Here is a 72,089-nt window from a genome sequence, read left to right on the forward strand (position 1 = left end):
ATGATTGCAGCCAAGAACTTAGCAAGTTCTGAATTCGATTCTCGTTAATGAGAATTTCATACCCTTTTATATAATTTATGAGGTTTGGCATTGGAAAACTGGATTGACAATAGACAAATTTTACTTGTACCTTAAAAATTAATATTTGAACAAGAATTAGTCTTAACTAATAATAGAAAAGAATTTATAGTCTCGTTGAAGAAAACTACAACAATCAATCATCCGAAGAATTTGATGCAAACTTGAGTACTCCTTGGTGTTTGGCAGATACTCAATTTGGAACTAAGTATGCGTTTGTTTCAATTTAAAATTAAGTACTAAAAATTTAAGTATTTAATGGAATAAGTGCTTAATAGAATAAGTCAATCATGTTTGATTATAAAATTGTGAATTGCTTTTAGCATATTTCATTTGTCTGTCATTAATGTCCCAGAACTTTTGCAGTTCAACATTTGACCCCCAAATATATAAATTATAATAAAAAAGAAAAGAAAACATGATAAAAAAAAAAGGAATCGATCGTTTTAGATTGAAGATGGGGAGGGGGGCGGTGGTGGACACCACATTGGTCACCACCTTCACGGGTGACACCGCCGACACCATTAGAGGTCGTCAATGGCGTCGGATGGGCTGCTACGGCCGGCAACAAGCCACCGCTGTCGTGAGAGATCCGAAATAATCTCGGCTGTGATGGCTCATCAGCCGGCCACCATAGTGCCAGATCCCATCGCCCAGAATCATAAGTCACCCTTCCGTTCCCTTTCCCCTCCCTTGTCCCAAAGTCAACTGGACTGATTTGCATACTATGTAAAAGTTGAGGGACACCATTGCAAAAATATTAAAATGGCCCCCAGCTGAGCGTATAAGCAAAAATCTACTAAATGTCTAAGTAACAATCCACCTAGTTGTTGATTAAGTGCTTTTTTTACTGACTGATAAAGTTAAGTCACTTTTTATTTTACATTAGCAAATAAGCTAAATGAAATGAAGTGTTGAATGATTTGTTTCAACACTTAATTAGTATTATCAAACACAATCTAAGTTGAATCTTTACAATGTAGAAAATAGATAAATACTTCTAGCTCGGGACACTAAATAATATCCCGTGGTGAGACACTAATCTCATCCATTAAATATTTCAACGTTTTATCTTGACAATTTATAATTTACATATTTTGCCCCTTATAATATTGTCATTTAAATGTTTATTTTGCAAATTTGGCCTACAATATTATCAAGTCGATTGATTCATCTTATCAGGTGGACCAATCATAATGTGACACGCCATCATCGACTAACCAGTTTAAGAAACCGGTCTATAAATCAAATTAAACTAGTTTATTTTGTGAATTAAAAAAAAAAAGAGAGAGAGAGAGAGAAGGGGTATATACGACAACCACCCCCTTCCCTTCTTCCCTTCTTCCTCGCTAATGTCGGTTTAGTTTTTTTTTTCAATTTTATTTTACTTAATTTAAACTTTACAGTTTTTATACAACAATTATAATTATAGACTAAATATTTATTTTACACAAGAAATATTATCTCACAATATTCCTTTATTTGATTTGTTTTACAGTTACCTAAATTTTTATTTTTACTTTACAAATATAAGATAAGCAACTATATAATTTCATTTTATATTTTATTTTACAAAAAATAATTTTATTTCAGATATCTTTTACTTTATATATTTTTTTTTTACAAAACCAAATTTATATTCAACTTTCTTTTTATTTTATAATTTATAAATTTTTAATTTTTTAATTTTCAACTTTATTAATAATTACTTCATTTTAGATAGTTATTTCTAATTACGGGTTATTTAACAAAAATCAATTACATAAAGAAACAAATGATGTTAATACAATCGTATTAATTTATATAGAATATGTTACTATATATTATTTTTCTAATATGTTCGTTTGAGCAAATAATAGTTTTGGATGTTACCAATTTTAAAGCGTAAAAGTTTATTTGCTAATAATCATAACAATGTGAACTGTAACATCAAATATATGCATAGCCACAGCACATTGATTATTGCTGGTTCTATTTGTATAATTATGACGTGTATGTATCGGCACAATTTTCCAAGAAAATAATATTATCATATCATGTTGCTCGTATAAAAATAAAGTAAAATAATATATAAAATGGGTAGGATTAGTTTCATAAAAAGAAATTGATGTCAACAAATAGTTCAATGCATTATTCAGTAAAAAAAAAAGAAACAAAATAGTTCAATTCATTTCGACCAACTGTTATGGCAAGCGTATTTTGTATTGGCTCTAGATAATCATTTTGCTCTGGTAGATCGGATAAGAAATAATCCAACATTTTCATATATTATGTTAGACCGACATTCCAGAGGATGAAATACCAAATATAAATTGTTCATGCAAAAGTATACAATTATGCAAAATGATTCAGACAATAAATGATGATTTGGCCGTTGTGGATTAGACTGAATATCGGGGGAGCTTGGTAGTTATTATATAACATGAACATTATAAATTAGTATTTAAATAATTATCAATTAGTTGGGGTTGTTCATGTCGTCCATATAGATACATATTCTCCATAAATTAATAAGAACAGGGTTTCTTGTTTGGTGGGGTCCAACAAATAAGTTGGCCCTAGATAATTTTCCTCATAAATTACTTGGTACGACCTCATACTTATTTTGGCCTAGGCGAATTAGCTATGCTGGACATTTTTCCTAATTTAATTGACTTAATTATTTATTTTGCTCCAGTTGATGTGCTTAGAGATATTAATCAGTTATCGAGGATAATCATGTCATTTGATCACGACGACCTAATGAAACCCCAAAGAGACACAATTCTCAACTTCGTGAAACAACGTAACCACTCTTGTATTCCTCTTCTTTTCATGCTTGCCCAAGCCATTCCATGTTTCCCTTGTCCATAAATGACCATGAAAAATGTAGTTATGGGCACACTGAGATATTCCCCCATCTTTCTCCATTCTTATATTAAATTTGCTGCTCGATCCATGTGAGAAAAACAATGAAGTAGGGGATGTTCTACTTTCAAAGTGTTTGCTACTTTCAAACCTTAAACACATCTGAATGGAAATGGTGTCTTCTTGTTTTGTATTCCCTATTGTTCAAGCAGTGAATAAGAACATACAATAAAACTACGATTTTTAAAATTCATCTATTAATAATGAGATATTTTTTTTATACATTAATAAAACTGTTAGTAATGACAGTTTTGATTTATTACAGTGGGAAAAATAAAACTCATGTTAGTCTATTAATTGGTCCCTGTGCTTATAATAATTGGCTCCAGCTTACATGTATATACTGCATGCAACCACAACTATTTAATCCATATTGAACTATTATATTTTTTATGTAGTATAGTTAAACATGTGCATTATTTGATAAAAATTAGGCCAATGTGTGTGTTGTAAAACATTGTGAGTAAGTTAGAGGTGAGCAATGTTTCTCATAAATTATTTACAATAGCGTTGCTGTTTTCCCGGGCCAATAATGGCTTTGGTGCTGGCCAATCAACTTTGCTCATCATTTTCCTCGAGTTCATAAGTCAGTGTTGCAACTGTCCTTGTCAACCCTCACTGGCCGCTCACACTGATTTTGGATAATATGACCTTAATATGTCAATTTAAATTTTGAAAATTATATATTTATAAAATTGAATTATAACAAGTTATCATTTCATAACTACAATAATGGTAACAAGAAAATTAATTGTAACTGTAATTGTAATGTATAAAGTAATTGTAAATAAAATAATTATAGAAATAATAATTGTAAATTTAAAAAGTTAAAATAATTGCAAATTTAAAAAGTTAAAATAATTGCAAATTATAAAATATTTTCAAATAAAATAACTTTATGAATACAGTAAAATAATTTCAAAAATAATTGTAAATACATAATCATGAAAATAAAGTAATAGCAAAACTAGTTAATAATTTATGTAAAATAAATATTATAAAATAATGGTAAGATATTGTAAAAAATATATCTAATAGTAAAATTTTGCTCAAAATTTACAACATAAATATTTTTTAATAGATATTTATTACAAAATAATTATTTTATAAAATAAATGCAAAACATAAAAAAAGAAGGAGAAAACGCAGCAGAACTACTGCGAAGAAGAAGTGGTTTAAGGGGAGGGAGAGGGTGGTGGCTCCCAGCTTGCGGCGGCACCAAAGGCCATTGGCAACCTCGTCTGGGTGGTTGTGGCTGGCAACCGCACTACCACACTTGGATCTCCTCTACTCTCGCTCAAATGGGGGAGATCCGAGTGGTGGTGGCGCAACTGCCGGCCACCAATGCCTAGATGAGGTCGCCAGCGGCTTCTATTGCCTCTGCTGACCTCATCTTAAGGGGTGGTGGTAGGCGTCGGGAGCCATCAGCCCACCACCCCTTCCCCTTATCTTCTTCGTTCCCTTTTTAATCTTTTTTTTTGGGTTTTTTTTAAAATTTGCCAGCCTAGTTCATTATTACACTAGGCCAGCTTTTAGGACACATGACTACTTTTCATGAAGACACGTTGTCAAGTCAAAAAATTTCATGAGTTTTGAATGCGACCCGATTAATTTGTGACATAATTGAAACATTTATAGGTTAAAATGTATTTTTAAAGCTTGAGGGACTTACATGTAATAAAAAATCAGCGTCTCACCATGGGATATTATTTAGTTTCACATTCTAGAAATTTTCAAAATAGATAAAAGAAGAATGAGAAACTGAAAATTCAGCCGCTATAGTAATAAACATTCAAATTATATCTCTATATTATTAATATGAGTTTTTCTATTCTAAGCCCTAAAGGCATAGGATAAGCAATCTCAAATTACCAATTTTAAACTCCAAATCATTGATGCCAAGATTCTAATCGTTTGTTTACAAAAATAAACTTTACTTTACTTAACTCAACTTTTTCCTCAATTCAACAATATAATCATTACTTTTTATATTTTTCTTCAAATTCTCTCTCATATTTTTTCTTATTTATTATTATAATTAATTTTTTAAACTAAATTATCTCAACTATTCAATACTTTTTTCTTCTCAACAACACAATCATTACTTTTTTTTATCTTTTTTTCAAATTCTTTCACATATTTTTTTCAACTACTTTTGTCGTCATTTCCTCAAATAAAATTAAATCAAATTTAACTTCGTTACCAAATGTTATGTTTATATTTTTGTGCCTAAGTTATCCTTATTCTATCTTACCTAATTTCCTTTTATCATATAGTCTCTAGCATTTTTAATAGGATTCAAAACATCCATATATAATTTTTCTATCCATATATTGTTTCGCAAAGAGACCAAATATTTTTTAGGAAATTATAGATGATCATAACATTTCTTTTCCGTTTGATATTTTAGATGCTAGTACATTTAATAATTTTCTTGGTTTATACGTTTTCTATTGTTTGTTCTATTATTTCTTTTTTATGTTGCATATAAATTTATTGCTATTTTTGTTGTTCCTTTTGTTTTTGTTTCACGATTTTTTTCCTGGAAAGTCTTTTTGTGGGGATATTACTAGCTAGATGCAATATTGGAGAAAGTAAAACTCTTTTCTGGGAGAACAATGGGCTAGAATATTTTCGTGAAATTCCGAAAGAAAATTTAGGAGGAAAGAACGCGGATTTGATCTTGTGTGAAGAACAAAAAAATTACGGTAAAACTAGTCATTTGCCAAAGAGATATTCAAGATCTTCCTATTAGTATGCTGGAGATTATATATAGTAAAAAAATATTAGGATTAATTAGGTAAGATAGAATAAGGGTAATTTGGGCATAAAAATAAATAATCTTGGCATTAATGATTTGGAATTTAAAATTGATAGTTTGAGTTTGCTTATCATATTCCGTTAGTGCATAAAAAAAATCCATTATATCTTAAGTCAGATGTAATACTTTTCGTCTTATTTTCACTTTTCGATATTACTTATGATTCATTACTCTTGATTGATTATAACTATTAAATTTTGAACAAAGTAGTAATTCCATACCTATTCATCTACCGAAAAAGAAAACTTCCTACCTATTCACCCCTTTGTCTCTCTTTTCTCTCCATGTATCTTCCATTTCTATAAATTCTCAACCGTCCGTTTCTTCACCTTTGAAAAAAAAAAAAGTCCCCTTCTGATAAAAAAAACAAACGGGCCATTCTTCTTTTTGTACTTTTTGGCCGGTTTTTTTCCTTTCTTCCAATTTCTTAAACTTGAATTATCTTTCTAATACTCTAATAAATTCAAAATTTTAACAAGCAGAAGGTTATGATAATATATCATTAAAATAATTGTATATTTGACGGATGGTATCAAAGGTTTTGTTAAATCGTATCATCAGATCAAAGAAAGGTGTCAAAGATTTTGCTAAATCGAATGTCAATTTTATGTTTATATTATAATTATTTAATATCTTGTGCATAGCGCGGGATGCACCACTAGTATACATGTATGCATACATAAATGCGCCCTTTTTTTGTTACAATTAGTCAGCAGCTAATTAATTATAGAAGGGGGGCCATTATCTTTTTGTTGAGACACAACTTCTTACTTTTGTGCGACACATTTAAGTCATGATCATGAAAAGAAGTTCTATATTATTTTTTCCCTCCTCGATATTATAGCACTTTTTTTTTTGGTTGTCTTTTGGGATATGCAAAACTAATATAGCAATTTGAACAGACATGGGAACCTCATTAAGTCAAAATCCTTAATTAAGGGAGAAATTAACTAATTTGCCTGACGTACGTAACTTAAATATAATAAATGAGCTCCCATTGCCTGAGACAGTCTTGTTCTTCACACATGAGGAAACCTTCGACTAAGAATAGAAACTTTATTAGCCGAAGCTGCGGTAGCTTCTTCTTTTGTCTTAATGCATTATTCGATCTTGTTGCTTAGCAAAAATAAAGGGAAAAAAATAAAACGAAGTTAGATAATGGTTTATGCTAATCGTTCGCCAGATATCAATTACAACTAATTGATTAGCTCCGGCATTATGATTCTTAAATTTGACATGAAGGGCAAATACACATTCGATTCCCAGGATCAACTGGGTGCATGTTAACTCGAGATCACAGTACAATATATGCCTCCTGTACCCTTGTCAAATCAACTTTAAGAGGGCTTATTGAATCAGTGATCGACAATGAGCCTCCCTAATCTTTAGTCAATGCTTAGTGCTTAGCACTGTTATTCCCTATTAATGTGGCGAAATTATCCTTTCCTTTGTTCCCTTTACTTCCGAAAAGAATCATTTATTGACTCAATTTGGTTAAATTATGACCCTTAAAACCTCATTTCATTCCCTGTTCTCTGCTATATGTCGAGAAGAAGACATGGGGAAGAATATCTTATCTTACCTAATAAAGCAAATACTTGACAGTTGTGCTACCTTTTTTCTCTTTTAAACATTCAATTAAATGCTAAGCAGCTGGCCTGGGAGGATTTATCTAGATCCGAAATCTTTTTGATGTGGAGCTCTATATATTCGACTACGTGGAACTTGATTGTTCGTTGCGGAATCGATTTCACACAGATTACGTGTATTTGGCTATAAAAGATTGAATCGCGCCGATCGCATTGGGTCAGGGAACTTATCTCATGTTTTGTGGCAAGCATGAGCCCACATAGCTCCAAGAACTTTAAGTATGTGATTCTTACGCCAAGCATTATTGATTGCCTCCTCGGATTCTTGATGATGCATGATTAATTAGCTTTTTAATTTGGATTATTTTGCTTAATTAAATTAATCAACCATAGATAACATCTATGATTCTTCCTATTTTGACCTAGTCCCAGGAGCCAAATTTTCTACTATTTTATTCTCTAATTATAATAATGTGGTAAAGCGACCCCCTAAACAAGTTTGAAAACGATGCCAAATTGCTTATCATTATCTCAGAGATGGGTTTACGATAACAAACCAACAATCAATAAAGATTTGTGGAACTGCTTGAACCTTTGAATGTTGCATATACCCTTGTTTCAAATGTATATTATTTGAAATATATCTCGTTGATTATTTAACATACATAAATCTTTTACGATAGGCTAATTTAATCATCCATTCAAAAGTATTTTGATTATTTTTACCTACCGAAAAACGAAATCTACCGCAAAAAAAGAAAGTATTTTGACTATTTGTGTTTAGTTTCCAATTTCTCACTAATAAGATTTTTTTTGTCAAACCATGGATCTATGAGCTTTAAAATATCTTAAAAACTTACTAAAACTATAGTCCGATGGTACTCAGATTTATATAAGGAGCTTTAAATTATATAATCGATTCTTGTTGATACATTGCACTAACATCTCTATTTACTTAACTTGTCTTTATATTATTTTTATTTTTATTTTAAAAATAATAATAAGCTCCCACGTGCAATGCTTGTGGATTTATATCAGTAGAGAAAAATATGGCTCGCTATATAGTATTGTAGGATGACCCATCACTCATGTCACAAATTTCATACACACCATTTATGTGACATAATAATTAATATGATAGTCTAAAAATGCCTCACTTTAATGGACCAAAATAAAGTCAAATTTATAAGAGGAATTCTATGCATTAATTATGGTCCTTTGGCTTCATCATCTCTTTCTTTCCTCTAAGATACTTTTGGCTGAATTTCTCCGTTCTTCTAATCACTTTGAAACCCTAAGCGAGCCAAAAGGAGTAAGTTTATCAAAAGTTTATATAGTTGAGGGGAGCTTATACTGTCGAAGAATGTTTTCTAAAGATCAAACACACATTATATTTTTTTAAAACTTCAACAGAAAATGAATACCCCATGTTCTTGTTGTTGCCCCTCTTTTAAGTTCATGACATGACACGAACAGCTCATTCTTCATTACAATGATGAAGTCGATGACGATGTGATTGGCAAAGGACAAGGCACCAATAATAGACATCGAGGTATTTTAACTAGTTGAGGAAACCCAAAAAAAATATTTATTTAATAAATTATGACTTGACAGTATTACATTGGTCGTGTAAGATTTAGCCACGACATCTTGTTAGAAAATCGTCTAATTCACTCACGAGAGAGTTAGATTATTAAGGCAAACTATCTTAAATTACACGGTAACAACCATTTTTGTTCATTTATCGGGTGCATTCAGCTGGCACTAGCTGCTGAACTGCAATTATTTCCATGAAGACTATACAAAATTAAGATAATGACATCTCACAACTTTTGGATGAAAACACGAGATATCCTTAATTTATAATTGGGAAACTAATCCAATTCTTACTAGTGTTAATAGCAAAATATCAATAAAGTTACTTGTATCTAAAATTATAAAATTTGCGAAGTTCATAACTTTTGTTATTGAAGATGAAGCCACGTGAATATGCCCGCAATTGCACGTTGGTTTTCTCTCTGTCTGTTTAATTTTCTTTTTGTCTACCTCAAATATCGTAAAATCACCCTCATTGGATCAGTATATGTTACAAATAACATATAAGAAGTTTGGGTGAAATTTATAATTTTGATCAGTATGTTCAAAATTACTATGGTTCCATTAATGTTCTATTATGGAACACAAGTTTAGGTTTCTATTATAAAATTTACATTATTTGCATATTTTACCATAGTATTTGTAATCATTTCTATTTTCATTTCACAATTTTTGTTTACAATACTATACTACTGTTATCGAATTTTCCCGTCACATGTACTAATCACATTCTTCCACGTTACACATCATCGCCATGTCACCAAACTGGACCATAAAAATTGATTTTTAAAGAAAACCTATCTAATATAAGCTGAACACCTTCGCGACACGTCATCGACATGTAAGCGGGCTTTAATTTATATACACGCCATCAACAAGTAAGGGACTCTCAAATTTTATTGTACTTTATATGTGGCCCGATGAATTTGTGACCCAATTGAAAGATTTATGGGCCAAAAACACTAGCGTTCTACCGTGGAATATAAATTGACATTCCATTGTAGAATTTGCAAATTACTATTATGTATTATTATCTCTCCTTCTTTCTCACCATCATTTTCCCTTTCCAAACTAAAAATCAAAAAACAAAAAAGAATTCGCCCTAATACGATCCTTTTTTTTTTTTCGGTATACACCTTGGCATCCGAAAATCTAATGGACCTCCGACTAATTTAGTCGAACCGTGTCGATCCATTAAGAGGAAAAACTCTCATAGAGTGGATTTTTTCCATTCACAAGACTCAAACATAAGACCTTACTTAAGGAGAACAAATGCCGAACCACTTGAACCAACCCACGTTGGTTAATATGGTCCTTCCTTAACCAATTCTTGTTTTATCAGCTTCAATATTCTTCCAAATTTAGTTTTATTTGATTAATTTCATTTTAAACTGAATGATTTTTTCACGATTTTCTTAAATTTAGTTTGAAAAAGAATATAGCCCTAATCTTTTCTTTGGCCAAGAGGGTCTAATTCGTAAGCAAAATAATATATGTGCACTCCACCGAGAAAAAAAGGTTGGGTAAAATGTACCGACCTCCCTTGAGGTTTTGAGAAATAGTATTCAATCAAATTTGTAGAAAAAATATGCACTTATTTCCATTGACTTATTTGACCATACCATTTTTTTTGGGCGAAAATTCCAATCGGGGCCATAAAATGTTTGTAATGCCTAACTTATTTTTTAAAATATTTTAAATTTGTAAAATAAATAAATAAAAATGACAAGAAAACAATTTGAAAGTTTCGAACAAAGCGAGAAATAAAGAGAGGAAGAGGCGGTGGTAGGCCACTACCAGCACCAACCGCCACCACCTAGGATACATCTTCGTAGGATGCTGGAGATCTCGCCTAGGGTGATAAGTGGCTGGAGGCGGGTCATCAGGGAAGGCAACAACACAATACAAAAATTGTATTTGCAGTTAACAATTTCGCATTTTGAATCTCGTAACATCGTCAAATGGTTATGCGGCGACGATGGCCCATCATTGGTGAACACCGCTCCAAATAACATGATTGGAGGTCTTTCACTTCTTTCTTCAATCAATTTTTTTAATTTTTATTTAAAATTAAATAAATTAATTTAAATATAAGGATAGCTTTATGCGAATTTGGTAGCCTTATTCAGTAAAAAGTAAATATATGATCTTAAGAAGAAAAAAATTCAAAATTTATGGACTTAATTGATATTTTCCTTAAAAAGTGATAGTTTGATCAAAGAGGTCAAATGAGGTTAAATGCATATTTCTTTACAAATAGAGTTGAGTGCTATTTTCTCGAAGCCCGAGAAGGTTAGTGCATTTTATCCAAAAAAGTTATGAGCGTGTTTGGATTCAGAATTAAAGTATTTTTGATTTTGATCGTGGAAAAGGAGAAATGAGATGTGATTATAAATTTGACTTGGGAAACGTGTGTTTTTGTTGTGTAGTGTGTTGAGTTAAAATTAAAGTTAAAATTTTTGACTTGAGAAATGTGTGTTTTTGTTGTGCAGTGTGTTGAGTTAAAGTTAAAGTTAAAGTTAAAATTAAGTGTTTGTGAATTCAAACGGGGCTTATATGTCCAATCAGGAAGCATTATATGTCATTTTATGGTAAAAAAGCCAAGTGACCTTCGTTTATTCACCAAAAGTCACTTCTATGTGAAAGCCGAATGGGGGTTCGGCTTTGAATCTTCAAATATATGACAACTATATATATTGTATATAGATTCAATATATAATTGTTAAAAGAGTAAAACATTCACACAATCTGCACAACAATAGTAGATGACGGGGAAAAGAGGGGTTTGGGATGACAGATTTGCGAATCATAAGATATGGTACGTGTACTTAACAGTTGATGAATCGTCCATTGTTAGGAAACATCCAATCCAATTCAGACTTCACCCAAAAAAAAAAGAAAAAAAGAAAAAAGAGCAGCTGTACATAAAGTGAAATTGAATTGCATAGAATTGAATTGAAAAGAAGAAAAAGCAAGAGGAACCCCCAAACCAAATGTGCCATGAATATAATTCTCTATACATCCCTCACCCAAATTACAAACACAGACACATAGACGCTTGTAAATATATATATATATATATAAATATATTGTATAAGACTACCCGTGACTTCAGTTTATTGATTGGGACTAACTAATCCATCCTAATCGTTGGCTTACCCAGGCCATAGAGTTCGGTACGTGAGTTTCAAATTGTTACAATATTATAAAGAAAATGTGCCATTGGCAACGCAGTTTGCAGTTACACGCATCATGGCATGGTTTATATAGGTGCATATATATATATATATATGTATATTTCATATGGTTGGTGCTGTTGTTGTTGATTTTAATAATTGATGGGCTCCCCCACACACGCTTTAGAGCGCGAGACTCGCGGGCGATTCTCCATCTCTCTCTCTCTCTCTCTCTCTCTCTCTCTCTCTCTATCTCAATTTGTGTGAGTGAAAAGAAGAAGAGATGTGAGAGGTCTGGCCAGCATAGGGCTGGCTGATCAGTATAATGAGTTAAGTTATTAATAGTGACGGGTGGTGGGGATTGAGGGGTGGTTGTCTCAGTCTCACTGATCTCTGCCGGGTCGTGGCAGTGATGAGTGTAGGGTGGGTGGGGGTGATCAGATGGGGGCCGTCGTCGTCCCCCAAAGGTTACATCCTCTCATTCCTCATCAGCCATCCCCCCCCCAGCCCCACCCTTCCCCTCTCTTCTTTGTCTCTCTTGTCCCCCCCCCCCCCCCCCCCCCCCCCCCCCCCCCCCAAAGCTTTGCTACTTTTCCTCACGATACATCACATCGTCATTTCATCACCCACATCACGTACATTTGCAATACAGACAACATATATATGTATATATATACAACTGGAATTGTATTGTATATAATATTTAGGATAAATTGTATTGGTAGTCTAAAATGTTTTACAAATGTTTTATTATGGTTCAAAAAGTTTTTTTCGTTACATGATAGTACAAAATGTTTCAAAATTATTTCATGATGGTACAAACCGTCAATTGGCCCTAACGCCATTAACATTTTATTGATGTGGCGCGTCCTATGTATCACTTTTGTTACGTAGAACCAATCATAGTGCGCCACGTCATTTAAGAGAAAATAAAATTTTAAAAAGTCCAAACAAAATACAAAAAATAATAAAAAATACAAAAAAGAGTAAATTTTTTTAAATAATTTTTTTATTTTTAAAAATAATTTTATAAAAAAATTAAATTTAATATTAAAATTATTTTAAATTTTAAATTTTAATTTTAAATTAAAAGTTTAAAATTATTTTTAAAAGTTTTTAAAATTTAAAATTATTTTGAAAATTATTTTTAGAATTATTTTTAAAAGTTTTAAATTTTTTAAATTTTTAGAATTATTTAAAATTTTTCGACCACTTCAGCAAGGAGGTGACACGTAGTAGCCATGTCAGCATCGGCTTGACGGCGTCAAGCTCGAGTTGACGGTTTGTACCATCATGAAATAACTTTGAAACATTTTGTATCATCATGTAGCGAAAAAAACTTTTTAGACCATAATGAAATATTTGTAAAATATTTTAGACTGCCAGTGCAATTTATCCTAATAGTTAACAGGAAAGTTTCAAGAGATTTAACGGTATCTAAAGCTTCGAATATCTGGCAGTTTAATTACCTGATGCAGTAAGTGTAATATGAAAAGGTTCAGTTCTTTTCATGCGGAATCTAATGAACCCATTGTGATCTTACTTAACTGGCTGCATTATTTACCTTGAATGACAGAGTCTGCATACAATTAAGGGGTCTAGACATCTCCAAATCACTTGAATTTCGACGTCAGAGTGTGTACAGATATCAGACATTCTGTTGGATTTGATATGAATACTTTTGTTTTCGTGAGATTTGTTAGATCTCTTAAGGGCATTGTGACAGGATGATTTAGAAGATAGTGAAGAACCTTCCGAGACTTTCTACTTTTATTTGCTATTTTTGTATCTTCATATGATTATTAAGAAAAGTGGTGCGACAGTTTTTACTATCCCATCTCATCTGGTGAATTTGATAAAACGCCTTATGCTTTCTTATCTCATTTTCTTGGTTGCTTCCGTTCATTGTTTTTCTCTAGGTGTTCTTATCTCATTTGAGAGCCATAAACAATGCTCTCTGTCTAAAGACTTCAGCATTGTCATATAAGTTTGAATTTCATTTGGCATCAAATTTTCACTTTAGTTTTAGAATTCAAATTGGACTCATCTCATGTTAGTTAAGTGAAACTTGCTCAATAGTTAAGTAAATGTGAAAAAAAGATTAAAAAATTTAAATTTACTTGCGGGAGTAATTAAAAAAAAAGAGGGCGCACTCTCCACCAGGCTCCCTAAGTGCTTCGACTTTACTTCTATGTGATAGATAGACAGATAGAGAACGGATAGATATAGGAATGAATGCAGAATTCAAACTCAAGGAAGCGAGATTCTAGAAGTCTTGAATAGTAAGATAATTTTTTTATATAATTAAGGAGGCAGATATAAATTTTTTTTATCAAAATTCGAAAACATATATATAAACTTTCTGAAGACTTGAAAATTTTAGGAAGACGAACTATCACTCCCTCCGGTTTCATCCGTGGGTAGATGTACATTCTCACATATATTGCAGATGCCATAAAAGTAGGAATTAAGTATGAAATATCTATATTTACATGGACATGACGGGTGAGTGGGAGTGCATCCTAGCCACTGGTTATACCGGAAAAGGCACGACAACATTGCATCGCATGATTCTTTACTTTGCAGAGAGGGTTTGTAAATTACATTAAATTAAACAACGTTTGTGTGTGTGTGTGTGTGTGTGTGTGTGAGAGAGAGAGAGTTAGTCAATGCTTTACTGCCATTTACTTCCCTTGGCGTAATTATTAAAATTACAGGCCGGTTGAATATGAATCTCTCTGCGACTGCGAGTGTGCGCAGACACACGTGGTTTTACTGCAACAAGTCATCGCCAACAGTACAATTGGCGTTGGGTCTCAAGGAAAAACAAAAAAAAACGATATCACAGTTCCTCCCCCACCTTCCTTTCTTCACTGTTTACCGTTGAATTTTCGTACTTTATATCGCTGCCCTACGGATCCCATATCTCTCCCCCTCACCATTCCTGAGGTCATATGTTATGTTACTTCTCTAGGGCAGGGTCATCCCACGGTTCCTCCTCGGTTTTTCCCTTTTCGTTTTATTTAAAGAAAAAAGTTTTTTATTAGCAACAGAGGTCTGGAGGTGACCAGCGTAACAATCTCACACGATTTAATCATATGGATCCGAATCCCATCGTGAAATGTTCCATTTGAATCATTATTACATCAGGATCTAAGGGTATGGGCTCATCACTGCGACTTTAATGAAGTTTTAAAGGGACACTACCCATCCGCAAGCATATAATCAATGTATATTGCTGCTTTATTAGTCGTTTTATTCAAAAATTGAGAAAATTAGGTCATATTTAATTTTATAGCTAACTTCACGAAAGACGTTGGCCAAATCATCAATATGATTAAGTCATTACTATTTTCAGAAAGAGTTACCGATGGAATTTCCAACCGAACTCGATCCATCAGAAATTTTCTGTTGATAATCCCGCCCAGATTAGCACACATTTTAAAATGTGATTGGAAAATTCCCCAATTTCTTTTTCGTTTTTAATAAAATTGCACATCCTGGTAAAAGTTGAAATAATGTCATGATAGTAAAGGGCGCTGAAAATGTGTGTGCATATATGCGGATTGGTAATATTAGCCTGAAAAGGCCCCCCCATGACCGCGGAACATAGCTTCATTAGCAAATTACATTATCAATGAACGAAATCGACTCGTGATATAAGATAAAACTTACTAAAAGTATTTTGTGTCAGAAAAGTTGATGCCAAGAAAAATATCGTTAATGCACTCGGGAAAAAATATAAAATAAAGATCCTATGTTTTTTGTTTTATGTTTTGTTTTGTTTTTTTTGTTTTCCCCCACAGAAAAGAGTCCTACATTGTTCAGCCATAAGAGAAAACCTTTCATTGAACATGAATTTCTAATTTATAATTGCTGAAAAGTGAGGTTAGCGCCTATTGGTTTAATTCAATGATTGCTTAACTTGTATAATTGCAAATTTTTAGTCAAATAATTAACTGTGCTTTGAACAACACAATTGGAAAGGAAAAGCAAAAAAGGAAAGGAGAGAAAAGAAAACATCGCACGAATAAAACAAAGGAAAGAGCCACTTCCTGAATTTACAGGACAATGTTGCTTTCGAGGAATCAAATAATTGCCATAATTAATTAAAAATGTTGTCATGTCATTGCCTGATATTGTTATGCAACCATGTAATTAATATAATTGACCAATGATGCTTTGAGTACAGAATTAATACACCTGCGTTTTCCAGGACACGTAATCGGCTCTTACTAGTTCACGGATTAGTATTGAGTGGTCTCAAGATAATAACAGCAACATGGTTGCTTGTTTCATAATACGGAATTGAAAGACAGAGTAGGAATTATGTAGCAAATTGTAGCTTAAGAAGATTCCCGAGTTGTATTAGCTATCTATAATCGGGGAGCACGCATGCCTAATTTAGTTAGTACTTGAATAAGAAAATTCGTTACGCCATATAGCTAGTCTTGATCAGTGAAATACGAAACAATCACATAAAATAATCAATAGCGTGCAAGTCACAAAATAGGTAATCACCTGGTACAGTAGTTCCCTGCATCGTAATAACTCAGAATAAGCTTCGAGGAGATATATGTTCGGTATCATAAATCTTCCAAAGTTACGTGTTGTGGCTCGATTGGTTGTGCAATTCAAGTATATATGATATACTCCCCTAGTAAGATCCAAATGGACCAGAAACTTCTATAAAAAGGCCACAAAACTATACCTTCCTCTTTTTTATTTTTTTTCCGGGTGAACTGAAACTATACCTGTTTACAATGCTTAAGTTGGTTTTGTTCTACAGTATAGGTCATTACATTCCACAGGATTGGGAATTCCCCCCTTAAGGTTCTAAATTGCAAATTTTACTGAGATCTAGCCCGATTTTCTATATATATCTATAAATCTACAAATACTAATAAACTTCTGCAGTTTCATGCATCGTGAGAGCGTGAGATAAGAATTTCATACTCTCGTGATTATTATTCGTTTTATGTTAATATAATGAATTGATTTATTTATACATTTTATATTTTTCGTGAATAAAAAATTATTCTTACATCTGCTTTGTTTTATTAGGTAATTTAAAAGTAAAATCTATATGTAATTGTTTAATGGGTTAATTACCCAGAAAAATACGACATTTACACTTTTCCTAAATATATCACGACCTTTAGAAAATAGTACAAAAATATACGATCTTTGCATTTTTTCTTAAATATGGCATGACCTTTTGATAATGACATAGAAATGCACGATCTTTGCCTTTTTTCCTTAATATAGCACGATCTTTAAAAATAGCACATAAAGGCACGACCTTTAAGTTTAGCTACAATTCTAGCACGATGTCAATTATTTGTCAAATGTAACGATAACGGTTAACTCGTAGCACAACATGATTGAACAAATGGATCCCACATGTTTTTATTAAATTAAAAAATAACTCTACAAAATTTAAAAAAATTTTAAAAAAGATTTTTTTTCTAAAAAAAGAGAAAGGAGCGGATTGTAGATTGCGGGGTGCAATCGAGGCCCCACCGCAAAATGAAAAAGCCCTTAGTTTCGAGGTTCTTTCGATTCCGACGGTGGGTGTCCTGATTACGGCCACCACCCACATAATTGGGGTCTTGCTGCGACCGGCGACTCCAATAGCGAGATGGTAGCCACTGACGTAGCCACCACCATTGACCCCTCCCCATTTCCTCTTATTACGTTGAATCCCCTTTCTTTTCTTTTAATTAAATAAAAACCTATTGGGTCTACTTGTCCAATTATTTGTGCCACGTAGCATTATTAACTCCACATTAGCCGTTATCGTTACAATCTGATAGAATAATTGATATAGTGCTAGATGCGCAACTAAATCTGAAAGCCATACCTTTTCGTGCTATCTTTTAAAAGTCATGCTATATTTTAAAAAAAAGTGCAAATATCATATCTTTTTGTACTACTCTTCAAAGATCGTGCTATATTTAAGACAAAATGCAAAAGTCGTACATTTCTATGCTATTTTTCAAAGGTTGTGTTATATTTTAAAAAATACAAAGGTCGTGCTTTTCTAAGTGATTCATCATTGTTTAATATATCTATATATATTTATTATTTTCTTTTTCAAACTCGAACCCTCTCATACCATCCTCATACGTATGATGCAAACATAAAAATCGATTAGTAGATGGTTTCCTTGCCTTCTGTGTTCTTTTATTTGTGTTTTCGTTAAAATTTTCCCATTCCTTTTTGGTTAGTTCATTGAGATCATAATCATCAGTCTTTATGTGTATTTTTTTAATCTTAATGGAAACTTCCTACTTCTAATAGATTGTTACCACTTTCAATCGATTTTATATTTTATTTTGCTAATCTTTGTTGACGTTCTTGTAGCATATCTAATAGCAAAAAAGAAAGATGTCAACTAGCAAAAACATTTTTTATAATAGCCATAAATATCTTTTAAAATTCTTGAATATTGTGATATTATATAATAATAATAATAATAATAATATTATTATTATTATTATTATTATTGAAGGTTATCTGAATTTCGTCTAACTAGTTTTCTTTATTATGAGTAATTACTTCCTGTATTTCTGGAATTAATCTTATCAAAATATACCAATACACCCCTTTTCTATTTTCTTTTTTTAGTTTGTTTAGTTTTTTCCTCCCCTTCCTCTGATATCTTACTTCAGCTTAATTAATTTGTGTGAAGCTATGTTAGGGAAATCTTCATTAGCTGGCCCAAACCACTAGAGAATTGGGAAAGCCTTGAAACGAGCAGGCAATTAGCGAGGGTAAACTTTTACTGTGAAGACTGGAGGTTTAATTTATGACCCCTGAAGAAATTGTGATTAGGATTGTCATCAGTGTGTTTTAATTTTTGAGGGTCTTATCTAGCCTCTAGCTAGGTGGCTCGGTCCCTAGGACCTGTGCAGTTGTCGCTTGGTTTTCGAGGTTGTTTATTTGCCATCAGCTAACAAATTCTTGAGAATGTGGATCAACAGTCAATTATGTTCGAATCTAATTAATTGGCATTGTTTAGGATTTTATCATATGGAATCTAAATGTAATATTTTCTCTGATAACTTTAAAAAATTAAATTATTCGGGCAAATCGCTTCTAAGGTGTAATTCTCTTAACTTATTTACTAAGCATCTAAACTTTTTCGGGGCCATCTATAATTCGTAAGTCCGTTTCATGAGAATCAATACCTAATTTCTTCATGACATTATCAAATTATAAATTAATTTCTCGTAAGATACATGTACTTTTCCGATTTAGAGGGTCAATACTATATATCCTACCAATAGAAAAACTTCGTATGATATTTTTATTCCCCTTTACCTTATAATAATCTCTAAAAAAATTCTCAGACACAAATAACCCACCTCCCATGTCAAACATATTTTATTATTCTTGTTTTTTGGGTGGAAATATTTTATTGTTCTTCCTTCTTCTTCTTCGAGGTAATGTATTATTGAGAAAAGAATACATATCAATTAAAAAAGGTAGTTGATAATTGCATAAAATATAATAAACGCATGAAAAAGTGAATGTTGAAAAAGGAGAGAAAATATCACATGATGATGTAGCGATAAATTGAGTCTTTAGTGGACGAACTTTACATGTATGGTAGCGATTCGACACCATGGAAAGTACCTCAATGCTAGAGTCAAGCAAAATTTGTGTCAATCAATAAGGTATGAACAGTTTGTGGTTTCACCGGATAAATTGAATCCCTAGTCGGCAAATTTTACATGTATTGCGGATCCAACGCCTAAAAAAATATCTCATCATTAGAGCCAAGCAAAATTTCTGTTAATCAATAGGATGTGAACAGGTCGGGGTTTCACCGGGAAAATAAGAGAGAAGAAAAATTGGAGCGTCCCATGCGCGCCCTTTTGCCTTATCTCCTCCCAGCATTGCCTTTATTTTTTAACCATATTTTTTTCAAGCAAAAAATTATCTCCTTTTTCCCGCACAGCATCGGACGTCTTGTCAGCCTAAACCGACGCCGGTTCCGACCAGTCTCCTCCCTCTCTTCCTCCTCCCCCCCGACCCCACAAAGCCATCAACCCTTTTGCCCTTCTTCTCCTTTCCCCTCCTCCTCCTTCTTCATTAGCATGCCCAAGTTCAAGAAGCCCTTGAGCATCTCCTCCTCTCCTCCTTAAGGCCTCCTTGACTGCTAGCTAGCTTCCCCATGCCATGTCTTAACTTCCGCCATGGAAGCCAAGCTTCAGCTCTTCCCTTCATGGCTCCTTTCCTTTTAAAAGTACTTGTCTAGGGTTTTGGTTTTGTGTCGTCTGATAATCACTTCTTGATTTAGGGTTTTTTGGGGCTTAATTTTATTACATGGAGGATCAATACAACCAGATGAACGGTGGGAGTGGCCACCACCGAGGGAATTTCCTCTACCCTTCTAACCAGACATCGGCCATGTCTTTCCACCTCCAATCTGCTACTGATCATCATCAGTGTTTCCAGTCACCAGCTCATGTGAAAACAGAAGCTGCTAATAACAGTAATAATAACAATCATCATCATCTCGGACAGCATCAGAAGCTTCGGTACTCTCTTCAAGCAGGGATCAGCGATCAGAGCTCCTCGAGCAACGAAGTCGAGGCAATCAAAGCCAAGATTGTAGCTCACCCTCAGTACTCCAACCTCTTGGAAGCTTACATGGACTGCCAAAAGGTAATGACGTAGTCGTCCAAATTCTCCGTCTTCTTGGGCGCACTTTTCGGTTTTCGCCATCGGGCGTCGACTTGCGGAGCTATGGGCATCGGTGATGGAAAGTCTGATACTGATAGTATAACAGATTAATTTCTTACCGATGACACCTTCGAAAAGCATATGTATGAGAATTGCCGCACTTATGGTGGATGCAGATTGGAGCGCCGCCGGAGGTGGTGGCGAAGCTGGCAGCGGCAAGACAGGAGTTCGAGGCAAGGCAGCGGTCATCGTCTGTGACCTCTTCAGATGCTGCGAAGGACCCGGAACTCGATCAATTCATGGTCTTCCTCTCTCTTATCACCTCTCCAGCTATAATTACATTTTTTTATTGTAAAATTTATTTTAAAAAAAGAAGAAGAAAGATATGATAATATGGTATAAAAAAGATTTGGGTGTTATTCTATTATATGTGAACGTCCGTATGATTACAAAATGCGATGCAGGAAGCGTACTATGACATGCTAGTGAAATACCGGGAAGAGCTGACCCGGCCGCTGCAGGAAGCCATGGATTTCATGCGACGGATCGAAACCCAGCTCAACATGCTCAGCAATGGCCCCGTTCGTATCTTCAATTCTGGTATAACTCTATATACATAGACATGTATGTATAGCAAGTACTTCACATTTGCTTTCATCTTTGCTACATCTTCACTCTTATTTTCCCCTATGCATGCGCTCCACTATTTTTGTTTGTCATGGGATTTTCTCGGCATGACTACGAAATGTTCTGAGATTATTGGCCGAGACTAACCCTTGTTCGAGCGTCTTGATCTCTAGGGAAGTTCTCATCTTGCTCTCTTCGCGGTGAGTGACTAGCTGAAATGATAGGTCATGTCTGGTTCGTGTAAATGGAAATATAATAATACAGTTGAAACATCTCATAATGCAGTCTTGTCTCTTATTGTGTTTTCAATTTCATCCTTTTCCAGTTTCATGCCCTATTGTACATATAGTCTTCGGCTAGCCTATTGAACCTATATATCCATAAATCTCAACCGTTGCTTTGTTGGCTATATCTCTTTGGTGTCTCGAAATTTCCGTTTTTAGAATGACAAAATCTATCGTGCTTTTCCTTCATGTATTGGAGATTACAAGAACTCCCAGAGAGAGAGAGAGAGAGAGAGAGGTAGGAGCTGGGTCACGAGTATAGCTTAGTGAACTCCTACCTCAATCACGAGTCTATAGTAAAATAGTTGCTTGTTCTTAATATATGATATATAAAATATAAAATATACAAGGAAATTGACAAGCATTAAGACAGCCAGGAGCATATGTTGGCATTGCTTGCCTTGTGAAACTATACAATATGATGTACTCAAGAGATCATCCAAATGAAATAGGGTCAACCAATTTTTACTTGGTAAGGCCAGGAGGTGTTTTATCTATGTTTAGGCACCGGCTTTAGTCTCGAACACGGGGTACTTCTAATGGGTTTAGAATCTCTGTATTGCAAGTAAAGCCTGTCCTGCATCACAGCTCGTGCTTTAAGGGTCACCAATATGGTTGAACAAATTTAATGCGCTTAATTATATATGATTTAGGAGTTCAGAAATTTTGCTATAGTTTTCTGGGAAATAAAAAAAATACTATATATATGTCAATCGCCATTTCCCAATAAATTCAGCTGTTGGTTTTATTGAGGGCCTAGGAAAATGAAGAAAAAACATTGGATGCTGTTCAAGTCAGTGCTACCCAACACCACGTAGCCTGTACGGCAGTCTGTCAGAGTTCTTTGAAGAGTATTGTTTCTTATTTTACACATCCACCAAGTAATAAATTTCTGTTCATGTTCTGAGTTTCTACTATACCTTCCCGTTTTATTTGCTTTTACCTCCGATTTGTCCAAGCAGAAGGTCTACATTCCTGTCACCTATTTGGCCAGTCTATATATAGAGAACTGCTATAGTCGCACCTGCTCAGAATACTAGAGCCCCTTCTGGTTCTTCCTCCACATCTATATCTCGGATTAAACGGATTACGGTACACATCGAACATGCACATACTTCTTGTGTTCTGTCGGTCCCATACAAAGTTCACAAATTAATGATCTAGTGGTTTGCTTACTTGGGTCGGTGAGTACGTAGTCTTCAGTCTATTTGTGGGATTATCTATGTATGAGATGAAATGCAATGTCAGTGGTTTTCAACGTTTTCCTTAGACGGACCACGGAATTTTCTTGTGTATTAAATTCAGTAAGATTTTTACTGTGAGGAGGTGCTAGCTAGCTTGCCTTCTGGATTTGGATCTCAGTATGTGTCTGTTTATATGTATAACAATGTACTGCCCAGCCTGCGCTATGCCCATTGCATGATGCATATCTTTTTGGTTCATTGTGAATGGTAGTCTTCTATATTGGTATTCAATTTGCTTAATCCAATTCCAGCATCATTGAAGGTGTGCTACAATATCCCTGCATGAGATTGATTATGTGGTTTCAATTTAACTTTTATGTGCTTGATTTCGTACATAAAGCATCATTGTAGGAGTGATGATCTAATCTTTAAATGGAGTGGCTTATAGATGTTTTTGGTATGAAACTGATGATATAACAAGTCTACTCGATTTTATTTTGAAATTCTTAGAGTACGTTTGGTTTTAGAGTTAAAGTAATTTTGATTTTGATTTTGATTTTGATTGTGGAAAAGGACAAATGAGATTGTATTATAAATTTGACTTGGAAAGTATGTTTTTTTGTTGTGTAATTGGTAGAGTTAAAATCAAAATCATGATTCTAAAATCAAACTCTGAAATCAAACGGGCCCTAACTGAAATTACTGATTTTAGTGGAAAAGATTAATAGTCACTCAAAGAATCAAAATGTGAATTAACTCCCTTCTCCAATGGTCTGCAACTTATTCTGGCTCTTCATCGCGCCTTTTAGAAAAGCTTACTGAAAGTGCAAGGTGATCTTGGCAATTATTTTCAAATGAAACTGGGGATTTATGTTCTCCGGTGCAGTCATCCTTACACTATTATTTTTTAACCACATATACATAAACATGCACATATTTATCTGTTGACTTGCCAAACACGAATGAGTTATAGCAAGTTATAAATGATCTAATGCTTACTTGGGAAATAAGTACTCTAATATACCTATATTATGATGTATATGTAATATGTTAACTTGACTGTGGCCTTCATGGCTTTTCATAAGAGCTCTACCATAACTAAATGATCCTTAGTTATATAAACCAAAAAAAATTCTTGTTAAGGTGTTAGCTTCACTTTTCAATCATAGTATATATATATATATATGTCTGTTTATATTCAATTTGAGGTTGTTATATGTCCATATGTGGGCAAGAAAAAACATGCCAACAACAAACCGAAGTAGGCATGCTTCTGTGAATACATGCATATAATGTTTGTTTGAAATCATCAGATGAGTTCGACAATTGCAAAATCATGCTAGAGATGGTACCAACTCCTTATGAATATGAAAAAAAAAGAAAAAAAGAAAAGAACATTAGTGACTGCTATAGATGGAGATGCTAACAAGCGACTTCATTTCCATAGACGAGAAGGGTGAGGGTGCTGGTTCCTCGGAAGATGATCAAGACAACAGCGGAGGAGAAACGGACTTGCCGGAAATTGATCCACGTGCTGAGGACCGAGAGCTCAAGAACCACTTGCTGAAGAAGTATAGCGGGTACTTGAGTAGTCTCAAACAAGAGCTTTCCAAGAAGAAGAAGAAGGGGAAGCTTCCGAAAGAGGCCAGACAGAAGCTCCTTAGTTGGTGGGAGTTGCATTACAAGTGGCCATATCCTTCGGTATATGTTCTAACTCCGTAAAATAGAATGGTTCCAAAAAACTTATCGGGTAACTATTTAGCATAAATATCTGTTCGTCGTATAGTGTCTTGTTTTCGTGTTCCAAAACTTGGAATCTCTTACTATCTTACAGGCCTATTAATTTTTCATCTTGGCTCGGATTTTAATTCAAGGATCACCATAATTACTGCAGGAGACAGAGAAGGTGGCATTGGCGGAATCAACGGGCTTGGACCAGAAACAGATAAACAATTGGTTCATTAACCAACGGAAACGGCACTGGAAACCCTCGGAGGACATGCAGTTCATGGTGATGGATGGTCTACATCCCCAGAACGCAGCGGCTTTGTACATCGACAGTCACTACATGAGTGATGGTCCGTACCGTCTAGGTCCATGAGGGGGCTGGGGCCCCTCCATGACGGGTCATTCTGAGGTTCAGGTCTGATTCAAGGATTGTGAGACGATAACCTATAAAAGAAAGCCGAACAATCTCTCCTATTATTTATTGTGCGACAACCGGGTAATGTCCTTGCAAAGCCCTCGTGTCTTCTATGTCTTAGTATACTGTAGCTCTGTCATACGCATTTGATTTTGATTTGGAGTTGCTTTGGCCTGCGCTTTCCTCCTAGGGTACGGAAATTTTAGCGTAAACCAATCTTAATTTGGTGTTGTATGAAAAGCATAAGACATGGCTTCTAGCTTATCGTGTCTCATGTCAGGACGTTGTATTCAAGTTCGGGTTTAGTGAACCGGTGATAATGTATAGGCATGGGGTTTCTTTTGGTTGTTAAGTGTGATATCTTAAGTAGTTGTGTAAGGGTTGGGGAAGTAGAGATGTGTTGTCAGTTCTATTTATATATCAAGTTTTAATGGCAAAAAAGCCACTAATTAATTGTACCACATCTATATAGCTTGGTAATTCTTCTTTCGAACCGAAAGCCAAAGTTGCTTCATGTACTATACGAACTTTGCCATGACTCTATGCTATTATTTGCTTCATTGAGTTGAGCTAATATATTTATTTAAGATTGTGATTGCTGGAGACTTGCAGTTTTTATAAAGATTTTTTATTTTTATTTCATTTACACTTCCGCTAGATATTGCTTTAGGTTTGAGAAAGATCTGATGATGAGGACATAAATTAATCTTTAATGAACAACGTGGGTTGGTTCAAGCGGTCCGACGTTTGTTTCGCTTAAGTAAGATCTCATGTTCGAGTTCTTGTGAATACAGAAAATCCACGCTGATAGAGTTTTATCCCTTAGTGGCCGACTCGGCTCAACTGAATTATTCGGGGTCGAATTAGGCTTTCGAATATCATGATTCACACCGAAACTAATCATTAAAGGGTATCATGTCCATTGAATTTTGTCCTCTTAATACCCTGTTGAGTATGGGAGCATGTATGATATATGTAGATATTTATGATTTTCCCGTATAGAAGGTGAAGTATGGGCGTAATAAATTCGAAAAAAAATAAGAGAATATAAAAAATCGTAATCAACCTGAAATCTAGATGTATTTTTTTTTTGTTAAGTAGAAGTGTGATCTATAAACTTATTACAAGAAAAATGAAAACCTAATTAAAAAGGACGCAAGTGGTTTACAAAAATTGATTATGAGTCAACAGGGCGAGGAGAGATTCATTTGTCAATCGTGGAATAATGAGTCAACACGGCGAGGAGAGATTCATTTTCATTTTTTCTCCCATAAAAGTTTTTAATTGTGCCTATTATATTTTGCATTCTTCTGTAGCACTATAAGTTTGTCCAGAAGACAAGATTAGCAGCATTACCTAATGGTGTTCGGGGGAAATCTCTGGTTTTTTTTTTCTCCCTGTGTGCTAGGTGGAAATAAATATTTACCATGTCTGATAAGGTAATTTTGTGCATTGATAGTCTGATAAGCTATTGATCGGGGACCAAGAGTTTTTATATTCAATTTTCACGAGAAATTTTTCGATTATCCTTTCACATCGCGATACATGAAAAAATATCAATTAAATTATGACAAATTGGCATATGAATATTAATTATTTATAATTGTTACAATATTATTAGTTCTTCATGATTTCACATCATTAAGATGTAAAACTATTGAAGATTTTCTAGATTTTCACTAAAAAACTTCTCTATACTTTATTTCTCCTATCATATCTATTTCCCGCCCTTGGACCATTAATTGGCCTTCTTTGTACAAAAAGAAAAGGAAAATCACTATGCATACATTTTGTTGAGAGAGCAAAGAAAAATTAATGATCTCTTAGCTTATTATCATTATTATCTTTTCGAGTTGAATTTCTTGGTTTTGATGATTTTTGTTCCTGAGACCAAGAAGTATCTTTTGACTTATTGATTGAAATCAATTACCGATCAGTCTCAATTTATGTCCTTTGTTCTTTTTTTTTTTGAGATATATATCAATTAATTTAATTCATACCATGCAATTAGTAGTTAATTTTTTTTTCTGTCGATTACGAGGGAGGTCCCTGAGATTAATAAAATGAAAAAGAAATTTTAATAACTAATTAAATGGTACAAATAGTTTCACTACGAGAATCTTTTATAATCTCTTGATTGATATGTGAGTGTTTCCTATTACGGTATGTCATTTTTCTCTACCAGTTAATTAATTAATTAATTAATGATGCAACTGGGAAGCCCTTTGTTTTTGTCAGCCAACTGGAAGGAACTGCAGCTTGGATCTATTTTCTTTTTAAAAAAAAAATTCAAAGACGAAAAAGTGCAAGCGGCCTATAAAATCAATTCTGCCGTCCAGAAGTCCACAAAATTAAGAAGAGACCGCAGAGTGGTCGGGAGATATTTGGAATTGAAGAGGAGACGATGTGCTACGAGGTGAAGTGCTCCAAGCGCGGCAAGACCACCTGGGGCGGCTGCGGGTGGCACGTGGCGGCCATTCACCGGCGAATCCCCGAAGGACAACACTGCACTTGCCGCCCTTGGCCTGGGGTCAAGGCCAGAGATGGCTCTTCCACCACCACGGTGACTAAGTCATCTCAGGGATCCAATTGTATTATTCTCTAATATGACTCATGTATCCATCGATGTCATTACCAAATTTGTATTTGCTTCACGGTGACTTTTTCTTCATCTTATCGTATACTCATTTGGCATGTGGTTTATATTGCTCAATCTCCTACATCAGTAATTGATGATATGAACCTGAAAGACGTGATATGATTATTGACAACCTCGATCTCTCGGGATTTCAGCGTCCCTAGTGTCAAAAGTATTAAGAATATACATTCATGAGATTCGAAATGCCAAGCACATTAAATTTTCTAGAGAAATTTTGACGGAATGCTTTCAAATTTTATAAGCCTGAATTTCGATTTCTAATGCAGTAAATGCTGCTTTCGCTAAAAAAGAGAGTATAGCTCAGTGACGTGTACTCTCACTCATCAACCAAGAGATGACATGTTCTTTTATCATAGTGCGATTATCCATACTCCTTAATTAGCTATTAGAATTAAATTTTTATTTGATCGTAGATGAATTAAAAAAAGAAAAAAAAGAAGGCCGCTTCAACATCATGCACAAATATTAACGCCACTGAATTTGGACTATCGTGATCGAGTGTATAGACAGATGGACAAAACAAAACTATCATGTCCAGAAATGATCGAAGAATGAAAAACGACAGAATATTGTTCACCCGGAAAAAAAAAGGCAAGAGTATATATTATTAAACTTAAGAGTCTCGGATAACCCACAGGCCCAAGAATCTATACTGGAAAGAGATCCTCTCAATAGGTCCAATGATAAAAGAAAGGGGAAATATCATAGGCCCGCCCAAACATCATTGACAGCCCAATTGTGCCAGCCTTTTCAGTAATCATCCTTGTTGTTGGTCCTCTTTTATTTTATTTTTTTTATTTTTCTGTTATATAACGCTTAGTATTCGAAAACTCAACATATTTTGACTAATCTAGATTTGAATAGGTCAATTGAAAGATCAATCTTTCCCAATGGCAAATTTTCTCCATTCACAAGTCTCGAATTTGAGATCTTACTCAAGGAGAATATGCGTCAAATCACCTAATCCAACTTAGACCTCTGTTGGTTGTTGTTAGTCTATTTTTGATTCAATGGATTTGAATTACTGGATAGTTATTATTGGACTTCATTGAACATGTCTAGTAGGTATCCGCAAACTCAAAGAAAATCATTCCACGCCAATGAAATGCTCATCTATAATTTTTTTAAAAATGAATTTAAATAAATGGAAAGAGGAGTTATTCTCCAAAAACCCAACCCCAATAAGTTGATGTCACCACCAGCAAGGTCGATCTGGCCGAACTCGGGTACCCAAGGCCTATTCGATCTGATGTTCGAAGCCCAGGTTGCACCTGGGGCAGGGCAACTCGAGCCTAACTTTAAGCATGCAAGCAGATTTTGCCTTGGGATCGTTAAAACAAAATCTAGGATCTACTTGTCTGATATAGTTTCAGTATCATCATGTCAATAACTTATGGCACTGACAACATATGATCTTTTTTTTGGGATATATATATATATATATATATATATATATATATATTTATATGCACACTGCATTAGAATAAATTCATACTTTTTTTTAAAATTATTTTTCAATATTGAATTCTAACTCTCAATAGTTAATTTGAAAACTAATATAAAATATGTCCATATACAAGGTCCTACACCAAGACAGATGTCTCCAATAGAGCAGGAAGGTTCGATTCTCATCATGCCAACTACCACATATATCGGTACGAGCATCGCAAATTATGGTCCAAATTTATACATCTCATAAATGCTTAGGCAAACATGACAAAAGAATTCTAAAATATCTCGCAGTATCCCGAGGAGAGCTGCGGCTTGCTCGCCTCCAAACCATAATGCATCCAGCAACATTGTAGAGTCTGCACTTATTGTTTGCCGGCAGAAAGAGCATTATTATCAATTTAATTTGTATGTTTCCCGTGATACATGATTAAGGAATAATGAGATTAATCATTTGGACCCACTGATGTTTAAGTATGTGTGGTGAGAAATTTTAACACCAATTTCAGTTTTGGCAGGCTTCGCTATCCTAAAGAAGAACCAAATAATTACGTTTTACTTCCTATAAAATTCGGTAAGTCCAACTGGTGTTAGAGAAATGGCAAGACTAGAACTCGTGTAAAATCTCCCTTTTGACTAATATTAGATTGGTTTAAATAGTTCAGCGCTTATTCTCCGTAAATAAGGTCTCAGATTTGAATATTGTGAATGATGAAAATTTATGATTAGGACAAGTTTACCCTTTAGTGAATCACGCTAGCTCAAACTGAATTAGTCAGAGTCATCAAACTTTCAAATACTATGATGCACTCTGGAAAAAAAAATCAAACTTTTTCCATGAAATATGTAAGTTTATGAAAAGATGATTGAACGACTTTTGATAGTATATATTATCGTGATTTGTCTCGATTAATAGTATTTCAAGCCTGTAAAGTGGTATGCGGTTCGACATGATTCACGAGGCTCAGGCAAGAGAACATTTTTTTTTTTTTGGCTCGAAGCTCAGGCAAGAGTACATGCCATGTGAAGCCAATAATTAAGCACATGTCGAATCGCACGTTTTAATCTTAAAATATCCCCATGTGTGAATTGAATCAATTAATTCATATAATATTCTGAACTGTTAATTCGTTGTTCACATTCAATTTTAGTATTATATGCATAGAAGTCTCTCCTCGTCTTCATCCTCGTCATCATAAGCCGTCCCTTTTCTAGCCTTTGAGCGGAGGAGACTTCCGATCCCTTTGTTGAAATGGATTTACATTATATCTTCCACGTAAATAGAGAATGGACCTATATGTCTGTCTAAATCAACAAAAAATGGAGGAAAACCTTTTAGCCGTATTCTAATTGGTGATTGTCCGAGGTCCTTTTCATTAAAAGAACATTTTCATGGAATAGTTACGTCTCCATATTGAGTTCGCGCTGTTTCTATTCATTTCTTCTTCACAGGGATAATCGGCGTTTAGGCAGCATGGTGCCTTCAACAAGAGTACTAAATTAATGCATTCCAAACATGCTCGTTAATTAGAAATAAAAAATTATTTATTAGCAATTTTATTTCAATACATTTTTTTTATTTTTCTGATATAATCGACATATATATATATATATATATAATTCATACGGAATAGGAGATTAGGCTTGGTTTTGGAAGTACTATTTCTATGAAAAAGTGCTGAACAAAATAGTGAAAAGATATTATTAATTTCCAAATCTATTACATAATTTAAAGTTTGGAAATCACCATTGTATTTCCTGATTTCTCGTAATTTCTATTTTACCCTTCGAATATGTAAAACATGTGTGTTGCATTCGAATATGTAAATCAGAATTTTGATCAAACAGATACAAAGTAAGGGAAAGGTGTCTATAACATCGAACTTATGCACTCTAATTATACCGTGTGAGACTTTGATGTGACCAAAATCGTTTAATCTAAAAGGTTAATCTTATTAGATTCAATTTGATTTACATTACTTGTTACTCAATGCTCCCCTTAATATTTAACCAACATACTTCTTCTTCTTTCTTTCTTTTTTCCTATCATTTGCATCTCTTGGTATACGGAAGTGCAATGAGCTTGAGCTACTCCATATACAAGCTAAGTTGACTCACTAAGATATAAATCTTTAATCTTCTCCATGCACAAGAGTCAAACAAACCTTGTTTCAGAGGAAAAAGTATCGAACTACTTGAACCAACTCTCGCCGATTTTGTTTTAGTTTTTGTTTGTATAGTTATTGGTTTGTTTATTGTTGAGCTAATGCCTCTATCATACTTTTTTCCTCGTTTGGCAGCAAAATGTCTGCTGTATATATATATATCCACATGAACAATTTCGATTTTGGCAGGCGTCATATGGTACGTCCAACTGATATATATGTTAGAGAATGGCTGAATTACAAAATTGGTGGTTTAATATGTTCCGGAGAATCGGTAAAGTTCCATAAATATAACATGTCAACGAGTACTAATTTACTAATGTTCGTCTTAATGATTATTGAGTACTAAAACTGGCAAAGACAATCCATTGATGTCGGATGGATTAGGTGAGATATACATCGGGACGCCATGAATTTTCATGAGTTTCGTACATTCGATGAATTAGTTTTAGGTGCTACTACGTTCAGTACAATAACTAGTTTCGGGTGATATTTGGTACACCGAGCTAATGTTCATAATTAATGTCGATTTTCTTTTCCTATACTTTTTCCGGGTCGCTTGATGTTGAGTTGATGTGCGATTTTACAGTCAAGCTTCTTCATTTAGTTTCCCCTAATTATTGTCTCTATTATTGGGGGAGCCTTTCTGTTCCTCGATATCGATAGAAAGTGACACTACCAGTGGCATCCAACGTACGTTACATGGTTGAATGGGATACTATGACGATGTGACCGTAATATTAGTGGTCCGCTTAGTTCAAAATTAAAGATGATCGAACAATTTTAGATAGTAATAATGATGATCCATTTCGAATGTGTCATTTCTCCAACATCATTTCCAGACTATAAACTACGGTTCGACATGATTCACGAGGCTCGATCAAACAAAGGATATTGCCATGTGGAGCCAATAATTAAGCCCATGCTGAATTGTTAATCTTATAATATTACCCACCAGGGACGAATCTAAGAGTTCAGTTCAAGGGAAACGAAACTGAAGAGAAGATAAAGAAATTAAATAATAATATTATAAAATCAAGAGAGGTGAAAGGAGATAATTTCATGAAAATTTGGATAAATTTGACATCATACATAAATAATATTGTAATCTTTTCCGACCCCAGAGAGCGAGCGCTCGTGTATATCCCCCTAAATCCATCCTCATCCCCCATGTGTGGATTGGATAATTCATATATATTTGTGTGAATAGTTCGTTCTTCACATTTAAATATAGAAATCTATCCTCATCTTCACCTTCATCATCATAGGCTTTGTTGAAATGGATTTACATTATCTTCAACGGGAAGGAGAAGATGGATCCATATATTTTATCCAAATGAGCGGACAGTGGAGGGAAACCTTTTCGCCGTATTCTAATTGGTGATTGTCCTTTTCACAGAAAGAACACTCTCGTGGAACAATTACGTTCTTCGTGTCGACCTCGTACTGTTTCTATCCGTTTCCCCTTCACGGGGCCAGCCGGCGTTGAGGCAAGCCACCGTGTCGGGCAAGGTGCGTTCAACAAGAGTGTTACCACGAGCTTGTTGCTTGACTTTATTATTCTAAAACTGTGGAATTTTGATGGTCAAGAGTATGACATAAATATTAAAGTTGAATCCATGAAATATTTCGACTCGTAAATATTTAATAAATACTGAATTGAGTTGAATTTGAAAATAGATATTATCATTTGATTAATATATATTAATTTTGCATAAATAATAACGTTGAACCTGCGTTATGCGTCTTATATAAAATCTCCTTTTATTTTATATGAAATTTAATTTGAAATAAGAATAATTATATAAATAACATCTATTACATATATAAAAGCGTGAAACTCACTATTGCATTTCTCCACATTTACTTTCCCAAAATGCTTTACAAACTTTAAAAAGTATGCATCCATATCCTTCAATTTGTTACTTAATTTTATTTTTCTAAAATATAATCGTGAGTACCTTTTCATATAAATTAAGTCATTTTCACCAATCTCTTCATTCTAAATACACATCTCCCTCGACAAATCCACTCTTCAAATATACCAATAAACTAAAATTTATATTTATACTATACATGCTAAATTGTATTTCATGACTAATATTATCTATACCTATACTTCTATCTATATCTGTACTATATATATGTATACGTACAAAACTCCCCTTGATGTTTCCCCAACATTAATCCGAAGATACCCGCCATAAATTATTATTTTAATATTTGTGCCTTTAGGCCGGTGTATTGTCCTTTTCGAATACTCTTTAGCCATTCCCACCTTTTTAATTCAATTAAATTCAGATTACATATACAACCCTAATTGTAATTTTAACATACAATTAAGTCCGTCTCATAATTTTTAAAATTTACAAACAGCTTATTTTGAAAAGAAGAGCTCTTCATTATTTTTTAAATTAAAACCTTGAAATCCTTCTTTTAATTAGTTCCTTTCTCCCATTAGGGCAAAGACCTCTTTGTAATCGAACAAAAAAAAAAAAAAATTTCCCCAACTGCTTTGTTTCCATTGTCTCCTGTCCCCACTGCTCATGCCTTGTCCTCAATCTCATATTCAGTATTCACTATCCATTGGATTAGGTAAAGTTGATAATTTTTAAGAAATTGTGACTTGTGAGAGAGAAATCCAATCCCTACTGAAGACGCAATGTTTTCAAACAGTTTATAAGAGTCAAAAAAAGGTAATAGTTAAATTGGATTTTGGAGATTTTCTGAAAGAAATGAAATATCAGCCAAGCGTACATATATTTAAATTAAATAATTAATTAAATTTACATTTATAATAAAAACTGCGAAAATCCTTTGAAGTATTTGCACACTTTGGGCTACGAATTATGCACTTTCGTGTTATTGATTGCCAATTATGCCCTTTCGATAATCTAAATTTATAATTTCTATCAAATGAAAATGTACCGCAGTAGAACGTGTTCTCGCCCGATAACCAAGAGATTCTAGGTCCAATATACGTGATACGACTACCCACGCCTCTTTATCAGATATTAGGATTTATATTTCCTTGTACTACTATAAATCCATGGATCTCCATGTAACCACAAAAAAAAATATTTATAATTTCCATATTTATCTCCCAATGTTTTTGTTGGGTAATTCGGGGATTGAAGCAATTTATCTCCCAACTTTGCTTCACATCCTTTCACTTTTAATTCCAAGTGAAGTGACCCTATTGTGGCTCCTGAGACAATTGAAAGTGGCAAAAAGGCCCGAAGTTGATAGAAATCAACAAAATATTAACCTTTCGCACCCCTTCACCCCCCAAATAGGGGTGGTGTGTGTTCAGTTTATTTCCTTGCACAGCCTTCACCACCATATTGATATCCTCTTCAATTCTTTCGGTAGAGGCACAATTTTCAATTTACTTGCTCTCTCTCGCTGTCTCTCTCTCTATCTTCAACCAATTTCTCTTTTACATACATTCTGGAATGCTAGTCCATTCGGAGAAGGCAATTGCAAGTGGGACAATGGAAGGCAGCAATTTTTAAGGAAAATAGTTTTTCACTTGGGGAACGGTCGTTGATTCCATCAGGTGTGTCCATGAGACTCGGACAAGGAGGAAGTGGTGGATCTAATGAATTTACGTTCCTTCACTTTATTGACCATTGATATCAAACCGAATATGAGTGAACAAGGGCATGGGAGGATCACTTTGCTGATAAGGGGAACCAGAAGGAAACCGGTAGTATTTGTACTGAATCCTAATATTATTTCCTTTGTAGATGATAAACCTCATGTTTTTTATAGGAGCGATGGTAATGATGGCATTCAGGCACCACAACCATTGGGGAGAGAGAGACATAATGAAGAGAAAGGGCATGTCGTAGAAAGAGAGGTCCTGCAACATGGTGGCTTGACGTCGACAACCACACCAAACGGGTTAAGAAGGTAATGGTGCCATGGATCACGCCAGCTTTTCCATCGATCTTTGATGGAAATAGTAACGACGGGATAAATTTAGTACAACTCACAAATACATGGACTTTTTTACGTACTTTTTAAATCATATGATAAATTTGAGGAAAGTTTAAAACCATAAGGTATATGGTATTAAAACCCTTATATAGTATATCAAACATTTTTCGTTTGAACCAACGAACGGGACTACATATTTGAGCATTATCTCCATGATTCGATCTTATCAATGTGATGTTTTCATTATAGAGACAAACTTTTATTGATGCAATTACTTACATAGAGTAATATCATTCGAAATATGCATATAGTGTACCAACTCTATTAAGTCTGAGCTTCCTTAAACAATTACAATAGAAGGTTTCCAATATAAGAATTTGCCTTTTGATATTATTTGTTGACACCCTTGAAGTGTGCAAACAGGATATTTCTAAGACAAGAAATATGCCTTGGTACGTGAGAATTGATACTATACATGTACATAACTGCAATACACGCCGAATGATTTTTACTCGAGGAGGCATCTTATTTGTTTATCATCTTCTTTTATTGTTATTAAATTTATAAATTTTTCTAAATCATCCAGAAATAATCAAGTAATAAAATTTTAAAATATAGTAGACTTTTCCGTTTAGACATTTTCCAGGTGCAATGCATAGGACCTACAACTAGCTAAATTAAAAAAAGATAGAGGTGGAATGGACATTGAAAAGAGGAAAAGAGAGAGAAAAGGGAAATTATAAAAGAAAAAGTGAAGATATTAGAAGTTAAATTTACAAAATCAACCTTAGATTTGGTGGTTATTAACTTTTGAAAGAATTTGATTAAGGATAATTTTGAAAATAGAAAGTCGCTCAATACCTTTTCTTCTCCAATTTATAATATAGATATATAGATATAGATAAATTAAAAGGTCAATACTAAATGCAAAAATAAATAAAAAAATCCTATGCATATAATGTTTCTTGATCAGCGTACTTGTTGCAAGCTAATCTATATGGACGTCATGGGGAGTTAAGATATAATTTGAACAAGATTAACGTTTGCTCTTTTCACTCCCTAATTACGCCGGATTAATTAATAGATGTAGTTATTGTATAATGATAGTTCTGGATTTTTTGATAGCAACGCGGTTCTTTCCTATTAAATGTTAATAAAGGGGTTCCCTGTGATGGACCTTACAGACTGCGAAGATTAAGCCAAAGATAATGAAAAATATCTCACACACAAGATACATTGTTCGGAGCAGCACCATGCTAACTGTAAATTCACTGACATAAGAGGCTCGGCTGGTGCCTTTCTTATCGTTCAACTAGACACGAGACCCCACACAATGTGCAAGCTATAATAATTTTTGAAAAGTTAACATAGTGCGTTCATTTAATGGTTTCAAAAGAGCTTATAAGTAATTAGGTATCATTTTTCCTTTGGTGGACACACTATAAGAAATTCGCCTCATAGGCACGGACAATATGGACGGAAATACATCCGTCTAAAATTAAAGATTGATTATGAACGGTTATCGGGAAGGAAGTAATTTAGATGAATTTTGAGACCAAACTTCCGTCTCAAACTTTTATAGATGGAAATTTTGGATGGAAACTGTCCTTATGTTGGGACGAATGATTCTATCTAAAAAAGGCGTCCATATATAGAGAGACGAACATTCAGACTGAAATATTCGTCTGTATAAGTAAAGACAAAAATTTCAAGATGGAGCAAATCCGTCTAAAACATTTGGACGGATAAGAGATGGATATTTCGTCTCCATGCCTTCGACGTCGTTTCGCGAACATGGTATTCAATATAATTGAGACGAATCATAGAGACAGAAACTGTAGATATGGAAATTTTCATCCCAATTCTGTCCGTGATTAGTAAACTTAATCCACACGCTATCTTGGTTTCTTTCGCAGATTATTGCGAAAATAGAATAGCTTCTGTCGTTTTCCTTCTGTTCCCTTTCGATCCGACCCTCCTTTAGCGCCCCCCCCCCCCCCCCCCCGGCACCCAGTATAACGACATCTAAAGTATCGATGAATCTAAAGTAGCCATCGATTCTACATCGACTGTATTTTGTTCTTTTTCAAGTAAGTCATACTGATATTCTCGATTCAATTGAAGCTTTTACAAATATCAAATTATGCATGGTTAATATTACAGTTTTTATTATAGCCAGTGATTGTTTTTATTTATTGTGAATATGTAAATAATGAATATTCTTTCGAATCGATCGTGGATGTATCATATGACTAACCATTCTCGGGCGGGCCTCCAAGAGGAGTTCATTATGGGGTTGAGAATTTTATAGAACATGCTTAAGGTTTGGATCTATTTAAGGAGTGCAGAATTAGATGTCCTTGCAATAATTCGAAATGCAAAAGGTGAGGGAACATGTTATCAAATCTAGAGGTTCAATTGCATTTATTAAAGTGGGAATTTAAACCAAATTATTGGATTTGGACCAGAAAGCTGAAACCCATGTCAACATTGAACAACAGGATTTTCAGTCCACTGATAGGGTTGAAGATATAGTTTATGATACAACTATGCAAGAATTTGGTCATTACTTTGAGTAGACGAGGTTTCCTAAGGCAAGGATGACTGCATCGATGATCAGACTGACAAAAGAGGAGGAGCCTAATGTTGATGCTAATCAGTTCTATGAACTACTTGAGAAGTACAAGCCACTATATCTAGGATGCAAGCATTTTGCGTTGTCTATTGCTATGGGAAAAATGAGCATTAAGAGTGGCTGCATTTTGCCCCATGATACTATTGATGTGTTATTTACGTTGTTGGGCAAGATAGTTTTTTGGGAATATAGTCTTCCAAAGGATTATTATGAGGTGAAAAAGATTGTGTCCAAATTAACTTGGTTTGGTAAAATATAAGATAGATTGTTGTGAGAACAGATGCATATTGTACTATAAGAATGATGCCAAGGCGACCGCTTGCAAGTGTTATGGCTCCTTTCGATATATTGAACGGTCTGCCAGCGAGAAGGATAGTAGCAAGCGAATTCCTTTAAAGAGAATGCACTACTTGCCCATCATTCCTAAGTTAAAAAGGCTTTTTGCATCGATGAGTTTAGCGCCTCACATGACATGGCACTACGAGAACCGGAGAGAATATAGGATTATGTGGCATCCTTCACATGGGAAAGCATGGAAAGAATTTGATCGCGCTTATCCAGATTTTGAGCAGAACCCAAAAATGTGAGGCTCGGTCTTCGTTCGAACGACTTCGACCCTTTCAGTCAATCGGCGAGCCCTTATTCATGCTGACATGTTATTGTCACCCTCTATAACTTGCCACCTCAGATGTGCATGACGTCGTCTTACATGTTTTTGACTTGCATTATTCCCGGGCCCTAGAATCTGAAGGCTAACATAGATGTATGACTGCAACCTCTTATCAATGAGTTGAAGTTGTTATGGGATGTCAATGAGGAAACATAAGATATATCCAAAAAACGAAATTTCACTATGAGAGCAGCATTGATGTGGACTAGTACATTAAATGTGCATTAAGTATATCAATACAAATTACGAGTTTTATTTTTTATGAAAAGTTAATCAATTATGATATGTGGGTAAATTTCAGTCCATATTACGGAAGGTCAATTGATTAATAATGGCCCACGAAGGCCCGTAGGTCCATCACCGAGGCCCAATTAATTTCCTTACATTCTACATACGCTCTCTCCATGGGATACATATATAAGGAAGTAAGGTAACCCCTAAAACGCTCTCTCTTGAATACTCCCCCTATTACACCTCTAACTGGAGCATCGGAAGGGGCTCTGCGGCACCAACCCGAGAGTCTTTCTTGTAGGTCTTGGAGCGGTGATCGGACTAGAAGGACCTGAGGATCCTTCATGATGGGGAGAGAATTCCAACTCGAACTTTTTTACTGCATCAAGTTCTGTTTTTGTTTTCTAAGAAATGATTCATCATAAAAAAATCTTGAAATTTTTATCAATTGAGTAAATATAATTATTGTTATAGGAGTTCGCACTTTATAAGGAGATCTACCAAAACAAAATATTTTTAAGGAGATGTTTTGTATATGCTTTTTTGTCCTTCTTAATAATACTACAATTTAAGTATATATACTTTTTAAATTGATAATGTAATAATGAATAAGCTGGTATGTATTATAATTTATTTAGTTTCATAGTTTATTGCTGAAAATTTAAAGTATTAATAAGTTTTTAATATCTAATTTACATATCGAATATTATTTGAACATGACTGATTTTCATTATAGTATTTATATCTATCTATCTATCTATCTCTCTATATTTATTTATTTATCATGATAATTATTTAAATAGTTTATTGCTGAAAATTTAAAGTATTAATAAGTTTTTAATATCTAATTTACATATCAAATATTATTTGAACATGATTGTGATTTTCATTATAATATTTATATCTATCTATCTATCTCTCTATATTTATTTATTTATCATGATAATTATTTAAAATTTAGCTTGAATAAATTATATAATAACTTATTTAATTATGCAAATTATCTGATCTTCACTTGAAAATTCTAAGTGTTTGTTAGAAAAATCACTTCATAAGGAATAAAAAGTAATTTTTCATCATCATATTTTTCATATGTTAATTTCATGATCTTAAGTTACACATATATTTTTTAACTGGAGTATGAACTTATGAAAAACAAACATTTCAATTATTATATTAAACTTCTAAAGTGATTTTAGTACAAATTTGAATCGTAGAAGTAGACCAAAAGTCCGTACATTACACGAGTAATAGACTAGTTAGGTATGATTTAAGAAGAAATAATTTGTGACGTATTCTTTTTTCTATGTGTACTTTGATATTCGAAAGATTAATGGATCACGACAAATCTAGCTTGAGCTGAATCAGTTTACTAAATGATTAAAAAAATTTCTATGAATATATTTAAAACACAGATTCTGACTTTTTAATTTCTTCATCATCCTTTTTTGGCCAGATCATTCTTTTTTGTTTTTTTGTGTGATGACCAAATCATTCTTTAAACGTTCATTAAGTCAAGTTTAGTCCTCGCTATATATTTGGGAAGGATTTCCCACTTCCTATCCCTCCTTTTCAATTGCAATATATACATAATTATTTTTTTTCCAGTTACAGATATATATACGTAATGATAGATTACAATTATAATCCTAGTCACTTAGGCCTTGTTTGATTTCATAGTGTTATTTTAGAATCACAATTCTAACTTAACTCTACCCACTACAAAACAAAATAATTCATACAAAGTCAAAGAGTGGATCTCATTTATACTACTTATTTTCACAATAAAACAACATAACTCATACAAAGTTAAATGGTGAGCTCCATTTATACTATTTTTTTTTCAAAATCAAAATCTAATTTTAAAATTTTACTATGAAACCAAACGCAACATTAAAAAGGTTGCTACTGACGTGGAGACTCAACCCACACGTTTCCTGCCCTCCTTTTGGATGTGATCGTCTTATCCCTTCCAAAATCGTATATTTCAATTTTTTTTTTCTCTGTGATCAATATTTTTATATTTTCTATGCTACAAAACAATTTTCTTGTTATCTTTTTTTTCCCTTCGTTTTTGCTCTTAAAAACCTGAAAAAAAAAGGAAGAAGAAAGCATTATTGTTATTGTACAATTGCACGCTATCGCCCAATAACTTTTTTTTTTTTAATTCGATTCTTAAAGTAAGATTACATGTGTTCTTTTATTATTTGTATAAGATATGTATTCAAATATGACAAAATATTCTATTACTGTAACAATACGTGTAATACATATAAAATGCTATAATCACGAGTCTTCCTTATTAAACAAAATAACAAAAATACTCCAAAAGGACTTTAAAATTGATCCGGAAGCTTGCATGCTCCATAATTACATATTTGGCGCTTCCTTCCTTGGACTGTCTCTGCCCTCTCCCGTCTCAGTCTTTCATGCTCTGCCATTCCCCTGCCTTCCCTCCCTGTCTTTCCCACAACTACGTTTTTTCTAATTTGTCCTTCATTGGAACTTTTAGAAAGAGCTCAAATTATTGAGCCCCGGTAGTGATTGTCGCAAAACTGAGCCTTTTTCTCGACCGAGAAGAGTAACCCCGGAACCATGATTTCAAGGTTTCTCAGCGGCGTCCGTGGCACGATCCTGTCTCCGAGGAACAGCTCTCCCCTGTCCAAGGTTTGTGTCTGATGATAATACTGATATCCTTTTCTTGATTTCTTCCTTCCATAGTTGTCCGGATTCATTACGAGTAATGGTCTGAAACCATTTATCTACGAGGCTGATCATTCGACCTGTGGAATGAGTTGTTGTCGCAGGTGCTAAGATCATCGGTCACGATAAATATTATTGAACATTCGTATATATAGATATCATCAAAATTTGGCCGAAAGACGATAAATGATCGATTTACTCTGCGTTCTCAGTTCAGAGATTTCTACTGCTACACTTCTCAAGCTGCTTCCTCTTTACAGCAAGCATGTGAGCCATTCCCATATAGGTAAAAGCTCACAAACACTCGCCATCTCGAATATCTTTAAGCCATTTTAAATAGATAAGGGGATTAATTCTATCTGCTTGTTTTTCCTGTAATTCCGTGGCCTTCTGTACAGTGAGGATGAATATGCTTATGTGGACTGGGACAATCTCGGGTTCGGTCTCATGCCGACGGATTACATGTATGTCATGAAATGTTCGGAGAATGATAGATATAAAGAAGGGAAAATCAGCCGGTATGGGAATATCGAACTTAGCCCTTCTGCAGGAGTCCTGAATTACGGCCAGGTACAGCTGCAATTCATTCGGTAAAATTCTCGGCACGCAGTATCGTCCTGACTAAGTCAAGTAATGCATTTCTCCGCCATTTTTCAGGGACTTTTTGAAGGACTGAAAGCGTACAGGAAAGAAAGTGGAGGCCTTTTGCTCTTCCGTCCTGATCAGAACGCAATGAGGATGAAATTCGGGGCTGAGAGGATGTGCATGCCTGCTCCATCGGTCGATCAATTTATCGATGCAGTGAAACAAATCACAGTCGCTAACAAACGTTGGGTATGAAAAGTTAACAAATCGATTAAACACAAAATTTATGGAATGAAGGAACAGATCATATAAATTGTGTACATTAATTGTATGTACTCAGGTTCCTCCTCCGGGAAAAGGATCTCTGTACATTAGGCCTCTGCTGATGGGAAGTGGTCCGATATTGGGTTTGGCCCCAGCTCCCGAGTATATGTTTCTAATATACGCTTCACCCGTTCGTAATTACTTCAAGGTGCTAGTGTTTTCTTTTCTCGTAAATCATCTTCTTTGGCTAAGGGAAGAAGATAAGATTTGAATGCTCAGAGATACTTCCGTTGTGTTTGCAGGAAGGTTCAGCGCCCTTGAATTTATATGTTGATGATGAGTATGACCGAGCATCTCGAGGTGGGGCTGGAGGCGTGAAGACTATTACGAATTATGCACCGGTAAGCAAGTGAATTTGTATTTGATAACTCTACTGCTTAATTGTCCAGGGAGTATGGGATGAACTAATTTGTTATATATATGTTCTGCAGGTTTTGAAAGCAATAATGAGCGCAAAAGGCAGAGGATTTTCTGATGTCTTGTACCTCGACTCAATGAACAAGAAGTATCTCGAGGAGGTCTCCTCGTGCAACATTTTCCTGGTGAAGGTACCATTACGATAACAGTTTTTACAGGATGATTCTTATGAGGACAAATATTCATTGTAAGATGCAAGTTATTAGACATTCCCAGTTGGTTCAGTGTCACTTCTCTCTTTTTAGGATAAAGTAATTTCCACTCCCGCCACAAACGGGACGATCCTCTCTGGTGTCACAAGGAAAAGCATCATAGAAATTGCTCGTGATCTCGGGTACCAGGTACTTAAAATCTCTCATCTTTCATGTTCGAGTGATCACCGGGCATTTCCTAAAGCAGAAATGCGTATGTGGCAACAGGTCGAGGAACGTGCTATCCCGGTGGAAGAACTGATGTACGCTGATGAAGTCTTTTGCACGGGAACTGCTGTAGTAGTTGCACCGGTTGGCAGCATAACGTACAAGGACAAGAAGTAATCAGACTAGTTAATTCGTCATCATTTAGTTCAATTCTCTAAAAATCTAAGATGCAGACTAAAATTTTGATGTGTCATGAGCACAGGGTTGAGTTCAGAACAGATGCTGAGGCTTTGAGCAGGAAGCTGTACAATACTCTCGTCGGGATTCAGATGGGTGTCATCGAAGACAAGTTCGGGTGGACTGTGGAGATCGAGTGAGGAGATCTTCGATTCTAAGGGCAAACTTCCTTGCTCAATCATGTCGGATAGATCTGCATAGACGCATCTACTGCTGTTCGCTTGTTGAATTACCTGTACATGGACCGCAGCAATGAGCTGTATCTTACTGTGAATGGAACTTAAGGAAACCACATCTTCCGACTCTTTAAACAGCTTTATGGCCACGAATGAGCTTGATCATCTTCTCGATTCTTCGACGTCACATCTTGATCAACTAATATTGGTCCTGCATACGTGCATTAAACTCGGACTAGAAATCAAAACTGAGATAAGCGGGAAACGACAATGTTGCACGAGGATGTTTCTTACATGTAGTCCAAGTGACGTTAAGTTTTCCATATTTCTGCTCAGATAAATGATAATGGTTGAAAGTCTGAAGTAAGTCAAATTCGAATCTATATAATCAGTCGGGTATCCTAAGGGACGTAACTCTCGTGATGCGACTGAAGTGCTACTCGGTCAATCTATGCCACGTAGGAAATGCTGACCCTGAACTACCCAGTGACAGTAGGCCACGTGTGCAGCCATGGGACCCGCTTTGTGGCGGTTGGCCGAGAAGCAGACAAGACATGTCTCGTCTCCTCGGCTCTGCGCTTCATCCTCTTCTCCTGGCAGGAGATCATATATCTGCGAAAGGGAATCGATTGATTGAATTTGGCGAAACCCTAATAAGTGTGATGCTACATGGAGCATCTAAGTCTAAATCCTAATCATTAAATTCAATTCCTGCAATTGGGCCGGGGATGGAGAGGGAGGATAACAACCGGAACCGGAGTAGCCGATTCCCGCCGGCGAGCAGAACCTACCTTGACGAAGATCAGAAATTGAAGCTTTGGGGGTTACTGATCTTCGGTGCTATTGCCACCGCCGCCACCACTTTCGCGGTAAGCTTATTTCCGATGTTGTTGAGATTTCAGTATCGGGTGTTTGTTAAGTTTTAGAATTTATCGAGAATTGGAGGGTATTACGATGGATTTGAGCAAAACTTTGTTGTTGATTATCATCTATCTGTCAATTCGTTTTCTGAGCTTTCGAGGAATCGGCTAATTTTGATGTTTACCTCTGTTGAAATTTTGATCTTTGAGACGAGCTCTGGGGGTTGATAGTTGTTGATCTCTATCGAAATTCAGGTCTTGCAGCTGCGGCGAACCATTGATTCAATCTGTGCTCAGGTAGATTACTCTTCCTTTTGCTATCGAGATTCCTTGGTCACGTGCTTTTGGTTTTCTGGTACAGAGTTCGACTTGATGAACGTGCACTAGATGAGGTCCAAAAGTAAAAATGTGAACTAGATTAATTTAACAACGATATATCAATTTTCTGAATTTACTTGTTAATGGAAGCATGAGCTCCTCAAAGACAATTATCTAAAGAAACTGAAATGTGGAATTTTTTTTTTCCGGCCATTGTATGATGTTTGCGCAAGCTCACTTAGTTTACCTGATTGCATTGCAAAAGTTGGGCAGATCACAATCGCAGTCACAGTCATCGAGAAGATCTTTCAGGTCAGCATTTCATGAGGATGCATGGAGGAAATATAACAGCCACCTGCGAGAGGAGTATGAAGAACAAATGGAGAGAGTGGTGGGTTTCTTATCTCCATCCTTTCTTTTATCCGTTTTTCATTCCTTTACCGCGTGAGGAAGTGTTTGAAAAGAAAGACCTGATAGATGATTCAGAGATATAGGTTGCAATAATTTGGTTCAGTTGGCATGCAATTGTAGGAGCGTATCAGACGCATGCAGCGTATATTTAACAGAGAGAGGAACAAACACCGAAGGAGCTACGAGCGGTGGAGAGAATATGGCGCTGGGGCGCATCAGCAGCAGTATGATTGGTATTGGAATGCTGAAACATACTTCAGAGATGAATATACTCAGTACAGGACAGCTCCAAGGGAGAACTCAACTTGTTCGTTATCGCACCATTACTCAGTTTTAGGTCTTGACAGGTAGTGGGAGTCAGCTATCTGTGGCCTCGATAATCTGATCTTGATAGTCAGACAGCCACTAGTTTACTATTTACACATTTCATAATGCTCATTTGTGATGATTTCTTCACGTGGTAGGTCAAGAAAGACGCCATATACAGAAGCCGAGATAAAGGTAATGCCTGTTTCCAGTAGAGAATTATATCCACAATTTTAAAGGCATTTCCTCGGGTACATGCCGGAACTGTTCATGGTAATCCGTTGATGCTCTACTGTATTCATTGGTACAGACAGCATTTAGGGCAAAGGCAAAGGAATTCCACCCAGATCAGAATCAAGATAATAAAGGTCAGGCGTGCTTGTCAATCATGGAATGTAGTTTTCCTTTTCGTTTTCTTTCTTCTTTCTTTTTCCTTAGACAAGTCCATGATTGAATGCTCAAGTTCACAGAACCATTAGAACACATGAAAAGCTACCAATAAAATTACAAAGGAACTTGATCCGACTGGAGATGGCCTGCAGATATGTGCACAATTCATTGTTTCCTTAAATAATTGCAGAGGCAGCTGAGGCAAAGTTCAAAGAGGTAATGACGTCATACGAGGCTATCAAGCAAGAAAGGAAGAACATGCAAGCCTTCTGCTGAGGGTACCAATCACCATGTCCACGGGGAATTGGCTGAGCATACACCGCGGGGCTACTTCTGGACCAAGAAAGTTAAGATGCTCGCAAATTTAAACTTGTTTGGAAGAATGATGAGACTCACAGAGTAGGGAGCAGTTTAAACCTCTGCCCATTTCACCCAGAAAATTTGTCGAAGGCAAACAAATATGACCCGGGGCGGAGGGCAAACTTGATTCAATAAGGATTAAGGGATCTTCTGCCCTGAGAGACGGTGGCTCAGGCTTAGAGTTTTTTTTTTTTTTTTTTAGTACTTCTTTGGTAAAACTTGAAAGTGATATCGTTTCTTCTTTTGATAATCTGAAAGAAGCAATCCTGATTTCTGTTATCATTACATTGAGATTTAAAGTACGATGCTCGGTGTAATTGTATATTCTTTGCAGCTTGAACTTGTTATGGAATTATTAAGCTTAGCAATTGTCCCCGTCTACATTGTTAACACATCTTCCTTGAACTGTTCGAGTTCACAACCTATCTTGAATCAAAATGTTTGTTAGCACATCTTCTTTTTAACTGTTCGAGTTCACGACCTATCTGGAATCAAAATGTTTGCAATAACGAGCAGAAGAAAACAATGGGAAGACTAAGATTCACTAACGGAGAGTGTTTCGTTAGTCCACTCGACACACATCACCAAATAATCAACATATTTTGACAAAATTTTATACACTTTGGACTAAGAACAGAGGATATGGACAAGTCCTAAAGCCAAAATGGATGTTTATTCTCTTCCATAAAACAGTTTTCCCATTCTCAGTGGACCTGGAGCTGAAAGTTCATCTCGAGGGAAAGACATGGCGGATTGCTGCTAATGGTTGTTCCTGGGATGTTCAGTGAACCGGCGGAGCTCGATAATACGCTGGAACAGTGGCAGGGAAGAACATCTGCCTCACTCCTTCAGCTTTGATGATGGGGAATATGATACCCGAGGCGCCCTGCAAATAGTAGCAATCTGAACTTTTGAGCATCCAAAGTGCATAATCATTAAAGAAGATGATTTGATCAAATCAGGATTGAGGTCAAGGTGTGATTGCCTTTTGAAAATCTACGGCATTGTTTAGGATTGTTTTACAGAAATGATTCTCCCCTTTTTCTTGATGAAAAAAAATGTTTGGTTCTTCGGTGCCGAGTGTTTTTCAAGAACTAGCACGGAAACAACTGACAGGTGAACAGTGGTCAGCAAACATTAGCTGAAAGTGCCACAACCGTTATTTGCAACTGAGGAAGAGATGGTCGTGCAGTGAAAACACCAAAATTGTATCTCCGAAAAGTTTTTAAAGACAGAATTCTGGGGAAAATGATCTGACAACAATTTTGGAAGTATAGAAACAAAAACATGAGAAAAAGTTTTTGCAAGAGCTGACAAGAACTCACCGAGATCAGTCTAGCACCGGTCCAGATGCGCTTAGGTGAAGGGAACGGCAGCATCAAGCGGCCAACACCGTAGATGGCCACAGCAAAGAAATGAAGTACCAAGCTCAAGGGCCTAGGGTTCAAGCCTGAGAGGAGAGCAATTGGTCCATTTGAGAATACTCCCCCAAGACTCAAGTAATCAAAGCAAGCCTGTCGCATCTCCTTCCTTGCTGGGTCAGGTGAAGCACAGAAGACTTTGTACAATGCCCCGGCTAATGTATTAATAGTTGATGCAACAGGCTGCAAAAAAAGGAGGAAAAAAAATATCAAATGCAATACTCAAAACTAGTAATGGGGCACACTGCTGACGTCATTGCAGCTTTCTCCTAATACTCCTACCTGGTTATCTTCATACAGCTCGAGCATACAGGGCATAATAATCACTTTTCCTCTCATCTCAAATTTTCCCAATGAAGAGTTGAATGCCTGTTATAAAACAATCTTAAAAAGCTGATGCAGGTCTAAGAGAAGATTCATAATGTGAGTGTCTTTCCACGACTTGCCTTGCGCAAGGTATAGAATGACTCAAGATACTTGCAGAGAGCTGCTGCATCATTGAGGTCTTGCAGAGGTCGCAGGAGATTGTGAAGAACAACAATATCGGACAGTGCAACGGTCATTCCTCCTCCAGTCAAAGGATGGCGCATGTTAAAAGCATCTCCCATTAATAGAGCCCCTGGAGTGGGATATGGTGCTGCTGGCATGCTTCTATTGGGCATTGTCCTTATATTCCCTTTGTCAACGGCAGCTATGAAGGCATCACGAATTTCTGGGGGAACCTGTCACAGACAGGATGGTATACATCAGTATGCCCTTAGTATACAGAGAAAAATGGTTAAGGAGTCAGCAAGATGTAGAGCATGAATAAAAGTACCTGACTGACCACAACCGACTTCAAATAATTAGCCATGTCACCACTCGAGATAGAGGGAACCTTCTGCCCAGGTACATCGACTAGGCACCGAACCTCCGTGCTGCTGATCGGATAAAATAGGATCGGAGAGGGTTCTCCTAAAATAACATGCCCATGATTTGCATAGGGAAGTTGGCAGTTCTCCAGGACCAGCCCAACAAAGCAAGAGGGTACATCAACCTACACAGATTTTTTTCAGAGATTATAGAGAATTAAATCTTATAGATGTATAGCACACTAAATTAGAACAATGGCGTACTAGGTGAATGGTAAGAGTATGCCTTTTCATAACATCACAATCAGCATCCTATTCCATTTCATTCCATTGACATCCATCACGTACAACGACATAAAGGTCTTAAAGCATATGCACAATCTATTTGTTGTTTTACGCCCCAGGGGGGGGGGGAGGTTTGATGGAAAGAGTGTGACAAAGAGTAACTTCATACCTTAGGGTTGCAAAGGGAGCGGCGCAAGTTTGAAAAGCATCCATCACAGACTACTGTAAGAGGTGCACGTGCTGTAAGTACTTCCCCATCTTTTGTCTTATACTGCACACCTCTAATGGCTCCCTTTTCTTCGACCAAAGATGTAACTGTCCCTTGCTCCAACCGGACACTGAAAATTATCACGAATGTGTAAACAGTAGATAACAAATTGCTCACAGTATAACAAATAATGGATAACAAAGCTATCGCAAGGAGCAACCTTAGAACAACAGTGTAGCAACACATTCTAGGCTCCAAATAATGGATCAGGACCATGATAACACAAATTCACCAAGGGCAAAGTAACAGAGAAAGTAGGCCACCTAATAGCATGATATATAAAATATTATGATTGAATAACAACAACGACAAAGCTTACATTAAGGTTTAAAAACAGAATATGCATATTGAGAGATGGTACCAAGAAAATATATTGCTCAAACAGAACAAAAATTGGGAAACCATATTAAGTAAATACTAATATCTAGGCAAGCTTACTTGTTAAGAGATGCAGCCTTCTCACGCATTCGCTGTATGAAACGCCCATTATGAAAGCTCCTTCCTGAAACATCTGAGTGGAACTTTTCCAGGGGATATGAGAGGCAAGTATTTCTGCCATCCTTAAAAAGGGCATAACCAAAGACTCGCTGAGCATCAATTTCCTCCACACAATCTGCAGCCAGAAATCAAATTTATTCCAGAGCAAGGGCGGGGGAAATACAGTATCTTCTTAACTAGTGAAGGCCAAAGTACTGCATTTCGTAGACATTTTCAATATCAATTGTAAGAAGAAACAACTTTTGAACAATTAGTTTTGATCTTCCTACCCTCAAGACCCAACTCTATCAATTTCAGGTAGCCCCCTGGTTGGAGCAATTCACCAACAATACGGTCAGGTTCTGCCAAGTCCCTTTCAATAACATGCACGCGACGCCCTTCCTATATGTCACCAATTAAAGATCATTAGCAACTGTACACTGGATGATGAAGCACTTATCATAACCACTTTTCTGAACCGACACACAGTATAATGCTATAGGAACTACATCGAGCATTGAGGTGAAATCATGACTTCCAAAAATTACAGTGAACTTATGACATGATTGCAACTGTGTAAAGTCTTCAGAGGTTAGTGGTTACATTCCACCGAAACACACTCAAGCCAGATTACTACATAAGAGAAAGGTTTTACCAAAGAGATATCAGCTATAGGCAACAGAAAGATAATATTTTCTAAGAAAAACTCTGCTACTTGAAATTCTTAAATCATTAATCACTAATCACTAAACTAATAAAAAATGGCAGCAAATGCATTCACATAAACATCAGAGGTGCCATCTGGGACCACGTCTCTGGCCTTAGCATATTGTACCAGCATTCCCGAGTCATGGAGACGGCAACTACGGTCCATAGCACTAATCAGGACCACAGCTCGGGTACTAGTATACTTCCAATGACTTTGAAAAAGACCATTAAGAAAATGGACAGTTTATTTATACCAGTAATTATCACTGATTGAGATTTCCTTAGAGCGTCTGCGGAAAAGTAATCATCGGAAGCCATGAAGTTCTACTTCAGAAAGCATTATCTTTTACCAAAGATCATTAAGGAAAATAACAAGCCAGATATATACATCAATGAGAACTCAATGAAAATGAAATCAAAGGCATCATTCCACGATCGATGACCAAATGACTACAAAGCACTACCATTTCAAAGCAGACTTGACTGTGCTCCTCGATGGTCATCTTGCTTATGGTTCCTATTACCTCTTCCTAACTCTTTTACTACTTTAAACTAATTTATACCATATCATTCTAGGCAGCAGTTTTCTTACATTACATCGTAATGCAAATGATCTAAATATGTCCTAAGACAAAGCTTGAAACATGAGAGAGCAGGATGACAACTTAACATGAATTTGACAACTTACCGTTACATCGTAATTTTCCTTTTCCCTTTAAAAAAAAAAAGAATTCGAGATTGGCACACGGTGGTGAAACCGATCTCAATATGAAGCTCTAACGAAGCCACGAACCAACAACTAGTTCTAGACAGCCAGAGAAGGAGAATAAGGAACAGACATTATTCAAAACTCGTCAAGGCAATCCTCTGACAAGAGACAGTAAGAATAGCCTGAACGTGAGAAAAATCGAAACACCGCAAACGAACAACAAGCTGACACCAGATTATACAAATTTCGGCACGTATTTCGGTTGCAGTAAATCTACCGCCCCGTTAATGTTCGCCCTTCGCCGCATTATGAGCCAACTCGAAAGGAGGCCACGAGGAAATGACGCAATGAACCAGTACGAAATGGGCGCATCTCGTCGGCTGCGACGATATCCTAAAGAGAACGGCATTAGCGAAGGACAGGGTACTGGAGATTAACCTTTCCGAGAGTGTAGGCGAGGGCGGCGCCGGCGACACCGGCTCCGACGATGATGACATCGGCATTGCTGTCAGCAGATCCGGACTCCCCGTCGCTGGTGACGATGCTCTTCTGGCTCTCCGAGGGCCCGCCCTCGCTCTTCCTCCTCGGCACCAGGCGGAACAAGGCGACCAGCGCCAGCACCGAGGCCAGGATCCAGCCAAGCGCGTACTGATCCAGCATCTCTGCCGTATTAGGAGCTCAGGGACAAACCGGAGAAGCTCAGGCACTAACCTCTCCGCCTCGTGCGCTCCGGCCTCGGCCACGGCCTCTCTCTTCTCTCTCTCCCTCCCTCCCTCTCTCTCTCTCTCTCTCTCTCTCTCTCTCTCTATATATATATATATATATATATATATATATCAGGAGATGTGCTTCGCTGGTAATGCTAAATTTGAGGGGTGGGGGGAGTAAGTAGTACGTGAGCTGGTGGGCGTTGTTTTCTTTCTCTTCTTCTTTCTCTGTCTCTGCCGTATAAGAAAGAGTGTGTTCGATTGACCGCGCATAACATAAGCGGCTTCATTTATATAGACATAGACATGCATGGCTGGTGGGGACGGCTCTCTCTCTTACACGACAAACGTTCCTGCACATTAACACTGTTAAAAAAAAGTAATTTTAAATATGTAGATTTGAAAAATAAATTATTATAACGTAACCACGATGTGTAATACAATTAACAAACTATGACATAATTTATTCGCAGCATGAAAATAGCTGAAAGCATGCATAGCTTAGTAATGGTTGAGCGACTTGTAAACTGATATATCTCGTGGTCTCGAAAAAAAGAGAGTAAAATATGATTTCTAAAATTTAAAATGATGAATTTTTTTTCCCTAAGAAAAAGTCACAGATGTGATATAATGAAAACTGTAAATAGAAAAACCAATAAGGGTTAGATTCAAGTAGTTTAGCACTTATTTTCATTAAGTAAGATCTCGAATTTGAATTTTGTTAATAGAAAAAATTTACGTAGGAGAGCTCTACCCTTTAATAGGCCGAACTGACTCAATTAGATTAGTTGGAATCTAATTGGGAATCTAGATACCAGGATTCATACCGAAAATGGTGGATAGAACAACACACCATGTGGATTAGAGCTCATCCAAACTTAACGTTCTTTTCTAATTCATTTTTAAGACGGTAATATTTTTTTCCCTTTTGCCATTTGGATAAAATATACATATACGAATTGGATGATATGATCTTACCCAAAAAAATAGTTCGATGATATGAGCTTTTTTTCCCCTTGTAATGTGGTCTGACAATTTTTATTTTGAATGTGCACCGTCTAAAAACTAGAAATTCAACTCAAGCTGATTATTCATATTCGAGTCAAACAGGCCCAATAAAGAATAAAAAAATTTTAATTGTGGATTTCTTTCATTCTTAAAACTCAAATCCAAACCTCAATACTTTTTTTAAATGGTAAAACTCTCTCAATCATTATTTAACAATTTTCTCAATAACTTTAAATAATTTTATTTATCTAAATAAGGTAATTTTTTTTTACGTGCACCCTAATATTTAAAAACTCAATTGGCCTCAACTAATCCAGTCTAAAACGGATCAATCCACTATGAGATAAAGTTTCCAATGATGGGCTAAATTAATTGGTCAGGGGGTGAAAAATTTCTCAATGAAGGGGGAAAAAACAGAAAAAAGGTTCAAGGTGTTATCATTAAAACGCTAAGACTTGGGCCCTTACTTTGTAGCAAGATACATGTAGGTCCCGAAAAAAATTGTCATTGATTTGTTCATTGAATTTTCAGTGTGAACTCTAATATCCGAAAGCCTAATTAGGTCACGACTAATTCAGTCGAGTTGAATCAGCTTACTAAAAGATAAAATTCTTTCAACGTGAATTTAGTCACTGAATTTTCAAAAATCATAACAAAAAGGGACTTTTTGAGATCCAAATGTTGGCAAATAAAAAAGGCCTAAACAGACCTTTTTGTTAGGATTTTTGAAAATCCATGTATTAAATAAGCGGCAAAAATTTTTCAGGAACTTACATGATGGCTCCTACAAATTTAAGGATTCAAATTTTAGCAGACTCTTAAAAGTAGTTGCAGCATACATGCAAATAAATTACTTAAAACTGTAGTAAGATAGGTTAATTTTAAATATATTACATGTTTTTCGAGTAAATTACTTGTATTTTTAAAAATTAGTTAGGATATATTATGTAAATTATTAGTAAATTTACTATATTTCAAGTAAATTATACATATTTTGAAAAATATTTACTTAAATTATTAGTAAATTACATAAATTTTGAAAAAAATTACTTAAACTTCTTTGTATAGTTTTCAAGTATAGCTTACTAGTGCATCTAATTTTTCTCCAATCGTTATGAATTTAATTCATAAGCATTAAAGAACTTCCCCGGTTCGAATTGAGATGTTCCAACCAGACAGTATTCCATCTAAATATTTACAGTATGATATAATTGTGATTCAATATTTATAATTAAGAAAAAAAATGGAGGAAAAAGACCAAATTATTTCTATGAAATTAAACAGATCATGAGATTAGGGGCCGTTTGGATTCAGAGTTAAAGTTACTTTGATTTTGATTTTAATTTTGATTGTGGAAAAGGACGAATGAGATGTAATTATAAATTTGACTTGGGAAATGTGTATTTTTGTTGTGTAGTGTATTGAGTTAAAGTTAAAGTTAAAGTTATAATCGAATTTCTGGGAATCCAAACGGGCCTAAGTTTCTTTAGACTTTAGTTAACAAGTATAGATAGATGCTTAAGATTAAAAAAAAAAAATGCTTTCAATTCCGATGAGGTTGACGGTGGACCAACTGAATCTTTGGAGATCAATTCCCCGTTTTCTGGACGTTTCTGTTAAAGTGGTGGTGGAGAAATTATGCCTAATGATTTCAATTCATTTGCAAGAGAATTAATAATTGTGTTCATCCGAAAATTTATGGTCCTGAGGAGCCATCACCCATGCCCCATCGTCGGATTTAATATCCAATAGTTGATCGTCCTTTGTTTTATTCGATCTTCTCTCATTTCTTTCTCATAAGAGCATTCTTTTCTTTTTCTTTTTTTAAAAATCTATATTTTATATTTGAACGGAGGAACATGGTGGATCCAATCATGTCTTTGGAACGCTCTCGGTTTTCTAAGCATTTCTAGAAAACGAACTTCTAATTTTAAATTTTTAAATTTTTAAGACAAATATAGATTTGAATTCATGTACTTCTTTCATTTTTTGAATTAATATAATTCATAGTTGTATTTCAAACGATCTTTATCTATATAAATAAATCACATAAGATCATAATCATATATGAATCAAATTTGCTTTTAAAAGAATTAGATTCAGATTTTTTTATAGATATGAATTATATTTACTTTTCAGAAAAACAAATATGATCATATTTTTTTAATCATATTTACTTTAAAAAAACAAATATGGTCATATTTTTATTGATATTCAATATGATACGTTATAAATAGGACCTATCACACAAATTGTGATTGATTCAGCTATAAAAATTACTACGATAACTAGATGCGAACTCTCAAAAAGTACATTTACCATTAGACGTGAAGGTGAGCTGTCCAATTTATTAGTATCTTTTTTATTTTTTGATTCTCGATCTCAAGTAAGAAAACGGAGATCTACCTATCTCCATTTTTTCATCTTTTTGCACTGATTCGCGAGTTATCTGTTAAAATATTTTTCTTTATCATCTCTTTGTGTTACGCTTGCTATTAAATGCGTATAAGTTATTGATCACTGATCATTCCTGACAATTAGTAGTTGATTAATGATTCCTCAATCTTATTTTGCTTTTTCAATTTTATTTTGCCAAGCTTTGATTTTTGTGTTTTACACGTTATATCCTTGCAGCGCGCATCTCCACTATTAATTATATCTATATCAAACACGAAGATGATAGAAGAACACATGTCATCATAATTTTGCTCAGTTTTATTTATTTTTTTTCCTTTTTGCAAATTTTTAAAAGTCCATAAAATATTTAAACTAATATACTTGGCCCTTTTTTCGATAAAGGCAAATTTATTTAAAGCTAATCAACACAACAGATCGTCTATACCGGCGTATAACAAGCAAAATTCCTCAAAATCAGCTTCACATCAGATCTTGAAACTGAAAATTCACAAAAAGCTGACTAAATTGGACCATATGAACATAATTAGGTTAAGAAATACCTCTATGCATGTCTTGCCGTCTCTACACTCATAGGACCTTCAAGATTTTATGTTAAGTGAATAAGCGATTGTCGAGAAACTACCAGCATATACGAACATGTTGTGAGAAAACACATGTTGGCTCGCTGCCTCTCTTGTGATGGGATAATGCTGCTAGCCATCACGAGGCGGTCTACCAATATATAGTACCAGTCGTTGGACCACTTGGCTTTTTGTCTATAATCCAGTGAGGGGGTTTTACAAGTTGTTGCCTCTGCATGGATGTACATTGATGGACGTGAGATAATGCTGCTGGGCTATGTATATATCTTATGATTCTTTGGTTTCAAAGAACAAGACGTTAGGATTAGCGACTGGAATATGGAAAGAAAGATGCTTTATTATCGAGTTGAACGAAGAAAACAAGAGGTCACGTACCAACATGGAAGGGATAGAAACCCCTTTGATTTCGAATGCTATGACTATGACTGTACGAGCTGAGTGTTTTTGCGCAAGGAAATGGAAATTTCTTGATTTGGGAATTCCACGAGAAAGGCATGTTTTCGGTCGATATTGCTACTGGCCGGACAGTCTTGGATTATACTTCGTCTCGCGGTGGTCCGTTCAATTGGTTCCCACGGTACTCAGCTAATTGCCTCTGGGGGGATGTTTCTACACGTTGATTTGCCGCATATATACCGGGCCAAAAATTTGAGATGCGGGTTCTGAGAGACTTCATCACCTAGATATAGATGTTTCCACCTTAAATCTGTCCCATTGGATGCGAGCTGAATTTGAATTTGATCATAAACCAAAATACATAACCTGGTAGCTTTTTTATATGCGACATAGTAAACGAAAAATACAATATCTATTCTACATAAAAATCGAACTTGAATCGAGATAATGTATAACAAAATATATCCCTGGAGTATTGTTTGAAATGGGACATGTCATTTCATTTTCTGATATGAATATCTCTTAACAGATTAGATCTAGCCCACCACATATAAACGTTCATCAATTGTCAACTACCACATGGAGCGCACCACTTCTAAGGCTACATGGAGCATTGATAGGAAATTTAATTTCCTACCCAAAAGTTTGGTCTCAGTCGTAAGTAGAGCCGGTCCAAGATTTTTAATGTAGTCCTATTCCACATCGAAATCGTGCAGCTGATTGGATTGCGACTCATACTAGTAATGAGATGTGTCCTTACAAATTAAACCTTGTGATTGCATGGTTAGACTATGCACTTAAGGATTATTGTTTCTTATTATACTAGAGTCGATGCCCGAGCTACGTGTGGGACTGAACACACTTCTGATAACGCTATCTGCAAAATTTTGTGAATTGTTTATTATCATTGTAATACATAAATTATTTATTGTTAATTTTTCAAATTATGGATTGGATTTTTTAAAAAAAACATGAATTAAATAAATGGAAGGTATGTGAACTGTAGACAACGAGGAAAAGAGAGAGAGAACAGCGAGGAGGAGAAGAGAGGAGAGAGGGAAAGAAAATAATGGGAGTAGTGGGATTGGTGGTTCATGAAGTTGTTTGAAATTACTCATTTATCCTCAATATTTTCAAATTGATTCGTTGGTAATTTATTATTGGGGGATTTTTTGGAAATTAGAAGTTAGATCAAAACTTTTCCTTCTCACTTTTGTAGTAGTATATAAGAGAAGATCGTTAATTTAATATAAGGAAATGAAAAGTTAAATAAAAAGAGAGTTTCATGAATGAGAATCGAATTTGAAATCTGTTACGTTCAAAAAAACCAATTGGGTAATTATTTTTTCCCTCTTGGCTAACTATTTTTCCCTTTAAAGATTAATTAATTTATTGCTTAAAAAAAGAATAATTTTTTATTTATTAGGTAACTATTTTTCCTCTTGGCTCAATTATTTTATTTTATCATTTTATACACTTCTTTTAAGAAATATTTCTTTTCTCGATTCTTAGTGGGCATAGGGCCCCGAGAGCAGGACTTCACTGTGTCTTTTTTGTGATAATTTTATTTTCGTCGTGTTGCTGTTGATCAAGCTACCGTTGGATTGGGGCCCATTGGCATGCATAATTGAATTTTATCACATTTTCATCGTATACTTTCTTTCTGGATTCTGAGGTTCATTGGCAGGATACGTAATCGCCACCTATATATTATTATATTCTGAGGTTCGTCGTCGCGTTGCCGTTGATCAAGCTCAAGCTGCCATTGGATTGGGGACCATTGGCATGCATATTTGAATTTTATCACATTTTCATTGTATAATTTCTTTATGGATTCTAAGGTTCATTGATACGACACATGATGGCTAGCTATATATTACATTATATGTATGAAATTCTTTTTTCGGTCTAATTATGATATCTGAAAACTCAATTGGATTCGCCTAATTCAGTTGAACTGGATCAATCCACTACGGAATAAAGCTCTCCCAACGTTGATTTTCTACATTCACAGGACTTGAATCCGAGACCTTACTTAAACGAAACGAGCGTCGAACCCTTTAAACCAACCCACGTTAGTTATATATATATATATATATATATATATATATATATATAATTCTGTTTGAGCAACGCCAAGCAATTTTCAATTATAAATATACATATATATATGTATAACTGTTTGACAAGAAAAAAAGAAAGTAATGCAGATCAATGGGAGATCGAACCTTAGAAGGCAGGTGTAGATGTCATCACCCTCACCATTTCAACAAACATCTGTTAAACGCATGCCTCTATCACCAACAGCATTTATATATACTTATTACAAATAAAATCGTAAAAAAAATTGTGGACTTGACATCTGGCACCTCAGTATGTGGAGCGACTGATTAAAAAAAAAACTAGTTGTAGCGCCGTGCAATTGCACATTATCCGACTTGTTCAATTTTTATGTTTTTTTCAATTTTATTATATATTACATGCATGTTTTGAATTTTTTGTAAATCGTAATTCACCGTCATTAAAACTATATATTAGGTATATATATATATATACATACATGACACGGTAAAGAACATTATCTATTTCTATAGAAACCATAACAAATCATGTATCTATAAAAAGAATATGATTTGATTTTTTTTAAATAAATATTATAATAGATTTTTGGAAACACAAACATGATCTATTTTTATTTATAAGATCCTACCCAATGTTAATATATAGAATACGTTACGTGACTTATGGGTTAATTGAACCATACAAAATATATAATGCATCATATCTATAACATGTTATACAAAATATCTATAGCTATAATATTTTATGTAGATCATACAAATCTATATCTATATGTTTTAAAACTTAAAAAATCAAAAATTTGTTTTCTAAAAAGGGTTGAAAATTTGAGAATATAACAACTGATCCCACAAATTATACTGTTTTAGAAAATATTAAAAATAAAAATTTTAAAATTATTTTTATAGAAAATGAAGAAAATAATTATCGGTTAAACAAATATATATTTATATATTTTTTAAAAAAAGAAATTGAATTTTTTTAAAAAGAATGCTGGAATAATAAAAAAAATAACAACTAGTCGCATAAATTATACATATTTAAATTATAAAAAAATAAAAAATAAAAAATCTTCTTAAAAAATATTAAGATAATCAAGAAAATAATGACCGGTACTGTAAATCTATATCTATATATTATAAAATTTTAATAAATTTAAAAATTAAAAAATACTCAAAAAATCGAGAAAATTTCATTCATAAATTTAGTTTTTTGAAATCACTTGACCGAATTCATCTCCACTTTATATTATACATATATAGATAGATAAACAAAGATATAGATTCCCCGTACATACACGGCTGAGTCAAGTTATTACAATGTATAATATTTATACATGCATGTTTAACTATTTGGTTAGAAAAGCTGATATTTTTTCACATAATTGTGAGAACAATGCACTCCAAACTCGCATTGCTTCTCGCACTCCTCTCCTGCATGTCCTCTTCCTCAATTTCTCCTTAGAATTTTCTAGAATGTCCACACTCATAAAAAGAAATTTTGTTTATATATCACACAAAAAAGAATATTTCTTTGTATCACCCAAAAATATTTGTTTGTATATCACCTTGAAAATGAATACTTGTATGTCTCTCACATTACTCAAAGCTTTAGAACTTTATAGTATTTTTATTACAATTATATAATCAATCCATTCTTTATTTTTATTTTTAAAATGCCTAATATGGAATGGTAATTACAAATTTTTTTCCCTTTTATTATTCATAAGGAATTGAAGTAAAAATAAATAATATATTAAACTCCTAAAGCACAATAAAAGCAACAATTATATCACCCAAAAAAGAATATTTATTTGTCTCTCATAATACCCAAAACTTTAGATTTCGAATTATTTGAGTTATATAATCCATCATTTCTTTATTTTAATTTTAAAAAACCTGGCTAATATAGTAAAATGGTAATTACAAAGTTATATTCTGTTTCTCTTATTATTCATTAGAATTGAATAAAAAACAAATAACAGATTAAATTATTAAAGTAAAAAAAAAAAGCAAGAAATATTATTTTTTAAGTGCCCAAAAAATAAACTGTCTTTTTAAATTATTTTAAATTGAACAAAGTATATAATATAATAAAATAAATTATTAAATTAAAGCAAAATGGAAAAGAAAAAAAGGTTGCAAGAGTATTTAAGCAATACCTTACTCCCTTTAATAAGCTTCGAAAGTCTACAATCAAAAAGTCTACAATCCATCTATAGATCTATAGATGCTTTTACAGATGGACAAAGTAGCCACAAATAAATTAATAAAATGAGACCATAAAACAATTTAATGGCAAATTCCACACAATAAACAAGGTGGTCAAAAGATAATAACTACTATTACATTTCATAGGTTTCAATATGAGCAAAAACATTATCTAATTAATTAAATTGAATAATTAATTAATTGAGTTAATTACTTAATTAAGAGAGACAAACGTGATTCGTTTCAGTGACTTATTGCAAAACTGAAGTCACATGATTTTCTCAAAGTAAAAAAAAAAATCGTCGCACATTGGCCAAACAAAGAGAAAGAATTTGGGATTTATATGAAACTTGAAGTTAACCACGATACAGCTTAATTTTTTGAATTGGCGTTGGATCTAAAGTCGTATAAGATCTAATGGATATTTTAAATTTATATATATATATATATATATATATATATATGTATATGGTGTTTTGAATGCTCACACAGTTTTTGTCAATCATATTATCAACTGCTTCAAAATTATAAGGGAAAATGACATCGTATTTCACAGTTTAAATATAAGTATCACAATGCATCATATTTCGAAAAATTAACATGGTGCATCAAGAAAATTTTGAAAATTTTCACTGTGCATCATATCATTACTTTTCCGTCCAAATTGGGATTGAATGGTGACGTTACAACATTTTCAGGGTCATTATTGCACAAAATAAAACTTGAGGGTCTTAAATCAAATAAAATGAAAAATGTTAAAAAAAAAAAAACAAAGGGGCTGATGGGGGCCCCCGCCAGCCACCGGGCACCCCCGCCTGCAGTCGACCCCCCGATTGGGGTCAGACTTGGCCGGCGACCCCAATCGGGGGGTCGACTACTGGCAGGGGCGCCCCTGATCCCCCCAAATTGCATGGTGGCCGGCGGGGGCCCCCGATCAGCCCCTTTGTTTTTTTATATATAATTTTCATTTTATTTGATTTAAGACTCTCAAGTTTTATTTTGCACTATAATGATCTTTAAAATGTTGTAAAGTCACCATTCAATCTCATTTTGGACGGAAAAAATAACGATACGATGCACGGTGAAATTTTTCAAAATTTTCTTGATGCACCATGTTAATTTTTCAAATATAATGCATTGTGATACTAATTTTCAAACTGTGATATGTCTTGAAAATTTCCCAAATTATAATTAAACTGCCTGAGCTATCTGTTTATTTTACTTTAGAAGCGATTTTATCATAAATTAATTGAGAGATTTTACAACCAGCTCGGCAGCTACCCGACAATAAGAGAACCTCAGCAACTTGAGTCGTGGAGCATGTTGGCCCATGGAGGAGTTTTTGTCATCAGATCACGTGTACGTGCATGAGACAGTTTCCTTTGCCTAAGTGGTCATTTGAATTGAGGGTTATGGAGATTATGCTTGGAAGGGTCATGAGAGTATCTATAAAAATTTGTGTAGAATTTTGCTACCTAGCTAATTTTTACCATTGGAAAACTGTACAGTCCGTTAGTTGGGTCGTACTTTAATCTCTCAAGGATATTGGATCAATATGGGTCCATCGCTAAAAATTATCGATCCAACGGTCCTAATGATAAATTATGAAAAAAATTCAGTTAAGAGATCGGATTATTGTTCTCATTGATTAATACAACATTTAACAGCTGAACACAATTTTCACCCAGTCTTTTGCATAAGTCATGAAATTTTCTCGTGGTGTTTTCTCGAGTTAAAAATGATGAATTACATAACCACATTGTCTCACGTACTTTATACACCTTCAGTTTTCTAATTTTTGGTTTCATTGATTTTATCAGTTAGGACATCGGACTTACTAACGTTGTCTAAATTAAAGCTGGGACTGAAAGCTCGGAACGCAGACCTTGTTCAGTCCCCCTTTGGAGATTTTTTTTTTGTTTTTACTCGGATATTCAAAAGTCCAATGAGTCTCGAGTTCGAGCCTAATCGACTAACTAAAAGGTAAAATTCTCACAATCAATGATTTTTTCTTTTTCATTCACAACACTCAAATCTAAGATTTTATTTCTCTTCCACCCCTCCTCTCCCCCACTACTACTTCTATCTCCCCTTATCCGTGCTTTCCAATTATTGTTTACTATTTTATCTTTTTATTTTTAATTTGTATATACTTTTTTTCGGCTACAAAATTTTTATATACTTTAAAAAAGAATTAATGTATTTGCTAGGTCAGTATTTGAACATTATTAACAAACAATTTTTTTTAAAAAAATCCATAACATGGTTTATGTCATTTTTGAGCGTAGCAAAAGGGTTAATTTTACTCTAGTTATAATTATATGTGTGACCCTTCGGCTTATTCATTGAGACTAGTTTATGTTTGGCCGTCAGTTTGGTCTTGGTCACGAGATGATTTTAATGAGTTTTGAACCCAATCATTATAGGTTCAAATATATTATTTTAAATTCGACTTACGTATTGTAAATTGAAAAAAACAACGATATAAGGGAGACTAGTTCAAACCAAAACGAGTATATTTGTTATAATTGGCGAATTACTCTGCATTTTGTTGTAACAAATAAAACAACTTCCACATCTTGCTACTCATAAAAAAAAAAGAAAAAAAAAAGAGAGAGAGAGAACTTCCACGTATTGCTATATTTTCGGTATGGAAGAATTCAACTTCTCCAAATGGATGCATACATAAGAAACGGGTCTGATTTGGCTTGTTGCAGCAGTTCGATGAAATATATATACAAATGGTACCTCTCGTTATAGCGAATACAAAACTCGGAATCAAAGCTCAAGTCATATCCTTTCGCGCTTTGTGAAGGTATGGATTCCTTTGCCTCTTTGTATCAGAGCACAATGCGATTCCTGATCGATTCGTTTAATGCGGCTATGGAGAGAAATGAGGTGGAGAACGAAGATGAAGGATTCGAAACTGCTAAAAATATTCATAAACACATTGTCAAAGAGATTCTGATTCGCTTACCCACAGAGCACCTGATCAAACTGAAGGTGTCTCTCCCCGTTATGGCATAGAAAGATCGACAAGGGCTTCGTAAGATTGCATCTGCAGCTCTGGCGTTCTTGCCATGGTCTTATAATCGAAGCATGCTTAAAAAACCATCTTATTTGCACCAGCAATTCATATCCGTTGTTCGACTTTAAGAACAAGGTTCCAGAAGTCGGTCTCAAGGACTTACGGTGGGAAGAGTTTGCTAGAGCGATTTTCTGTAAGTACCAGCAAGTACGACAGGCATGCTCTAAAGATACACGTGGTGCAATCGTCACCTCTTACGATGGAATAATCCTGCTTACTCTCCTGAGTTGCCCTGCCAGAGCTGGTAAGAACACCTGCCTGTTTATTTATAATGCGGTCACGCGTTAACACGGGCTGTTGCCTTCACATGGATCATACGAGATTAATTCACAACAACAACATTATTTGACGGTAGAAAGTGATCTTTTCAAACATGTCACAACATATTCCTTTTTTTTTATGGTAAATGTCACAACATATTCAGAGCAAGCTATAGACCGAAAATTGAAATCTTTGAATGTATACTGCAAAAGCAAGAGTTTACGATGTGATTCTTCCGAGGGCAACTCTTTTTCTAAATATAGGGTAGTAAATAAGGTTTCGTCTTTGTGATCCTGTGAATCTGTATCCTTCCCAAGTGATTCGGTGAAGGATATTATTTGCTCAGTATCATAATTTATCGAGGATATTAATCCCACGTAGAAAAGATTAATCAAAATACAATGATTTATATGAGATTTGGATACTACCACTTATAAGCTTAAGCTTTTAAGTAGAAATGGGCCCAAGCCCGTATAAGCTCAATGGAAATTTAATATGGTATTAAAGCAAGTTACACTTTTGCGTGCCCACGTGGGATCACACCATGCCAGACCTAGCATGTCGAGTGCAGCCAAAGTGCGTTTCATGTTAGTCCTCGAGCACGGAAGAAGAAGAGCCTGGCTCGAGGTCAATTGTTGAGAGCAGGCGTGTACGCAGAAATAGACCACACGTTGCAAGTGAGGGCGGATGTTGGTGTTGAGGATATTAATCCCACATAGAAAAGATGAATTAAAATCCAGTAGTTTATATTAAGTTTGTATAAACTCAAGGATTGGATACCTCAAACTAATGGGAGATTCTCAAAATCAAGAAGAAGATTTAGCATTCATCTTAGTTTCATAATCCCAAGTAAAGCACTTAACAGTAAAGATTTGTAAAACAATCAGACTGAAGACAGGATGATTATATATATCTTCGCAAGGCGTCAATGGGAAAGAAAGAAAAATAACATTAAAAACTTTACGACAAAATACTTGTAGTAGATAACAATGCCAATTGCCAAATCTTTACTAAGCTACTTAAGCCATAACTTTTGGCAGGCAAAATCACAAAAACTTCGTAGGCACACCAATCTGAACGGAGTGATTCTTCAACTGGCAATTCAAGGTTTCGCACCATATCAAATAAAAGGGCGGCATCAACTGCCTTTTCTAGTCTAGAATAAAACAACCTATGGTTGTTCAACCTTTGGAGTTTTGTAATTATTATGGACACTCTCAGTTGTATACATGTATAATAGGAATATTTATATTTGCTATATTTGCTAATTGATGTATTTGGCAATACTAGATATTAGCCTAGAATAATTTTCGATTTCCTCTTTTGTATAATACTGGACAGACTATTTATCTGTTCTTCGACATAATGGAAAACAAGTTGGATTGATCCAAACTTCACATGGTATCAGAACACTTACGATTCTGGACCAATTGAAATTTTCCCGATGTCATATGTGCGTGAGGATGAGAGGAGCCCAAGAGAAGGGACTGGCTCATCAAAGGGAAAACAGGCAGAGGATAGCTCAAGAAGAGGAATGGAGATCCCCCCAGTTTATCGACTCACATCGGCAGATAGCACGGGTGCGCAAATTATTGCGTGTAAACTCAACGGAGACAATTACCTGACATGGTCACGGGCCATGTTAATCGCTCTCCGGGCAAGGAACAAGTTGCCGTTTATTGATGACTCTCTCGAGAAACCGGGAGAAGGTGAATTTTTGAGAGAATGGTGGGAGAGATGCAACTCCACACTGATAGCATGGATATTCAACACCATGGAAGAACACCTCCAGGCTACAGTTGCATACGCTGTGGACGCAAAAAGCCTCTGGAACGACCTCAAGGAGAGATACTCCAAGGGTAATCAAACGAGGGTTTTTCAAATTAAAACTGAAATTGCTCTCTTGAAACAGGAAGAATTAAGCGTTCGAGACTATTACAAGAAGTTGAAGCTGCTGTGGGACGAGTTGGAATTTTACCTCGAACATCCCAGTTGTAGTTGCGGAGCAAGAGCGATGATCACGGGACAGCGAGAGATGGAGAAATCGTATCAGTTCCTTATGGGACTGACCAGTGAATTCAACACGATCCGGAGCACAATCCTTGGTATCGAGCCAATGCCGAGCTTGAACAAAGTCTACAACTTGGTCGCCAACGAGGAATGACAGAAGGTGGTCACACGGGCTCGCGACTCCGTCCCTAAAGCAGCGGTGTTCTTCGCGAAAGGGGAAACAGGGGAACGAAATAAACCCCTGTTCGGCAATCTGGAGATGCCGATTGCAATGGAGAAGATGGACAAAAGGCCCACTTGTACAAACTGTGGGAAGTTGGGCCACTTCAAGAATTCCTGCTGGGCCTTGATTGGGTATCCAACTTGGCATTCAAAGTCCAAGCCCATCGCAGGGAGAGGAACTGGACCAGGACAGCCGAGACAGTTCGGTGGGTCGTGAGGAAAAGCCCAACACCAACGAGGCCCAAACCGGGCAAACGTGGTACAGGCCGGGCAGCAGAACAGGTCACGGGCCGAACAATTGGAGGCCCTTCCCGATGAACAGTTTCAGAAATTATTGACCATCCTTGCACCCGATGCCACGGATCCTAATCGGCTAGTTGGTAATGAATTTAATTTTGCCATTTTGCACAATGAATGGATTTTGGACACAGGAGCATCGAGGCACATGACGGGGTGCCTTGAGAATTTCTTGACATCATTTCCGATTAAGGGAAGTGCACCAGTTTATATACCTAATGGGGGCGTGATACAAGCCACTCGAATAGGAAGAGTGACGATTGCAAATTCTATTGAGATCACTAATGTGCTTTACGTGCTCACTTTCAATTGCAATCTTATTTCCATTGCCCAATTATCGGGAGGAGATGAATTGTTATGTGACTTTCTGCTCCAATTTATGTGTAATTCATGACCATACCTCGAGGAAGACGCTTGGAGTGCGTGAACTTCGAGGGGGGGTCTATTATCTAAGGTGAGTGGCCATCGCAACGCAAACATGTCAGGCAGTTTTGGAGGGATCCTCGGACATCTGGCATCAGAGACTTGGTCATCCGTCCCGCACAATAAAATTAAACGGTATTGATATGACTTTTGAAGATAGAAGTAATAAGGAATGTGATGTATGCCTGAGAGCGAAGCAAACACGCTCACAATTTTATTTGAGTAAGAATAAAGCTGAGTATCCATTCCAGTTAATTCATTGCGACTTGTGGGGGCCATATAAAGTTAAAGCCAGTTGTAGGGCTTATTATTTCCTGACTATTATTGACGATTTTAGTCGAGGTGTGTGGTTATATTTGCTGCGAGAAAAATCTGAAGCTCGGCGATTTATCGTTGATTTCTATAACATGATTAAGAATCAATTTGATCGCACGATTAAAGTCTTGAGAAGTGATAATGGGATGGAATTTTTGTCAAGGGAGCTACAAGATTTTTTTTCTTCACATGGAATTATACACCATACATCATGTACGGATACACCACAGCAGAATGGCCGGGTTGAGAGAAAGCATCGACATATTCTTAATGTTGCTCGAGCATTAATGTTTCAGGCTTCATTACCAACACGATTTTGGGGGGAGTGTGTCTCGACGGCGGTCCATTTGAAAAATGTCACACCGACGCCTCTGCTCGACAACAAAAGTCCACATGAGGTACTTTTCGACAAGCCACCTAATTACTCAAATTTGCGAGTCTTTGGGTCGTTATGTTATGCTCATTCCCGGACCAAGGATAAATTCGAACCAAGGTCACGGAAATGCATTTTTATTGGCTATACCCATGGAAAGAAGGGTTGGAGACTTTATGATTTGAAGAGCAGGCAAATGTTAGTGTCAAGAGATGTTAGATTTTGCGAAACAATTTTTCCTTTTGCGGAAGAGAATGAAGGACGAAGTCAGTCGAAGAAAGAAAGTCCTTTATTTGTGGACGGGTCATCACCAGAAAGAAGTCTGGACAATTGGGCTGATTATGAGCCCAGAGCAAGTCGGCCTAAAAGAAATGATCGTGGTCCAGCAGGATATGGACCAAAGCAGCAGGGGACAAGCCCAACGGATGGAAAAGGGCCCAATTGCAGTAGCAGGCCTGGGCCAAGTCTACGGGTTATTGGAGATGTCCAAATGGAGAAACACGTGGGCCAGAATTCAGGAAAAAGGGGGAGCAGGCCTGAGAAAATTGAAATGGGAAAGGAAGGCGACCTAGATGATCTTGGAAAATTGGCTGAAATTTCTAATTCAGATCCTCCGGATTTGTCTCCGAATGATGTTGAATCCAATGAGAATATGGGTAATGCCTCAATAGAAGTTGTTTTGCGACGATCAGAACGAGTTCCCAGTCTTCCTAAGCACTTGAAAGACTTCATTGTCCACACTGCTCGCCACGAGACCCCCTCTCCTAGTCCATCCACGGCCTCGCAATCCTCAGGTATGTCCTATCCTATTGAGAGATTTATCGATTATTCGAGTATCTCTAAACATCACAGAGTATTTCTAGCTGCTATTGACTCTGACAGCGAGCCCACATCTTATCGAGAGGCCGTACAAGATCAAAGATGGAGAACGGCGATGGCGGAAGAAATTCACGCTCTTGAGTTGAATAACACTTGGACAATTGAGCGGCTCCCCCCTGGCAAACGTCCCATCGGATGCAAGTGGGTATATAAGGTAAAGCGCAAGGCCGACGGAAGTGTCGAACGTTATAAGGCGCGACTAGTTGCGAAGGGCTTCACGCAGGTGAAGGGAATAGACTATCACGAGACTTTTGCGCCAGTAGCCAAACTAGTAACTGTGCTGTGTTTATTGACAGTTGCAGTAGCTAAGAAGTGGCAGATCCATCAAATGGACGTCAATAACGCTTTTTTGCACGGGGATTTAAATGAGGAAAACTTACATGGAGAGTCAACCGGGAACTTCTCGTAGGTGATCATGGAACTTTACTCAAAAGAGACGAGCGCATATGAGGGCATCTGTAACCTTCAATCATAAGTCCGTAGTGAGCAGGAAGAAGAAGAATAAGAAGAAGGGGATGTATGCATTCCATCAATTTGTAACAGACCGCTAGAGCCTAGAGGCAGGCAACACAGTGCTCATTTGAAATGATGCCGGAGAATGCCGGTGCGAGGGTACACAGTCTAGGGTGCATTGTTTCGACTGTTGTGGTCGTGGGACTCGACAATGTTTTTGGTTGGACAAAGGATGGCAAACTACGTGGGCGGAGATCAGAATGCTACACCGGTGGATGGAACAGAGAGGATCAATGTGCAGAACAGAGCGTGGTTTTTCTGATTTCAGATGGCGGCGGATGAAGGAATGTCGAGGAAAACAAATAGCAACTACTATTGGGGGTGAAGGGATGCAACAAAGCGAAACGTTTTTCAAGAGTCGCAATTAGTCGCTCCTCAAAGAAACAAAAGAAATATTAATGGGAGAAGAATTAATGGGAGATCATTTAGAAAATAAGAAATCTTATATTTTCTTAATTTTAGATTATATTTTTTTCCGTTACAAATTTTAGATTAGATTTCATTAACACAATTGGGAGTCCCAAGTGCGAAGATAATCTAAGGAGTTCCTTTTTTTATTATACTTATTGATTAAATTAGAATATATATGACGACAAATTTAAAATTTTATTAAGTTTTCCTTGAAAATAATTTAATAATCAGATATATTTTTCTTTTGAAATAACAATTATATCTGTCTGTTTTTATAAACTCTGTTTTTCCATAAATCATTAATTTCCACTTAATTTTATCTTGCAAATACTAATGATTGTGGTAGAAATTATTATGGGGGCATGGTGGGACAGAAGATTAAGAGAAGTAAGGGGTGTAATATCTAAATGAATACTGAATGGGAGCATGCTCGAGTCAAGGGGCACAAAAATATAAAAATATAATTGTACCTAAAAAATCTTAATATATGGGTATGAGCCTTTTTTATCCAAAGGTAAGGATATTTGTGTAATTTTATATGAGTTAGAAGGATATTTTTGGAAGTCGAATGTGAAGAAATACAAAAAGAAGCTCCACACTTTAATATATTGTATAGATACTATCAGTGATGCATTTTATTTATTTGAGTTACTTCTTATGTATCTTCTTCCAGTGTCATCGGATGTATATGCGTGTATGTGGCTCGTGAACGAGGAAGCCGAGTGTAAATTTGAATTGTGGAGATAACGAGATGTGATGCAGGGGCATATACTCTCACATAATGTTTTAACAATAATAACGTAATGTTTGATAATGATAGAAAAGGTACATATGAAGTTTTAGAGATTATCCCTAGCGCATAATTAGCGATCTGATACGCACCATTTTACGCCCACATATAATGCAAGCGTGAGATTCTTTCTCTAGCTGAAGAGGGCTCAAAAGTCTTCCTGCAATATTGCATGTGGGAATAAGCGCATCAAATTCGATTTCTCAAAAAACGAAACTATGAGATGCAAATGGATACTAAACAAACTTTAAGGAAATCTATGGGGAAGGTTATAAAAGTTTGCCATTTTATCTATCGAGTTTCATTTTGGCTAAATTATGGCGGAGTTTCATTTTGACTAAAATTAGTCTTATAATGTCTTGTTCATTACGCACTTCAATCCAAACTATGACTAAGTGTCAATGGATGATAACATGAGCATTATCAACGCCGTAAAATATTTTTCAGATTTCAGTAAATAGGTACAAGGTATTCGTGAAGAATCATACAAAAGATTTTATATGTAGAAAAATATAAATTTAAATTAAGATAAGAAAATCCAGCCCTTGTTGGACTAGGTGGTTTATGGTTGGGGGTTCGCCGGTGACCTCATCCTTGGGGGTGGAGTTGTTGGCGAGACCCCCGCCCCCAAAACCCCCTTATCCTGACTAGATTCTTGTATTCTTTTTTTATTATTAAATAAAGATACTGTAAAGAACTGTGAAGAAGTGAAGTCTTGTCAATGGTCATTACCCCCTATTCGAGGTTGCCAGCCACCGCTGAGGATGTCAGTGACCTCGGATAAGGTGGTGTCCATGGATGAGGTCTTTAGCCCCCTACTTGGGGGAGAAGGCACCGGGATTCTCCAACCTATTTATTGAAATAATAAAAAGAAAATGACACATAAGATACGTCATTTCATAATTAACAGCCATTACGTTCCACGTCATCACCTATCAATACTCAGTTGCTGTCTAAACTGAAACTGTACACATGACGGAATAGATATTTTAATACTGATTGAGTCAAAATAAAATTCTTCGGAGTCGATCAACGAGAAGGGGGGAGCTTTTCGAACCTCCTTTGTGATTTTCTCCCAAACTTTATTGTAAAAGCGTAGGGGTCATATTGGGGTTGGGGGGTGGGGACGCTAAAAGGCTTTATTGGGCCGACTGCATCGAGTCCGGCACTGATGAGAGCAGAACAGTCCCCCACTTTTATGGGCCTGGTCCTGCTCTATTTGGATCCAAAGTTGAATTTTAAAATTTTATTTTAATTTAATTTTATCAATAATAAAATAAAATTTTATTCACAATAAAAAATAATAATTTATATAAAATCAAAAGGTGAGTCTCACTTATACAACTCTTTTTTAAAATCAAAATCACATAACTCATACAAAGTCAAAGAGTGGACCCCATACATAACCATTTATACCACTCTTTTTTAAAATCAAAATCTGATTTTAAAATATTATTTACAAATCAAACGCAGCGTTAGAATTCCCAATTTATTTTTTCCTTTTTCCCTTTTTCCCGGATAACACTGCTTCTACAATTTTAAAAAAGAAAAGAAAAGAAAAGGATAAGCTGGATAAACACGCGAAACGTATCTCATGCATTTGCTATATCCAGCTCGGCGTAATAGAAACATACAGCAATGTTTAATCTGCGTATAATTAAGTATATGATTGTGTAAACTAGTTTCTGACTATAAAGCATAATAAGTATATGATTCCGTAAACTCTTATCGGTTGTCAATCGCGACACGGCGTGTATGACTTCTGTGGCTACGTATGGTCACTCGTAAGGATAGGAAAATTAATGTCATACCCAAAGTTTGGCGCAGGCTATATCGGATTAGATATGAAGGGGCTGTAGCTTACATGCAGAACATAAAAGGATACATACACGACGCTTAAGGAGAAAAACAAGTTTAGACTAATTTGTATATTGTAAATACCGAAATCGCCGTATTCGGACATAAGCAATTACTGATTGTCCTAACTATCGTTATCTTGGGTATTACCAATCACTACCTATCAAAACTATTGCCGGCATCGGGTCACCCTTCGATTGCCGGATAGTCACTGGATTTTGATCTTCACCTACGTA

General features: G+C 35.4%; 5 protein-coding genes across 8 annotated transcripts; 4 read left to right on the plus strand and 1 right to left on the minus strand.

The window, feature by feature from the left end:
- Positions 1–20,043: 20,043 nt before the first annotated feature.
- LOC116214294 (homeobox protein knotted-1-like 2) lies at positions 20,044–25,668 on the plus strand. Its single transcript, XM_031549694.1, has 5 exons — positions 20,044–20,843; positions 21,038–21,163; positions 21,326–21,461; positions 24,404–24,657; positions 24,851–25,668. The coding sequence occupies exons 1-5, from the start codon at positions 20,502–20,504 to the stop codon at positions 25,055–25,057; spliced, it is 1,065 nt and encodes a 354-aa protein (XP_031405554.1). The 5' UTR covers positions 20,044–20,501; the 3' UTR covers positions 25,058–25,668.
- A 15,559-nt stretch (positions 25,669–41,227) lies between these two features.
- On the plus strand, positions 41,228–43,800 carry LOC116213676 (branched-chain-amino-acid aminotransferase 2, chloroplastic-like). Of its 3 annotated transcripts, none has more exons than XM_031548705.1 (10): positions 41,231–41,517; positions 41,658–41,839; positions 41,952–42,123; positions 42,211–42,387; positions 42,479–42,610; positions 42,705–42,803; positions 42,894–43,010; positions 43,125–43,220; positions 43,299–43,411; positions 43,501–43,800. In XM_031548705.1, the coding sequence occupies exons 3-10, from the start codon at positions 42,001–42,003 to the stop codon at positions 43,613–43,615; spliced, it is 972 nt and encodes a 323-aa protein (XP_031404565.1). In that variant the 5' UTR covers positions 41,231–41,517; positions 41,658–41,839; positions 41,952–42,000; the 3' UTR covers positions 43,616–43,800. The 3 variants fall into 3 exon arrangements, with proteins under 3 accessions (XP_031404563.1, XP_031404565.1, XP_031404564.1); XM_031548704.1 differs by having other exon boundaries at positions 41,232–41,517; positions 41,766–41,839; XM_031548703.1 differs by having other exon boundaries at positions 41,228–41,517; positions 41,766–41,839; positions 43,125–43,411.
- Positions 43,801–44,218: 418 nt separating this feature from the next.
- LOC116213677 lies at positions 44,219–46,671 on the plus strand. The gene is made up of 7 exons (XM_031548706.1): positions 44,219–44,520; positions 44,767–44,808; positions 45,095–45,220; positions 45,361–45,587; positions 45,705–45,741; positions 45,857–45,914; positions 46,127–46,671. Exons 1-7 carry the CDS (start codon positions 44,380–44,382, stop codon positions 46,210–46,212), a joined length of 717 nt encoding a protein of 238 aa, XP_031404566.1. The 5' UTR covers positions 44,219–44,379; the 3' UTR covers positions 46,213–46,671.
- Positions 46,672–46,811: 140 nt separating this feature from the next.
- LOC116213675 (squalene monooxygenase SE1-like) lies at positions 46,812–51,987 on the minus strand. 2 transcript variants are annotated; one of them, XM_031548701.1, is made up of 9 exons: positions 51,454–51,987; positions 49,889–50,000; positions 49,560–49,734; positions 49,023–49,191; positions 48,535–48,753; positions 48,164–48,439; positions 48,000–48,086; positions 47,622–47,900; positions 46,812–47,182 (listed from the first exon to the last, which is right to left on the minus strand). In XM_031548701.1, the coding sequence occupies exons 1-9, from the start codon at positions 51,673–51,675 to the stop codon at positions 47,078–47,080; spliced, it is 1,644 nt and encodes a 547-aa protein (XP_031404561.1). In that variant the 5' UTR covers positions 51,676–51,987; the 3' UTR covers positions 46,812–47,077. The 2 variants fall into 2 exon arrangements, with proteins under 2 accessions (XP_031404561.1, XP_031404562.1); XM_031548702.1 differs by lacking the exon at positions 48,000–48,086 and having other exon boundaries at positions 51,454–51,984.
- Positions 51,988–65,207: 13,220 nt separating this feature from the next.
- LOC116214522 lies at positions 65,208–65,927 on the plus strand. The gene has a single exon (XM_031549919.1). The coding sequence runs from the start codon at positions 65,208–65,210 to the stop codon at positions 65,925–65,927; it is 720 nt and encodes a 239-aa protein (XP_031405779.1).
- Positions 65,928–72,089: the final 6,162 nt, after the last annotated feature.

Source organism: Punica granatum, chromosome 7, assembly GCF_007655135.1.
Source record: "Punica granatum isolate Tunisia-2019 chromosome 7, ASM765513v2, whole genome shotgun sequence".
Taxonomy (NCBI): domain Eukaryota; kingdom Viridiplantae; phylum Streptophyta; class Magnoliopsida; order Myrtales; family Lythraceae; genus Punica; species Punica granatum.

What these genes read in the sequence shown, in the direction of transcription:
- LOC116214294 (XM_031549694.1), top strand. Translation starts at nt 20,502, where the DNA reads ATGGAGGATCAATACAACCAGATGAACGGTGGGAGTGGCCACCACCGA. An exon ending in CGTTCGTATCTTCAATTCTG is followed by an intron (nt 21,462 to 24,403) that starts GTATAACTCTAT and finishes TCATTTCCATAG; the next exon opens with ACGAGAAGGGTGAGGGTGCT. An exon ending in ACAAGTGGCCATATCCTTCG is followed by an intron (nt 24,658 to 24,850) that starts GTATATGTTCTA and finishes TAATTACTGCAG; the next exon opens with GAGACAGAGAAGGTGGCATT.
- LOC116213676 (XM_031548703.1), top strand. Translation starts at nt 41,446, where the DNA reads ATGATTTCAAGGTTTCTCAGCGGCGTCCGTGGCACGATCCTGTCTCCG. An exon ending in CAGTCGCTAACAAACGTTGG is followed by an intron (nt 42,388 to 42,478) that starts GTATGAAAAGTT and finishes GTATGTACTCAG; the next exon opens with GTTCCTCCTCCGGGAAAAGG. An exon ending in CCGTTCGTAATTACTTCAAG is followed by an intron (nt 42,611 to 42,704) that starts GTGCTAGTGTTT and finishes TTGTGTTTGCAG; the next exon opens with GAAGGTTCAGCGCCCTTGAA.
- LOC116213677 (XM_031548706.1), top strand. Translation starts at nt 44,380, where the DNA reads ATGGAGAGGGAGGATAACAACCGGAACCGGAGTAGCCGATTCCCGCCG. An exon ending in TTGATTCAATCTGTGCTCAG is followed by an intron (nt 44,809 to 45,094) that starts GTAGATTACTCT and finishes GCATTGCAAAAG; the next exon opens with TTGGGCAGATCACAATCGCA. An exon ending in ATACAGAAGCCGAGATAAAG is followed by an intron (nt 45,742 to 45,856) that starts GTAATGCCTGTT and finishes TCATTGGTACAG; the next exon opens with ACAGCATTTAGGGCAAAGGC.
- LOC116213675 (XM_031548701.1), bottom strand. Translation starts at nt 51,675, where the DNA reads ATGCTGGATCAGTACGCGCTTGGCTGGATCCTGGCCTCGGTGCTGGCG. An exon ending in AGTCGGTTGTGGTCAGTCAG is followed by an intron (nt 48,440 to 48,534) that starts GTACTTTTATTC and finishes TGTCTGTGACAG; the next exon opens with GTTCCCCCAGAAATTCGTGA. An exon ending in AGCTGTATGAAGATAACCAG is followed by an intron (nt 47,901 to 47,999) that starts GTAGGAGTATTA and finishes CTTTTTTTGCAG; the next exon opens with CCTGTTGCATCAACTATTAA.
- LOC116214522 (XM_031549919.1), top strand. Translation starts at nt 65,208, where the DNA reads ATGTCATATGTGCGTGAGGATGAGAGGAGCCCAAGAGAAGGGACTGGC.